This window comes from Camellia sinensis, chromosome 2 (genome assembly GCF_055761805.1).
Source record: "Camellia sinensis isolate YWXY chromosome 2, ASM5576180v1, whole genome shotgun sequence".
NCBI classification, from domain to species: domain Eukaryota; kingdom Viridiplantae; phylum Streptophyta; class Magnoliopsida; order Ericales; family Theaceae; genus Camellia; species Camellia sinensis.
The window spans coordinates 63,876,766-63,948,854 of NC_138962.1; the positions used below are offsets into that span (position 1 = coordinate 63,876,766).

The window sequence follows — 72,089 nt, forward strand, 5'->3', positions numbered from 1 at the left end:
TCCGAGCACGCATTGCTTTGAGCTCTCTTCCCGAGGCGGTTCATTGTTTTTTCTAGCTTAGTTAGTTTGTTAGCTAATTAGGCAATTTGTAATAATTAATTAGCTTGTAGGTTAATTATCTGTATTATTCTTTTGGTCCCTCCGAGTGAGGACGAATCTGTAATAAGTGTGGGTGAGTGTGTGAATGTCTTCCAACCCCCACTTCTTTCTTCCCTTTTATTTACCTGCTTATGATGGTAGATTAGGGCATGTTTAAATTAGCATACCTTATGTTATGCATGCGTGCATCCATACATTTGTCCCGCTTGCACCGGGCTCGGTACATCATTCTAACTGCATTTGTATTTCAATCCCAAATTGAATACGTGCATCAATTGGTTGCATTTCACATGCCATGTTTAGGTTAGCCGAGCCTACTATAATTGCATCTTGCATGTGTTGCATTAGTCAACTTGACATGAACTAGGATCACGCATGTTTGCTAACTAGTTTATTGTTTTGGCACGGAGTACGATGTAAGTATTTATGCTTTAGCATATCGCATCCGTGTGAATGCTATCATGACAGCATGCTTACCATGTGGCTAGATGCTTATGTGTAATAAACTGTTTGAATGCCTGTGGGTGAAGGTTGGATTGTTTGAGTTGGAAAAACTCGTTGAAATCCGTATTTTAGCCTACTTGCGAGTAGCAAATTCCAAAGTACCTTTTTCAAGACAAACGGATATGCAATGCTTATTTCCAAATTAGGCAATCTAGTCTATACTTGTTTGCTGTGCGCATAATATAGTAACGCTAGGCTGATAATTGGTTTAAGAACACATAACGTTTTCAAAAACGGATATCATGGTTAGTAGAGGCCGATCTTTGGATCGGGCGAGAGGGGGTGCTCATAGCTGACCTTCCCCAATCGTACCCTAGCTCCCGAGCCGAGACAACTCCGGTGATGACGGACATGTGGCCTTCGGCACCGAGTCAGGGTTTCCTAAATTCCCCCATAAAAAATATTTAGGTAGTGACTCTGCATCTGGCAAAGCAGTCCATGTTTGGCACTTCTTTTCAAAAAAAAATCTGTTTCTCAAAACGATTTGCCGGATTTGGACTCTTTGGTTCAAGATTAAGAACCGTGACACAAATCGAGTCCGAACTATAGCGCGGGGTCCCTCGCGGACGTGCTACAGTTTCTGGCGACTCTGCTGGGGATTTAGAGAGCTTGACTCGAACTCGTGATATCCTGTTTTGATTTCATTTATGTGTCTCTTTGCATTGCATGTGCATTGGTGCCCCTAGGAACACAGTGTTTGCCATCTGCCATTCCTGAACGGTTTTTCGGAGGCTTGTCTTGTCAAGGCATGACCATAAGGCTGACCGGTTATGGGCTCTGACAGTATGGGAACACAAACCCCAATTTTACTGGGGCACCCTTTTCGACCATTTGACCTAGTGCATATTCGGATCCATAGTGACCATTCCAAGTTAGGACAGGCTGCTTACCCGATGTTAGGTTGTTTGAAAACTGCTGCGTGCATAGTGAAACCCTAGCTCCTGACAAAATAGGACAGGGAAACCCTACCCCAACATAGGGGTGTTTTGGCTCTTACTTATCTGCTATGTGCTTTTAGAATGTATCTCTACAGGAACGTACATATCAGTTTGCAAGTTTGAGTATCGGACCCGAGAGCATCAGTGTCAGTTACGAGAATCAGTTATCTACGGGTATAGGGTTCAGTTTTGGGAACAGTGATTTCTGAGGAACAGTGATCAGTAGTCGAGTGCAGTTGTTCAGCTACACCCATGTTTGATCTGTTTGGGCTGAAATGCTGTTTGTTGTCTCTTTCAGTTCGGACAGCTGGTACAGAATAGCCAGTGTTCCCCTTGCTGAGGTAGGACTTATGATGGCGCTGAATTTAGAAGAGATCGTGGTTATGACAGCTGCATTAGATCAAGGGATCACTCTACAAGGTGAGGCCAACATTGATGTGTCACATCCACCCAGGTCGCCTGTTGCGCACCCGGTTTGGGCCCCCCAGCTATACCAGGCTCGCGAGCCTACTACATTTGAACTAATGGGGATGATAGGTGATCTCCAGAGGTCTATGGCGGATCTTGCCTACAGAATGTCAGCTTCACCACCAGCAGCACCATATGCCGGGAGTTTTGTACCCCAGGAGCCCCCGCTGTTGGGGCGAATTGTGATTGAACTTAGCCAACCGGAGATGGCCTCCAGCTATGGTAATGACATATCAACATCAACTCAAACCCTCGATCAGGCTGAGGCCAGAGGAAAAGACAAAATGAAGGCAGCTACCGATCCCATTGAACAACTGCTGTGGGCAATCGAGGCTTTGAAAGCCGGGGGGATGAACAAGCAACAGATATCCGCAGTTGTGGCAAAAACTGTGGAGGATGCTTTCCCCACTCCACCTGAGGGGAGTTCAAGTTAGTCGGAAAATCGGGATAGGCCCCGTCATGCCAGAACAGTTCCTCCTATTCCCGCCCCTGCACCCAGGAAAGATCAGAAAGCTAAGGTGGCGCCTGCCGACCCTTTCGCTTGTGCGGCTAGTAAGAGCGCTCAGACTCCAAAGTACCTGCCCCGGGGCACAAGACCTTTCATGCTCTCTACATGCCTCTGTCCAAGGCACTTCAGATCCTTGCCGAGAGGGGGCACCTTAAACCCTTGGAGCCTTGGCCTCTCCCGAAGAATCTCCCCGCTACGCATGATGCTGTTCAGTATTGCGCGTACCACCAGCAGACAGGCCATGCTACCGACAATTGCTTCCGCCTCCGTCATGAGGTCCAAGATTTGATTGACAACGAGGTTATCCTCCCGCCCACCTCAGCCAAGTCCGTTACCACCCAGTTATTGGATTTTGAGGACACATATACTGCAAGTATGTAATCAGAAAGTGAACCACCTGCGGGCGGCATCTGGATGTATTTTGAATGTGGCGTCTGGCACGTATTTTTGAGTGGCTGTGAATGCTAGCTTTGTAAATTTTGGCTTGGGTATCGAGTCAGTCTTTTGTTTTGAGTCTGTCTCTTTGTCTTGAGTCAGTCTTTTTGCTTAAGGGTCTGTCTTGTTGTAGCAAGTCAGTCCTCTTTGTATAGAATACCAGGTGATTCTGGGGTTGTTGCCTCGAACACCGTTTTGTCTTGTAATTACCCGTTTTGTTTTTGAGTCTGTTTCTGCCGAGGGGCCAGTTATACCAGCAAATCTGAATAAAACAGTTGTGGCTATCTCACTTTCATGCTTGCTTTCAGTATAAGTGCTAGAGAATTTGATTGGGCTGACAGTACATCTCGCCTACTCTCCTGCGCGCCAAACTCATTGCATTAACCTAAGTTTTTCAAAAAACCCCTTTTGAACACTGCGGTGATAAAAACGAGGAGGAAGGAATTCCTCGGGTTTTACAAAACTTTGATCAAATCGAGAGAAAAGAGAGGCATGCTAAGCCTTTTTATGAATGAAATAATGCTTGTCGGCGTGAGTACTGAGAAGGATCCTAGCTTGATCCAGATTGGTCCCACACTATCTTCGGCGCGAGCAATTTATCGCTTTCTTAAAAACTTTCAAAACAAATGTTTTACGCGGCCTTGTGAAGACCTGTGTGGGATCGCTCTTGAGATTGTGCAGCCTAGGATCGCTCTCAGCCTGACCTGTTGTCTTGAACCTCGAACTTATTTGGAACATTCAATAGTCAACTGTCAGAGAAGGTCTGTATGGCCAGAATAGAAGCAGCCCTCGAGCAAGAGGCACCGAAGGCGAGTCAAAAGGATCAGATCTCACTAGAAGAAGCTCGTGGAGCAACCATGATGGATTCTTCTGCAAATCATTGCAACAGCCGTTCTCCTAGATACAGAGAGGCTTCAACTTCAAAAAACCGTTTGGCACGGACTTGTTACACTTTTACCCTTTGAGAGGCTCGCTGGGCCGAAAACCCGGAAGAGTGACCCAGGCAAAAGTTGGAGCAAGAGAAAAATACAAAAAGTAAAAAATACAAAAATGAAAAGAAAAGAAAAGAAAAATGCGAAAAAGAAAAGAAAAAGAAATGAACAAAAAAGAAGAAAATAAAAAAAAAGAAGAAAGAAAAACAAAGCTCGCAAGGTCGAAAACCCGCGTCGGGCGCCTTGGCAAAAGTTAGAGCCTGAAAAGTGAAGGTTAAAATACCCGAGTGTACCTTAACCGGAACTACGTGAGGCTTGATTCCCATGTTTGGGATACGTAGGCAACTTCATCATGAAGTCCAGCCCCCAACGCTTTCATAGCATCTTAGTCCATACAATGGTTTCGATTTCATCCCAAAGTCCAGTCGCCAACGCTTCCAAAGTGACTGTGTCCATATATTTGTTATAACCGTCTTCGTCATCGCTATGTCTAAGAGCTCGACCACCGCCAATGAAGACTGTTTGCAGACTGTTGCGGCACCATCCAAACAAGGGGCAACTTTCCGTTGCCACGAGTCGCCGTGAGCCGCCATTCAAACTAGGGGCAACTTTCCGTTGCCATCCCCCCCTTCAAACCAGGGGCAATTTTCCATTACCTCCGATCCGGGGTTGCGCATCTCAAAGAGTAAGTTCCATGCTCGTTGAGCATTGACTGTTTGCAAAATAGTTTTTGAAAATTTTTACTGAGGTTGACTATTTTCTCGAAAACTATTTCATTTTCCAAAACTGGACCATTTTCTTGGACCCAAAAAGGAAAATTTTCAGTGCTCATAGCCTGACTAGCATGATTTTCAAATCAAAAATTGAACAAGTATGTTGATCTAACTCTCATCTTGATCAAAACTGTTTTAGTAGAAAACCAAAACGAAAAAAAAATGGTCAAAGTGATGAACTAAGGGCACGGTTGAGCCAGGAGTCCTGTCTCCCCCCCGTCGTCAACATACTTGCTAGGAGGGCATTCTACCCACCAGAAGAAATAGCCGTGAGCTAACGGCATTGGGCATGAACCCACACCTTCCTATTTATCCATCAATCACCCTAGGGAGGGATGAAAAATGAGAGAATAAAGAATAGAGAGGTGTAAGTTGAGAGAAAAGTGAGGAAAAGGGTTTTGAAAGAAAAACCGAGCCTGAGGGCCCAGCGATGTGAGAATCACAAATCAGAAAAGGTAGGAAACAATACCCAGAGAAACTGGCTCCTCGTGATCTGAGGTCCCCCGTCTTCGTTGACGCGTCTGTGTGTCGTGTCTTTTTGATTTATCGGTTTCGTCTTTTGTTTTTAGTCTTTCCCGAGCGTGTCTCGTTGTGTTTAGGTCGTGTACCTTTGTCGAGTCCTTTTCCGCTGTATCCAGTTGTAGGCTCGATACCCTGGTTAAGAAAACCCCTTTTCCGAAAATTAGTCGTTTATGCTCAGAGTGCGGTGCCATTCTCTACATCTGTGCGATGCAAAAGAACAAAAAAATTGGGGCGTTTGGTCGTCTCCAACCCCAACCGATTTCACCTTTGAAGGTCGTCTTGTCAGATTGGGCTGTTTGTTCAGGATTTGCTATGAGTAGAATGAACCGAATGCTGTGTTATGGGCTGTATGCAGATTAATCCCCAGTATAGTAAAAGGCCGTGTGTGTCTAGAATCAGGCAGTGGGTTGCTTGGGTTTATTTTGCTGTTGGCTGTTTAGTTATCTGATTACCACAGTGCAAGTGTTCAATTTTCAGACCACAAATCAATTCCATTTACATTGAGGTGTAACATGATGTGATGCGATGCAATACATGAGATATGTAAATGTAACACTTTTTAAGCAAAAAATTTGTTCATTTCATAATCTTTTTTTTAAGTACAAAGTTTTGGAAACAAAAATCTGCCCGCGGCAGTACAAAGTATCCTGACTACCAACAAAAGGGAAAAGTACAAAAAAAGAAGAAAAACAACAAAAATCTGTATCCATGTCAAGCGGCTCCGGGGGCTATCAGTCTGTCCTAGTCCTCTTCCTGAACAAAGGTCCAGGAGCATCATCAGTATCGTCGTCAGAGCCAGAGCTAGTGCCGCCTCCAGTCTCCTCCTCCGATGACTCCGCCTCCGACTCTGCCTCCGCCTCCGACTCGTCATCATCATCATCGTCATCATCAGGGACGGGAGCTCGCGAACTACTCCCGACATGAGTGTGCCTCGCCTTGGTGCGGGGGAATACTCTGCCCTCCTCATCTCTCCCTCGGGCGGGGACGGAAGGTCCAGCTCGAGCACCTCCTACCACGGGAATCTGGAAGGGAGGCTGAGAAAGTACATAAAAGGCAAATGCATCAGTATACTGTGGACAGTTTATCAGTGCAGAATGCAGTGTATGAGTACAATGTATGAATGCCGTGGACAGTTTATCAGTGCAGAATACGTTGTATGAGTACAATGTATGAATGCCGTGAGCAGTTTATCAGTGCAGAGTACAGTGCAGAATGCAGTGTATGCAGTGTATCAGACGTTGTGAGATCAGTGTGTCAGGTGTTGTGTCGTGCATCAGATTACGTGAACCAGCTTGTGAGTGATTTGAGGCCGCAATCAAAAGAACATACCGGAATGCTGTAGAGGGCCAGGAGGTCAAAGGTCCACTATAGCATCCCCATCATGGAGGCATTCAACTCCACGGACTGCCGGGTGTACTCGGAGGACGCCTGCAAGAGTACAAGATGTATCAGTATTCCGCGGAATATCAAATAAACTGAAATGAAATACAGATGCAAGATGCAAAATGAAGTAATACATACCGGAGGCAATCGGGGATGCCGGCTAACTCATGACCAGCCGGGGGAGGAGCAAAGGGGATCTGGTAGGTCGCCCCATCCTGCCTTCTGTATGTCAGTAAAGTGGGCAGAACAGGCCAACCGGTCCTCCGTCCTCCCTGAACTCCGCCCCTGCCACGGACCCGAGCCCTCCTCGATGCTCCTGCTCTAACTCCCGCTCCTGCCCTAACTACTGGCGCCACGGGCCTGGCTCCCTCAGCTCGACGGCCGCCGCTCAGAGACTGTATAATGTACGTCTGCACCTACTCTCTGTAGTCGCCGATGCCTCTGAAACGGGTTGCCTCCCAGCCGATAGTATAATCGGCCATCTACTCGGTAGTGAGCCTCTCGGTCTCCCTCATGTCCTCAGGAGGGTGAACCGGGACTATCTGCTCCGGTAACCCTAGGGTCTGGCGTAGGAAACGCTCACCCAGGTACCAAGCCCGACAGACCGGGCCCTCCAATAAGATCCGAAAACGCGAGGTCTCATCAGCACAGGCAAATCAGTCCCGAATCGTCACCGGCAACGGAGCCCAAGGCTGCCACGTGATCTGAAAGTGACATACAGTTTGTTATCTATCGCTATTGAAGTATGCAGTGAAAAGCAAAGCTTAGATAAATTCTAAAATAAAAACATACCTCGGCAGGGGTGATAGTGTCGAAGTAGCGGCGAAAGAAGCTAAATGTCTCTCGTGGCCTCCGCACGCATCTCCCGTCGAAGCGTCGCGAAAACGGGACGACGAGGGAGGTCTCTGTGTCTGGCACAAGTGCAAGCCTGGGGAAGTAGGCGTAAACCCACAACTGCATAGAAAACATCAATATGACTATCAAATAAAGAAAAATACAGAATAAAGCAGAAATGGTAGAGCCGTGTGTTGTGTAGTGTATTGTATATTGTGTACAGTGTGAGCAGTGTACAGTCAGTGTAAAGTAGAGTGTATGTGTGTGCCGCGTGTGCAGTATACAGTTAGTGAAAAGCAGACTACAGTATGTGCAATACAGAATACAGTACACAGTACAGAAGATAGAAAAGCAGAAATGAAAAGCGGGAAAGAAACGTACCTCCCAAGCACGCTAGTAGCCTCCGAGCAGCTGTCCGCTGCCACGGGAAGCCGAGCTCATATACCCGTAGAGTGTGGCCAGAGCGGCGCCACCCCAATCATACTGCAAGATCTGCCTGACGTCCACCAAAGCACTAAGCAGGCAGAGGGGCACGGTGTTCGCCCGATCGGCGAAAATGGTCGTCCCCAGCAGGAACATGAGAAAGCCGCGCGCATACCTCTCCACGGCCTCCTGAGTCATTTGCGCCTCCTCCACCAACGCGGGCTGGACCCTGAACTGCACCTCGAACCAGGAGTAACGAACAAAGCCTGGATGAGCGAGAGGTGGCACCTCACCAAGCAGATAGATCTGAGCGGCAGTCCACTTGTCCATGCCAGTATCAAAGGGGATCGGATCACCCCCTACCCCGATGCCTGTGAGCATCGAGAAATCATAGGGAGTCATCGTCATGTCTCCCGTCGCAGACAAATGGAACGAGTCGGTGGTGTCCCACCACCTCTCCACTAGAGTGGCGAGCAAGGGCCTGCAGGTCGTGAGTCTGGATAGTCCCCTGCAGAAGGCGTCGAAGCCCGCCTGGTCCACGATACGACGGACCGCATCAGGAAGCTCGACATACCAGTCCCGAGCACCAGTGTTCCCATACCCACGAATGGTATGGGAATCCTCCTGTAAACAACAGAAAACAACAATTGCAAGGCAACATTCAAAATGCAGTTCTAAGAAGCTTACAGTGAACTACAGCGTGTGATGCGTCAGCGTGTTCGGGTGGTTCAGAACAGATGTAGCATGTGTGCAAGTTTGACAGATTTAAACAAATACCGGGTGCCGGTGTGCTTACAGTGAACTACAGCGTGTGATGCGTCAGCGTGTTCGGGTGGTTCAGTACAGTATAGCATGTGTGCATATTTTTAGACTCAAGCAAATACCAGATACCAGTGTGTATGCAGTGAAATACAGTGTGCGCCGTGTGTTCGGGTGATTCAGGGTTAGGGCAGTGTGTGTGCATGTGTCAGTCTCAAGCAAATATCAGTTGCACGTATGTTTACAATCAACTACAGTATACAGGGTATCTGAGCTAAAGCAATTAAAGAGTACAACCGGCTACGGCAGTTTTGTATCCTACATTGCAGAAAGTAAAGCAGAGAAAAGAGAGTTACCTCGGAAGCGCCGAAGGACAGGTGGGAGGTAGGCTAACGCAGTAATAGCTCGGGTGGCACGTGCCTTTCGAAGCTCCGAAACTGGCGAAGTCCGTCAGGAGGTAGCACATGAATCGCCGGCTGGTAGGTCGCCAGGTCGAACGGGCGGATGCTCAGTGGGAGAAGCTCAACCCCGGGATCCATCTCGTGATCCGGAGGAGTCCCGCCCTGTGGAATATCGTCGGCCATGTCAAAAATGGTGAGAAAATAGCCGAAAAAGGAAAACCGGGCGAAAATGTGGAAAGTCAACCGAAAAGTCAAACCCCGAGAGGGTCGGAAAAGGCCAGAAAAGCCGGAGTACGAAAAAGGTACGGATATCGAGAAAAACTCGAGGGAAACAAGCCCCGAGTGGCGGAAATCGAGAAACAAACACCGAAACGAAGTTTCGTTCGGTTGAAAAAGTCCGAAACGCGAAGGAGATCGCGAATCGAACGACGAAATGAGAGCTAGAACGCAAGAAAATGAGAGAATCAAGGGGGGAAAACGCTCTAGAGAGAGAGAGAGAGAGGCGTTTTTCGACCAAGGGGAAGTAAGAAAATAGGGTTAGAAACCCTATTTTAAAAGACCCGTGCCGAAATGACAGAACTGCCCCGATTCAGCAATCCTTTGCCGGTCGGCCACACTCTTTGCCGGTCGGCAAAATATTGTGCCGATGGAATTGAATTATGGCCGGTGGATGGCCAGTGATGTATTCTGATGGCCGGTGGACATCCGTTGACCTCCTACAGTGATTTTGGAGCCTCCTACACCCTTGTTTGAGTTATTTGTGGGGTCCAGGGCCTTTAGTGCTCAAAACAGTGCAAAACAGTGCGTTTCTGACGCTCAGCCGGCCTCCGTTTTGACCTCGGGTCGTATCTTTTGTGCGTGGCGCTCGAATTCGTGCAAAGTGTATCCTTTTCATATCCTGTAGACACCCCATTTTTGACCGTCCTCAAGACTTGGACGTCACCATTGGAACACTTGGTGATTACCCTTGTTTGTGTTCGCTTGGAGTTCCTGGAGGTCTCGGCTACGCGCCTTGCCTCAGGATCTCCGAACTTGACTGTTTAGTGTCTGGTTTTGCACCAAACACTTGTGTTTTGCCTTGGAGGGGCAGGGAATGCCTTATGAGGCATCCCCACACATCACCGGCCATGGCCAGAGTCCACTGGCTAGTGTTTTGATGCCATCGGCAATCTATATTGCCAGTCAGCATTCTTTGTTGCCGGTCGGCACTCCCTTTTGCCAAAATGGCATTTTTGGGTAGCCGACTACTGTTCATCTGCTTTTGCAGATATTTTATTACAGCTGTCTTGCATTTGGCTATGGAGGGATCTCTCTCTTTAGAAGCTTGTCTTGTAAGCTTTACAAGACAAGAAGCTCTATAAGAGGAGCCCTTCTCTCCCTTGCTTAGGGTTAGACACTTTAGAGATTTTAGACAGCCATATTAGGGTTTTGAGTTCTAGGGTAGGATGGATACATATCCTATCTCTATATCTCCCTCTTGTGTGTGTTAAAGTGTGTTTGTGTCTTACTATTGCACACAAACACATAGTGTTTCACCTTTACTTAGCTACTGAGGTTCTAAGAGGTTGTTTTTGAGGTTTTGGAGCTGGTTTCAACCTAAAAGAGGCTGCTGGTCCACCATTGTTGAAGGGGTCTTCAAGGGTAAGAAACTAGTCCATTTATTCCCCATTTTTGCATTGTATTTTTACCTATCTTCGAACTGTTTTTGTGCTCAGTGTATAACATAAAAAAGTTCTTTTTTTAGGCCCTCTAAATAGTTTGTTTAGAGTGTTTTGTGGTTTGGAGGTATTTGACCCCTCTTAGGCCTTGAAAGGCCCCATTTTGTGCTATTTTGAGTGAGCTCCGAGACCTTGATGTTTGGGCCTCCTCACCACTGAAATCTTGAGGGATTTCAGAGGTGAGGATGGTGCCTTGAGGTCCCAAGAAGGGGAGGGCCACCCCCTCTCCTTATTGTCCTTGAAATGGACCATTTTTGGCCTCTTGAGGGAGCATCTAGCTAAGCTTCATGTTGACCATGCCTTGGCTGTTTTTTGTGCCTATTATATCATAATATGCCTCTGTTTATTGTTGGTTTTGGTACACCATGCATGCTTAGCATACCTACCTTGTAATGCCACTTTATTGCCTTAACATGCCTTAGATTGTGAACCTTTGTTCAAGCTTGTTTTAGGTCTAGTTTTGTGAAGCTTCTATGCTTATTTTAACATGCTAGAGGTCTGTCCATAGTTGTTTGGGTCGGCCATGGCATGCATTGTATAGCCCCTTTGCATTTTTGGCTTGTTGGCCTTAAGTGTGTGAATGTATAGCATGCATCCTTGCTTTAATTTAGTGGGTTGGGACCATTTGTCATATAATTTCAGCCCCTTTGACATGCTTTTATGCTTTCCTTGGACACCTCTTTAATGCTTTGAAAGCTCGTGTAGCATGTTCCATGTTTTAGCCATTGTATATGCCTTTGAATTTGAGCCACGTAGATGCCATCTAGGGGGTCCCCTTTTGCATGGTCTAGGTCTGTCTTGAACCTATTTTAAGTCCTCTTAGCCTTGTGAGGCTTGGTTGACTTGGTCATGGTTCAAGCCCCTTTGACTTGCTTCAAGTACTTGGGCCATTTATTGCATGCTTAGTCTATTTTGTTTGTTTGGTTTGGCACCATCTTAACATGATTTTCAATGTTTATCTTGCATGTCATTAGTCCACATTATGCCTCCTTCAAGTGTGCTTGAGAGTCCCCCTTTTGTGCCTAAGTGTTGGCCCTTAATCATGTGCATGTGTGCATGTGTATTTGGTCCTTTATTTTGGTCACTTCGGCCACTGTTTTGGGCCTTATTAGAGCTGCCCAAATCATGTTTAAATCCATCTTTTTGTTTGTTGCATGTACTCCTTGTATGTTGTAGCATATTGGTGAGTTGTTGAATAATTGAACTTGCATGATTGAATGAAGTCATATGTTTGTTTACATGCTTAAACACCCACATTATGCCTTGCATACTTGTTGGTGGCATTATCTCATGCCTTGCATGCTTGTTTGCTTGTTTGCATAGTTGGTATGCCTAGTGTACATCACTCGCATTGCATTGCTATGTTGCATGCTAGCTCGCATGATTAGGATTGCATTGCATTGGCATGCATGCTCTACCTCTTGACCAAGTCATGATGGAGGTCGAGTCCCATTGGTTTGTTGGTTTGCATTGCATTTGACATCAAAACGTGCACACTTGGTCCTTTGGGCCATCACGCATGGAAATGCGCGATTGATGGTCCGAGAACCAAGGAGCATGTCCCTTTGAGTCATTAACATGATAAGGGACATGATTGGTGCATACATGCCTTGAATTGTATTGCCATGCTCTGCCTTGCCCTCTGTTGCTGTCAATTGCAGATTCTGCAGGAGCTTTCTGCCAACCGGCAGTGATAAGTGCCGACCGGCAATCCTCTCTTTGCAGATAGCTTCACCAATGGCCGGTGATTACATTCCACTGCCGGTGGGCATTCTACCCAGCCGATGGCATTCCCTAGTGTCCAGAGAAGCAATCCTAAGGTTTTGGCAGCCTCCAGAGGAGTAAAGAAAGGAAAACAGAGGCAGCCTATGCATGGCGGTGCACTTCCGAGCAAGATCCGAGCACGCATTGCTTTGAGCTCTCTTCCCGAGGCGGTTCATTATTTTTTCTAGCTTAGTTAGTTTGTTATCTAATTAGGCAATTTGTAATAATTAATTAGCTTGTAGGTTAATTATATGTATTATTCTTTTGGTCCCTCCGAGTGAGGACGAATCTGTAATAAGTGTGGGTGAGTGTGTGAATGTCTTCCAACCCCCACTTCTTTCTTCCCTTTTATTTACCTGCTTATGATGGTAGATTAGGGCATATTTAAATTAGCATACCTTATGTTATGCATGCGTGCATCCATACATTTGTCTCGCTTGCACCGGGCTCGGTACATCATTCTAACTGCATTTGTATTTCAATCCCAAATTGAATACGTGCATCAATTGGTTGCATTTCACATGCCATGTTTAGGTTAGCCGAGCCTACTATAATTGCATCTTCCATGTGCTGCATTAGTCAACTTGACATGAACTAGGATCACGCATGTTTGCTAACTAGTTTATTGTTTTGGCACGGAGTACGATGTAAGTATTTATGCTTTAGCATATCGCATCCGTGTGAATGCTATCATGACAGCATGCTTACCATGTGGCTAGATGCTTATGTGTAATAAACTGTTTGAATGCCTGTGGGTGAAGGTTGGATTGTTTGAGTTGGAAAAACTCGTTGAAATCCGTATTTTAGCCTACTTGCGAGTAGCAAATTCCAAAGTACCTTTTTTAAGACAAACGGATATGCAATGCTTATTTCCAAATTAGGCAATCTAGTCTATACTTGTTTGTTGTGCGCATAATATAGTAACGCTAGGCTGATAATTGGTTTAAGAACACATAACGTTTTCAAAAACGGATATCATGGTTAGTAGAGGCTGATCTTCGGATCGAGCGAGAGGGGGTGCTCATAGCTGACCTTCCCCAATCGTACCCTAGCTCCCGAGCCGAGACAACTCCGGTGATGACGGACATGTGGCCTTCGGCACCGAGTCAGGGTTTCCTAAATTCCCCCATAAAAAATATTTAGGTGGCGACTCTGCATCTGGCAAAGCAGTCCATGTTTGGCACTTCTTTTCAAAAAAAAATCTGTTTCTCAAAACGATTTGCCGGATTTGGACTCTTTGGTTCAAGATTAAGAACCGTGACACCAATCGAGTCCGAACTGTAGCGCGGGGTCCCTCGCGGACGTGCTACAATCACATGCTCTAATCGCACTTGGGTCCACCACGGGAAACGTGTTCCCCTATTTCGTGGTCATCCTACTATGCGAAACGATGATACTCAAACCGACCGAGCTGGAATGACAACCAATCACAAAAATATGGATGAACTTCCAACCATGTTACAAGAGATTTACATGAGTGGTCTCATGGATGATCATATCGACGAAGAACGTACTAGTTCGGAGAGGCACAATTTGTTTAAGTTCATGAAGTTGTTCGATGATGCTCAACGTCAAGTATATCCAGAGTGTGAAAAGTTCTCCATCTTGTCCTTCGTAATTAAGATGCTTCACGTGAAGGTGCACAATAAATGGAGCAACAAATCTTTCGATATGGTTATGCAAGTTTTCAAAGACATTCTCCCAAAGTGTGATGAAAATGTTCCATGGACCCTTTATGAAGCGAAAAAGTTCTTACGTGAGTTGGGTTTGGGATATGAGCCCATTCATGCATGCAAGAATGATTGTACTTTATTTTGGAAGGACAACGCCACATTGGAGAATTGCTCTACATGTACGGAGTCTAGATACAAGTTGAACAACAAGACGGGTAAAAAAATTCCACAGAAATATTGAGGTACTTTCCTTTGACACCGAGGTTGAAGAGATTTTACATGTCGAAAAAAACAGCTGCATATATGAGATGGCACAAAGATAAGCGTGTGGATGATGGAGTATTGCGACATCCAGCTAATGGTGAGGCATGGAAGGACTTTGACAGGTTGCATCCTACGTTCTCTGCGGATCCTCGGAATGTACAGCTAGGGCTTGCCACGGATGGTTTCAATCCATTCGGACATATGAGTACATCGTACAGCATGTGGCCCGTAATCTTAATGCCTTACAATCTACCCCTATGGAAGTGTATGAAAGATCCATTTCTCATGATGTCATTGCTTTTTCCTGGACGATCCGCACCTGGAAGGGACTTCGATGTTTACTTGCAACCATTAGTAGAAGAGTTAACTAATCTGTGGGAGCATGGTGTGGAAACATATGATGCCTCTACCGGCCAAATATTTACAATGCATGCAGCAGTCATGTGGACCATCAACGATTTCCTTGCATATGGTTCGTTGTCTGGTTAGTGTACAAAAGGTTACTTGGCCTGCCCTAATTGTAACGTGGATGCATCATCTCAGCGTTTGAGCAATAAGATAGGGTTTATGGGTGCTCGGCGGTACTTACCTGAGAACCATAATTGGCGTAGAAGTAAGCTATTCAATGGTGACATTGAGAATCGGTCCAAACCTGTGGAGTTATCAGGAGAACAAATACTGGAGCAAGTTAATTTAGGGACGTACAGGCCATATGGAAAGCATCCAACCAACTAAAAAAGACAACGGACTGAAAATCCAACTCCGAATTGGACAAAAAGAAGCATTCTTTTCGACCTACCCTATTGGAAAACACTTAAGCTTCGACATAACCTTGATGTCATGCACATACAGAAGAATATATGTGACAATATGCTTGGGACACTATTGAGCATTGATGGCAAGAACAAGGACACCGACAAAGCACGTTTGGATCTAGAGGACATACGAATACGAAAGGAGTTACACTTGATAAGGCATGCGAATGGCTCTTTCCTAAAGCCTCCGGCATTGTACACATTGTCCCCGGCAGAACGAATAGGGTTTTCTGATTTCTTGAAATCAATTAAGTTTCCTGATGGCTATGCGGCAAATGTATCCAATTGTGTCACCGCGAATGGTTGTAAGTTAGTTGGCCTCAAGAATCATGACTGTCATGTCCTTCTACAATGACTTCTTCCCATTGGGATGCGAGGATACCTTCCTACCGAGATTGGGACCACATTGTTTGAGTTTGGAACTTTTTTTAAACAGTTGTGCTCGAAGACATTGCGGGCGACTGATTTGGAGAAATTGCAAGAACAAATCGTACTTATACTTTGTAAGCTTTAAAAGATTTTTCCTCCTTCTTTTTTCGATGTGATGATCCACTTGGCAATTCATTTGCCTTACGAGGCTAGGCTTGGAGGGCCTATCCAATATCGGTGGATGTATCCTATTGAGAGGTATAACAACGAGTCAGAAATTTTTTCTTGTAATTATAGTTCAATATGAACATACTGACGATCACGCCGATGTTTACGTGTAGGATGCTTGGACTTCTTAAAGGATTTGTGGGCAATAAAAGCTCGTCCAGAAGGATCCATTGCGGAGGCCTACATATCCAAAGAGTGTATGATGTTTTGTTCAATGTATTTGCATGGAGTTGAAACGATGTTTAACTGGGAAGAAAGGAACTACGATGCGGGTGCCAATGGCTTGGGGTTGGCGATTTTCACTCAAAATCTTCGTCCTTTTGGTCAACTCCCAAGGGCAGTTGATGTGTCTGTAGCTGACCGCGAATTGGCTCATTGGTTTGTCCTACACAATAGTTTGGAAGTGGATGAATATCTAGAGTATGCTTCTTCATCATATATGCAACATACCTTTCCTACATGGTTTTTATTTTTTAAAGTCTTCATTATTCCAATTACTTATGACGTACTTCGTATTAACTAGGGAACACAAGCTCGTGTTGCAACAAAAATATGGAAGTTCATGCAACATTGCAACGCGACAATGCAAAGAATTTCCTAAATGGTTCAAAGCTCGCGTAAGATTATGTAACGTGTTACTGTAAAGTGTGGAGCTAACGTTGAATTATTCTAACTTTGAATTGACATGACATGCTTTCTTGTGTAGATGAACCAGTTGCGAAATGAAAACTCACCCGAAGCAACCGATGAGATGTGGGCATTAGCCAATGGACCTAATGCCTTAGTCAATACATATTCGGGATGCATTTGTAATGGCGTCTGATTCCATACTATCGACCATGATAACCGTCGTAAATGTCAAAATAATGGGTTGGTAGTGGAAGGCGACCACCAAGGCCAGTTGATCAAGTTCTACGGCTACCTTTGTAAAGTGTGGGAACTGACATATTTGTTTGGACACCAGGTTGTTTTGTTCCAATGTGAATGGTATAACACCGGTAGTACTCGAACTTTGCGTGTCGAACCACATGTGACAACTGTTGATGTAAGAAGTCGATGGTATAAAGATGACTCCTTTGTGTTCCTAGGCCAAGTTCAACAAGTTTTCTACGTTCCTGATACGAAGTTAGGGCTGAATTGGCGAGTCGTAGAAAAGTTTCAACATCGACAAATTTGGGATGTGCTAGAGTTGGATGTGCCAGAATTTGATGAAGTGTTGCAAGATGCTGAAAATAGTATTGTTGTACCAACTGAGCCTACTGATGATGTTGTTATTTTACGTTGGGATGACATTGAACCGCAAATTATTTCAATGGAAGTTTCTCAGTCCAATAAGCGTGTACAACCGGAGGGTGTTATGGACGATGATTTCATCTGCGATGACGACGATGACCTAACAATCTCGGGTGATGACAAAGAACATGAGATGGAAAGTGATTTTGATGCAGATACGGACCTAGAATTTTAACTCAGTTTGTTTCTTTGTTTGGCTTGTTTTGTTGATGTCATGAGGGCAATTAAGAATATTGAAGAAATTGTATTTTGAATTTCATGCCTACTCTTGAATTTCATGTAATTTGAACCTTCTAATTTTAATTTCCTCTACACTTTGTATGAACTGCTAGAGCAAATTGAGAATCAAATTCATACTCAGTTCAGTTTTTCCAGTTGGACACCTGTGCTGTTTGGCTGCTTTTCCCACAATCTGTGCAGATTTGCACATCTGCTCTATCTCTGTTTGCTGAGTTTGACAGTTCGCCGCTGTTTTTGTCCACTTTGGCTGTTTCATGCTTCACTGATATGCTTAGGTGCTAGGTCCCTTATATAGAATATAAGTTCTTTATATTGTTACTATATACTAGCCATAATGGAAATTATGAACCATATACTATCTCAATGGTAAATCACAAGTTATAGTAAATCATGTGTTCTTAAGACTAATTGCTTCATGCTTGTTTAATCTGTGATAATTGCGTTTGCAGGGTTACAAACTTCCATTTCTTTTAAGTTGCCCACCAAGTACTAAATGTGTTTTTGCAAACATCACATTTGTTCCCAACTATGAATTTTCTAATGAATTGGTTTAAGTGTGAGGATCTACTGACGTCATATGCAAATAGTGAGAGAGTGATTTTCCCTTAGATATTAGTATAATAATAATTATTGTTATTACTATTATGTAAAATTCTGTGTGGTGCACTAGTCAACAAGCCTTTAAAGGATAGCTCAGGAAACCAAAACTGTACATAAAGCTGAAAATGCAGCCCTCATGTCAAGAACCAGTGGTCTGTGAATGGTGCTGCATAATTATGTGTGGTGCTCTAATACAGTTTAGAACATCACATGCACACAAATTCTCACGGCTGCAGCTATTACTCTCAAATATGTACCTCACCATACAAAGAAATATGTAACTCACTACACTCAACCCTCAGGGGAAAGACCCCAAACACTCAACCCTCAGCTCACCACACTCACAGAAGCCTATTTTTTAACTCACAACACTTAACACACATCCAACAGATCTGCCAGCAACCTGCAGAAACTATACCTGCACAAAAAACATTGGAAAACCATATTGGAGCTAACACCACTCAACCAATTGAAATAATTGCCACCTTATTTGATTTAGTAGTTCGCCGCTATTTCTACCTCGGCATTTATTGATTTCGTAATTGTCTACTGTTCCAGTGAGTTCTAGGACATGTTTGAGGGTTGGGAAGGTCCAGAGTTGTCGTCCAGTCCAGCAATTGCTTAGTATGGGTGTCTGAAAGTCAGACATGTCGTCGTCTTCATGTTGCAGCGGTTTGTCGAGTTACTTACTCTTGCCTTATCATGATCTGTGTGTCAAGTTGTATTAACTGGGATGGTATTTGTGTGGTCTTTATGGATCCCCTATTCAGCTGCATTATTGTGTCTGCCAGCTTTGTCTGGCAAGATTTTTATGGTAGGTTATGGTTACATTTAGATAGGATTTTGTTCTATGTTAAAATATGCATTTCACCTATGCTTTAAGTTGTGGAAGGTCCTACTGCAGCCCTCTGTTTATTTTGAGTAGTAGTCTCTGCTCTAGCATCTCTAGCAGCAGATGCTTCTCTCCAGGATGATAATTAGGTTTATGTGTCCCAAAATTGCGCGGGGCTGCAGTCACAACTTAAGATAAATTTCAAGGCTAATGACTGAGAATTTGTGCTAAGTGTAGGCCACCGTCAAGTCTGAACCAGGTAAACAGGAGGGGAATCGAACCCTTATTGGTAGCGTGGGAGCATACCCACTTTTGCTTTGATTTTAGTTGAACTCTCCATGTTTGAGGTTCTGCTATGGTGGCTGGGAAAGTGATTGCATGATTGTCTACTAACACGGCTAGTTTTTAGTTTTTAGTTTGTTTAAGTAATATCAATTTAGTCCATAATTGAAGATCCTTTTGGTCATAATCAAAGTCATCTCAATGGTCTAACTAACTCTATGTTATGACAATTTGTAATAGGATATTATCAGCTTTGATTTGATAATTTGATAATCATTCCACCACAATTGTTTATAATTTACCATTGTAATGATTCGTAATCAATATCAATATATAAACTGGAATTTTTATTTTTTTTTTCGTTCTTCCTTATTATGTCTCAGTTTGTTAGTTACCATTGATCGTATCTGACTAGTTCCATTTCTTCCAATACAGCGAAGTGTCCTACCCTTGTCACTCATCAAGAACCTGTCGAGTCTAAAGTTAATGAGACTAAAGCGACAGTCAAATTCCAACTGAAGAAGGTTCTCTGCATGGGAGGTGTTGTTTTCCAACTGTGCAATTGAGTGTTAATTTTCTGGTTTCATTGTTGAAGAAGAACTGGCAAAATGTGAGTTCAGTCTCTTTACAAAACTAAAAGAAGTAAGTTGCCATGAATTCATGATTAATTTTACTCAACTGTTACTAGGGGCTGTGCAGCAAATCTGGCACTGCTGTTACTTTTCTATGATCCTTTCTTCATAGGCAATTACAAACAAAAAAACCAAAACATGACATAGTAATACAATTTTACTTCTCTGTTGACTCTATTGTGCAGAGTTCCTAGGTGATTTGTGCATGCCATTTGATGTATATCCTATAGTGTAAACACTGTTGAGTGTATAATGTTCTTCCCCTCTAGGTGGCTCATTTTTGGGTCAATAAAATTTTTCTTATTAGAAAATAATAGTCAAAAGCTCTGAAACATTATGGGTGAACAGCAAACTGTTACTGTTTATTGGAAGCTTCAGGCAGTGATGCGGTGAAGCTATGCGATTCATAGAACAAGCTGTGGGAAAATTGTAATTGGTCTCTGACCACAATGCACAGAAGTTTTACTGAAGTAACTCTATGATTTGTTGCAGAAAGACAGTGATGCTGTGAAAGAGGCACTTGATCAGCTGAGTGAAGTTGGTTGGGCAAACAAATGGAGTTCTCAACCATATGTATCATGTCGTATGGTCAGTGTCCATAACAAGTGTGAAGTTTTGGGAAAGTGCTACTCAAACATTAGCCACGTCTACGAATCTATGCGTAAATGTACATAAATAATGTACATCTGTTTACTGCTTTGAAAACTTCAGTAATTAATGTACTTGGTCTTACAATATGTAGTTTAACTGTTTCAAATTTATGCGGCAGACCTCTCTTCGGGAGCTGACAACTCTTGGAATTAAAAACGCAGAGAACCTTGCAATCCCAAGTGTTAGAAATGATGTAAGTTGCCCTACACTAAATGTTTTGTTTAACCTGTAACAATAAAAGAGCATACATTCCATTGCATAAATTTCATTCTGTATTTTTTGGGAATCAAGAGTAGAATGTGATGACACCTGTGCCTTCCATTTGATTTTCTTTTCTTATTTTTGAAAGATTTAAACCATCATAATTCATAAATATTATATTCTCCATGAATTTGATTTCATTCAGTCATGCAGGCATCTTTTCTCTTTACGGTGGTAGGGACAACAGGCTTTTTCGATGTTCTTGCCGGGCAGCTTCATCGGGTAACTTGACATAATATTCTTTCTCTCCGATTGAGTTGATATTATTTTGTTCCTTGAGATTTCCACTAATATGAAATTATAAGATAGTAAAAAATAAATATTTATTAACTTATGTAATTGATTAGTTAATAAAATTATTTTTAAACAATAAGCAAATATACAAAAAAAAAATGACATGTATAGCTATGGAAACCTAATAAAAATAATTACAAATCTATTTTTCAAAATTTCAGAATAAAAAAATTTTAATTTTAATTTAATAAATGGGTTTGAGTAGGAAGGAAATTGCTAGATTAATTGATATGGGATTGTTCATTATTGGCTATATTATATTAGAACTTTATGTAAATAGGAAACTATTAATAATAAATCATATATATAGTATTTCTTGTTTTAAAAATACCACGTCATATGGGTATCACATGTTTAAGGGTAAACACTACTTTTGAGACCATATCAATGATTTGAAGGTATAAAATACATCTTAAACAAAGGAGAAATTGCTGTGCTGATAATTTTTGTAATGCCAACAGTGAGTCATGATTCGCAAATCAAATGGTGCCTTTCGGGTTGAGTAACCATGTCTTATGGTGCTCTTGATCATTTTTTAGTTGGCGGAGTTAGGGTGGTGTTTTGTCGACTGAACAGTGCTAGTGATATTTGATGATTACATTGTTGTTAATAATAATTCCAAAATTTAGTAATGTGTATCACCATCATGTTCTCTTAGTTTACCATTGCTTAACGAGCATTTTATTATTAAGTAGACAGTGTTGTGTCATTATTGTAGCAATTACACTACTAATTTATGCGATGTTTATTACTCATGTACGTTTGTTACGTAATGTAGGTACAATGGTTCCGGGAGTCAAGACAAGACGACGGAAGAGAGCAACAAGTGGCAACGTACTATCAACATCTGAAGCATGTCCACAGGAGATTGGCACCCCGATGACGTTCTCTGATGAGACGCAACCACCAGATGATACACAAACTGTGGTGGAGGAGACGCAGCCAGGTGGAGTGGGTAAGAGCATACTATTTAGTTGTTTAAAAAAATTTTGGTTTTTTTTTTGGGGGGGGGGGGTGCATAAGTCATCAAGTAAGGCAATGAAAACCCCATAAAGGCAAATAAAAACAAAGGAAAAAAAAAACTAAACATTAATATACACATAACAAGGACACTTACACAACAAATAAAATATTAGGTACACAACAAATGTAATTTTGACTACGTTCCCCTCTTGTACTAGGGCAAACGAGGTCAACTCGTGTTCGAGGACCTACATTAGGCAAAGGGGTGCAGAAAAAAATTGCTAGGAAAAAAGGGGAGAAATTACACGTCTACGTCAATCGGGTGTTGAACGTAATCACAAGAGGGAATGCAACCCTAGCGATGAATGAGTTGGGCCTTCAAATTAGACAGTTATGCCCTCTTCAGAGCGTGAAGTCATGGATAAAAATTGATCAAAATACCAAAGATGCGGTCATCCAAGCGGTGCTAGTATGAGATTCATCTTGCCATAATGTCTTTATTATGTAATTTGTAATTGGTTAAATTAATTGTTCTACTAATTTTGTATCTATGTTTGTAGGACAAGTTTGTTATCGGCGATGATTTTGATAATGATGAACAAGCTCAACAGATCCTCGATAGGAAGGCATATTTGCTATACAAGGATTGGAGGTACAATCTAAAGCAAGAGTTCCTCGAACTTGAGGAAAAGGGTGTTGATGACCCCTATAGTCATCCACCTAGTGGAGTGAGCTTGGAGGACTGGAAATATTTGATTGATGTTGCTTGGAAAGACGAATCTCACTTGGTAACAAATTAATTAGAAAGCCCATTATTGAAATTAAAATTTATGTGTTAATATGTAAAACTTCTTCACTAATAGATGTAGAACTTCTTCACTGAAACTTAGTAAAGCATGTTCTTTTCTTTTTTTTTAATATTTTTGTAGAAACGGTCTACGGCTGGTAAAGCAAATAGGGGTATGCTCCCCTATAATCATACAAGTGGATCGCGATCATTTCCTATAGCAATGTCGCCTATGGTGAGAAGTTAATTTAGTAATGTAATGGATGATTGATTCTTCTTGATTGTGAATATTACCATGTACTAATTCGTCAATGGATTTTTCCCGAACGTAACAGGCAAATGAGGATGGGGATATAGATTTCCCCAAATTTTATAAGAAAGCACACAAGTCTAAGAAGACAGGAGATTGGATTGACCCCAAATGTGATGAGCTACATGTGAGTATTGAATGTTGAAACCAAGTGTGATGCATATCAATTAATAAAGTTTTTTTAAATTCCTTCTCCCATCTTGACTTTATTGTTTTGTTGGCATTACAGGATGATATGGTGAATCTACAAGTGACAGCCACCATTGCGGGGTTGCCATTGACCCACGAAGAAATATCAAGGCAAGTGCTCAGGGAAAAACAAAATTACTTGCGTGGATGTGGGGTAGGCCCACAACCCTCTTCCACAGCTTCTAGTGCGGCACGAGCACGTGATAAACATATGGAGTTAATGAGAGCGGAACTGGAGGTTCTTCATGAGCAGCGTCAAAGTGATCACGAGGAGTTGTTGAAGGAGAAAGAGGAGCGGCAAAGAGATCGGGAGGAGCTAGTGAAGGAGAAAGAGGAGCGGCAAAGAGATCAGGAGGAGCTATTGAAGGAGAAAGAGGCGCGCGAAAGAGATTGGGAGGAAATTACGAGGGAAAGAGAGCAGCTGATCAAACAAGTTGATGAAGAAAAAAAAGCACGGGAGGTACAACAAGTACAACTCAATCATCTAAACGACGTGGTGTCACGGCTCACAACCCTCTTGCCAGGTTCAGATGGTCATCCTACTATTCGGTAAACATAATTTTCTTGACACTGCAAGTTGTACAAAAAATATGGATCATATTGACATAGAATTGTTTTCTAAAGTTGGTATGCAAATATTTTTTTTGTGATGTGCTTCGAATAGGTTATGAGGCATAATGTGAGTAGACATTGCAGCAGCCGACCTGGTGTTTTGATACATTACACAAAGGACCGTACTCTGATTTCTATAAGGTAACCAAGTCCAATTGAATGTGATTTCAGATTTAAGACTAATTGAAGAAACCAAGAGAAATTAGAATGAATTTTGATTTAGTACAATATAACGAGTGCAATATAACTACTACAAAGGAGCTTTGATTTCAAAACTCTAACTATGAAGAATGAATATGTCATTCTTAATAATAAATCTGTACAAATAAAACCAACACTAATTTGAACTGAATAATGTGTAAAAGAAAATTAAAATTTGTTTTGGATTTTTGAAAAGCAGTTTTCTTAGGATATTACTCTGGTTTGCAATGGACACAATGCCAACTATTCACATCCAATATATATTTGTTGCAAATAATTCTTCTCCATAGTGCATCTTTATGTACACCAAACCTTGACCACCATTTAATCAAGAAGCATGTGTTAATCAACAAACATAGTGCATCTTTCTCTTTCATTCTCCTTATCTCCAAACCCCCTTGTTCCACACTAATATATGACTCACAACGCCCAATCCTCACCTTGTTGCCTACACTTGCAAATTGAGTTGATGAAGAGTTCATACCTTAATTCATTGAGAAAAAGGCAAACATAGTCTAATTCAGCTGACACATTAAGCAAATGATGTAATTCAGCTGAAAACGTCATGAACTTAGCTGAAAAAAGGGCTTCGAGGGTCGAAAATTGAGAGCAGGCCCCGAAGCACTGTGGGGATGGCACGGGTTGTTTCCTCATGTCAAATAGGACCTATGGGGACAGACGGGACGTAATTAGCACGTGTACGTTGGGAGTTGGCGTGAAAAATGCCATAAACTTAGCCGAAAAAAGGGCTTCGAGGGCCAAAAATTGAGAGCAGCCCCCGACACACTGCGGGGATGGCATGAGTAGCTTCCTCATGTCAAATAGGACCTGTGGGGACAGACGGGACGTAATTAGAACGTGTACGTTGGGAGTTAGCGTGAGAAACGCCATAAACTTAGTCGAAAAAAGGGCTTCGAGGGCCGAAATTTGAGAGCAGCCCCCAAAGCACTACGGGGATGGCACGGGTGGCTTCCTCGTGTCAAATAGGACCTGTGGGGACAAACAGGACATAATTAGCATGTGTAGGTTGGGAGTTGGCGTGAAAAACACTATAAACTTAGCCGAAAAAAGGGCTTCAAGGGCCAAAACTTGAGAGCAGCCCCCGAAGCACTGCGGGGATGGCACGAGTAGTTTCCCTGTCTCAAATAGGACTTGTGGGGACAGACGGGACGTAATTGGCACGTGTACGTTGGGAGTTGGCGTGAAAAATGCATAAAGCTTATACAAATATATTAAAGCTTAGCAATATATATATGTTCTATAACGATCTCTATATATGTACAGTTATGAATAAAATATATGTATGTTTACACATTAGAGTAAACTTGAGTTGGGGTTGACTTGGAAATTTGTTTGCACTTTAAATACAAGTTAACGTGTACAGAAACTATATTGAAATTCCTAAATTCAAACTATATTTACATACAATTTCAATTACAATTGACATCCTTGCAATTTGTGTTTTGTAGATGGCTATAACTTTTTGTTTACAATGGAACTAGTGGGTGTAATTTTTGTTGTGTAGATGGCTTTTGGCATTGACATGTGGATCTTCTAATTTTTTCTCGGAAGATACACTTATGCAAAGTTGGGAAGTTTTTTGTCGTCCTATACTTTTTGCTGTGGACTGTGGATGCATCGAACATATAATTTTTGACGGGGTACAAAGTATTTTTGGAGCTTGTATTAATTGCTCCGGTGGTATAGCATGAATGAACCGTGCAATTTGGATGCATCGTACATATAATTTATGGTGGGGTACATAATATTTTTGGAGCTTGTATTACCTAGTAATTTGTACCTTGTCAAATGGTCATTATAATGCATAGTATAGTAAAAATGTTGCGTATAGAGGACATAATTTTGGTAACGTATTTGGAATGTATGATGTTATTATTTGTAATTGGAATATATATAATTCGTTCGTACATAAGTTTACATTATTATTTGTAGTTGGAATATATATAGCAGGTGTTCATTTTTGTTTTATGGTTCTAAGTGAACCATGTAGATGATACATACAGGTTGTATACGTATTACAGGTTGCAGTGGATACATACAGGTTTGGACGAAATTTAGTAAAATTAAACAAACAAAACAAAAATATAAAATGACGCTTTTGGTGACGAATCAATTTGTAGTTAAAAAGAAAAATCTTTTGACGACTAAATTTTTAGTAGCCAAAACGAATAAAAAAATAGTTATGGCGACTAATAATTTAGTAGCCAAAAAAACTGGAAAATAGTTATGGCGACTAAATGTGTAGTGGCTAATACTCAAAAGACTTTTGGCGACTAAATATTTAGTAGCCAAAGCAACTCCAAAACAGCTATGGCGACAACCTGTTTTAGTAGCTAAAACCTAACAAATTTTTGGCGACTAAATCTTTAGTCGCCAAAACATAATAAAATAATCATGGTCGACTAAACATTAGTAGTTGAAGTTGCACTATTAGCGACTAATAATGTCGCCGCCGTAGATATTGTATTTTTTAGCGACAAAAACCTTAGTAGCTAAATAGTTGAGTTAAAATATTTAATGAACGGTTTGGGCGACTAACGTGTTAGTCGGCAATGTCACTTATCCGCGACTACGACTGTTTTCGTCGCCAATGCCTGTTATTTTTGCCTACTAACACGTTAGTCGGTATTTTGTACTGCTTATGGTGACTAAATGGATTTTAGTCGCTAATTCCTTCGGCGACTATGTATGGCCGACAAATCCAACGACCAAATTATTTAGTCGGGAAATACTTTCGGCGACTAAAATATGTTCTTTTGGCGACGAAATTTTTAGTCGCTAAAAATGTATTTTCTTATAGTGATCACACTTGAATCGTACATCACCCACCAACCCAACCAGAACTTTAGAATAGTATCTTCCTTGCTGACTCCTCCATCATAGGTTGTTTTCTATTAAAAACACAGTCATTCATCCTCCAAATGGGCCAAAAGGCAGCCAATGAGATAGCATTCTAGATTTTGTTTTCAAAATTCCTCCACTTGAAACTTCTCCACCAATCCAACAATCCTTCAACATTACTGACTTTTATTAACAATTTATACAATAGAATAACCAAAGAGGACATTGATACTTGACTAGAAATATAAGGAGTTGACTGTCACGATTTCATGTGCAAAGACCAAATTTAGATTTGGTACAAAGTGTAATTTATCTGCTCTTTAGTTATACCTTATGTAGTGTTTAGTAATAACTCCTTTTTTTTTTTCTTTTTTTTTTTAATTATGACCTATGACATTTGTGGGTGTCATAACTTATACATGGTAGCATTACCCATGTTACTACGTATGCTATGAGGAAAAGAGCTATGCTATACATACATAATAGGTACCCATAGGACACACCGATCACCTAGTCTGAGCTCGTTTGGGATGTGATTATTTTAATTGAATTTTTAATTTTTTTTATAAAAATATATGCAAAAAAAAATAAAAATAAAAATATAATTAGCTGTTTTAACTTTTTAATTATTTTAACCAAAAAACCGACATTCAAACAGCCACTCAATGTTTATGTTATCAAGTAAAGGAGAAATTCTATAATTATAATTAACTCTACTGTTTCGTATGTTTAGTAAATCCTAAACCCTCCTGTCATCATATCCTTGTAGGTTAATTTTATGGTATGCACTTTCATATGTAAATTATGTTATTTGTTATACTACTTATCATAAACAACAATGATTCATCCCCCCTTTTCCCCCACCCCCTTTGACCCCCTCTCTCTCTCATTGGTTACATTTTCTTTTTCTTTTTCTTTTTTTTCCTGCTCCTCCAATCACCACTTGCCACGTGACAAAGGGGGGTGAGGGGGTGACCCCCAAAAGGGGGTCCCAAGCATTATTCTATCATAAATATCATAACTAAATCTTCTCTAGTTATAATTTAAAAAAAAAAAAGAAAAGAAGAAGATATAACCAAGCACTACATGAGATATAATTGAAGATTTTTTGAATTATAATTAAAATAATATCATAAAACATTATAATGAGTCATAACTAACAGCATAAGAGTCATAACCAAATTATAATTAACACCACATGTTATATTCAAAAATCATAAAAATCATAACTGAGATATATGATACATAACTTTTTGAGGGGTATGTATCATAGAATTATCCCTTGTGTAGTAATGATGTTTTTGGGGAAGTTATTTAATAGTCTAGGAGTATTTTTCCACACCATTCATATTTGGACAAGTGTTCAGTTGTCCCCTTCCCAAAGGAGGCAAACAAGTAGTGAGACCTACTGTTTTACCAATAATATTTTAATTGGGACACCACCTAGATTTGGCCTTGGGGCAATGAATAATTTTTCAAGAATGAGACCCGTGTGGAAGAATATTTATTAACAATGTGTGGACCGTGTAGAGTAAGGGGATATTTGCTAACCTGATTCAGCATTTAAAACTAATGCATTAATTGATACTCAATTAAATCTGTTTAATAATCACAATTGATATCACTTACTCTTAAAATGTAGGTTAAAACTTAAGAAAATTTTAAATCATATGAAACTTACTTAATTCTTACTGAATTTATAAATACAAAACATAAGTATCAATATACACTATTATAAACGTACCACCACCATGCCGCCGCCACCACTACCACCACCATCATGCCATCGTCGCCGTCGCCACCACCATGCTGCCACTGCCACTACCACCGCCGTCGCCGTCGCCGTTTCCGTCACCGTCGCCATTGCTGTCGCCATCATCCCCACCACCACCCTCATTACCATTATCATTGTTATCATAAACACTGCCATCATTTTACTACAACTACCATCACTACCACTATCGCCACAACCATCACCACCGCTATTGCCACCACAATATAAAAATTAAAATATATAATTTAAAAATAATAATTTTCAAATTTGATCTTATACATATAAAATAATTTATTTTTAATTCTGCACTTAAATTTTTATTAAACAATTTTAGCTTAAAAAATTCAGCATTCAGCTTTCAATACTTTATTTTTAATTTTATCAAATACCACCTAAATAAAAAGTTCACGTGTTGAAATTTAATTTATTATTATTATTTTTTGTATAATTGGTCATGTCATGCTCAGTCAAAGTCTTTCGTTCTCTCTTTCTCTCTCCTAAGTATTTGTAAAAAATAAAAATTAGTGAATTGTTTTTTTCTTATTGTAAGTATTTTTTTCATTTTTATTTTATTTATTTCGTATTATGGAGCTGTTATTAATTATTTATTTTCTACAGCAGGTATTTCTTTAGCTGTTTATTTTTTTTCTTGTTATACGCTATTTTTGGTATTGGTGCCTAGATTAGTTGGTCCAATAAGCCGGATATCAAATTATTTAAAAAAATAAAAATTTATTAGTTTACCGTATTTTTTTTAATCCGCAAAAGAGAACTTATTTATGATAAACCAAGATTACACATCAATAAAAACTTGGAAGGAAAAATGTATCATAACTGGACTCCAGGACGGGTCAACCCTTTCGGAGGCGTAAGGCAAAATTTTAAAATGTGACCTTTGGCTATTTAAATTACAATAATAATTTTTAATATTTTATTTTCATTTGAAATTATTTTTTCTTGCTTTTTATGATGCAAAATTACTAACTAATCAAGTTTTTGTAATGTGTGTTTTTGATAAAATGTTAATTTGCTTAATTTTTTCTTTAAATATTGCTGAGCTTCGATATAATTTTATCAATTTTAATTTTGAAAATTTCTTTCCGCAAAAGAAACTCTTACATGTATTATTGATATTAAAACATTTATAGAGCATCTGTATAATTTCCTTTCATTTATTTGGATGTGAGGTTTTATAGATTTTACACAAAACTTGTAAAGCCTCTTTTCAATTTCTCATTTATTTTTACCTCTCATAATTAAACCATAATATGTGATTGGTTTCGATTCCTCAACTACAAAATTAAAGGGTTAAGTTTTGTACTAAAATTTTCTATCCTTGACTAAACCAAATCAAATCACTTTCAGCCTTAATGGAGAGGGAGAAAAAAAAGAATAGAATTGTGCATTTTATATGGGTCTTTAGTATAAAAAAAAAACAAGCCTTTCATGACCACCTTAATTATAGAAGTCCCTAAACATAAAAATAAATGAAATTGGGGTAAACAATCAATAGGTCCTAATAGTTGGACTTCATTCCCATCAAGTCCTATTGAAAATAAGTCTTAATAAAATTGTCGCTAAAAATAATTTGTTTGTGACAATTTTATATATATATATATATATATATATGTCGCTAAAAATTGACAATTAGCGACTTTTTTTGTCGTGATTTTTATAATTTGTCGCTAAAACTTACAATTAATGACGTTTTTTTGACAATTTTTTCTCATAGGACATATTAGACAATAAGTCCATTTATTAGGATTTACATGTAAGTACCCCATAAAATTATGAGGCGTTCACAGGAATGAGGCTTAAGGCAACCGCCAGAGCTGCCTAACTGTAAGGCCGGTCCTGGATTGGACTAGAACATCCCAAAGAGTAGGAATGAAATTAGGAAAAGAATATGGAAGTCATGACCCCCTTATTTTTGTGAAAATTTATGTTTGTCATAGCATTTCTAAAAATATATGCCTTATAAATAAAATAGTTTTTCAGTATAAAAACATATATCTCATTATTCTCATATTTTGTGTTCTTTTTTTATTTTGTACCGAAGAATTTCTTTATCCTATTAGAAATTACTTCTATGGCGTTTGAATTTTGTGTGTGTATATATATAATTTATATATAGTATTGTACATACATGTGTGTTTGTATATATGATAAAAAAAAATATTTGTCTTTTGACCCATATTATCTTTTGACCCTTTCGATAATAAAATCCTAATTCTGTCCCTTCCAATGAGATTGGCATCTTCTACCTAGTCCAGTCATGTGCAATCCCAAGGAAAATTGGATAGAATAAACCTGGTTGGTAAGTTACCAACAAGGGAAAACAAGAACCAAAAGTCGAAAAAATTATAAAAACAAACACTAACATCAATCTCTAGCTTCAACACGTAGCAACCTCTTGGTTTAACTTAAGTTTCCGAACCTCCTCGATATGAAATTGGAAGTCATCAATCGAAAAATCTGAAAAGCTCGAATTTATCTTGCACATATTTATCATTGAACTCAAACATATTAATCTCATCAACTATATAAACTGTACAAATATCTCTTGTTAGAAGTAGTCTGTAAAAAGTGAAAGTAATACATCTTTATAATTATGGGGTTCAAAATGTACAATTCGTAAATGAAAGGTGTAAGATGATATTAATTAATAGTTGAAGGGTCTTATATATATAATTAATTTTTAATTATTTGTTTAATCTTTAGCCTATTATGAAGCTATTTTTGGGAAAAAAAATTTAAAATATAACGGTATTAAAGACATGATATTACCATTTAATAATTGTATGCTATTTTCGCTCTCATATATATATGCATTTTTTTAGGTCCGCTCACTCATATATATATATATATATATATATATGTAGAAAAATTATTGCATTCTCAAAGTGAGGTTCATTCGTCATATATAGGTTTATTATTAATTGATAATATTACATGTCACTGATTAAATAGCATCATTGTGACACTGATGATTGTTTTAAAAATTAATTATTTTAATTACTTTTTAAAATTTTTACAAAAAAAAAGTACAAATAAATAAAAAGAATAATTTAGTAACAACTTTTTAACTATTTCCCAAATATTTTGGGTATTGTATAGTAGTTGGTACCATGAAGTATGGCAATACAGTGGACTGGTTTGGGATGTTTTAAAAAAGTGTACTTTTTGACTTATTGGCTTATATGGGCTGGGTTTGAGTTGGGTTTGATGTGATGTGTTAGAGAGGTGATGTAATTTAAATAAGATGATGTGACTTAAATAAGATAGTAACTTTTTGACTTTTTGTATTATTTAAGTTATGCCAAACTTGACCTAATTGCAGCTTCGCACGTTAGCAACCAACCAAACATCCGTCTTCACTAAGTATTTGCTTGGTGTTATACACAATTTATTATTTTATTTATTTATTTATTTGTGTTATAAAAAAAAATGTTTGAGACTCTCATTTTCTATGAACCCTACAACTCTTAGTTGATTTGGTGTCGTTTGGTAGCACTTACGTTTTCAGTTTTCAGTTTATATTTACAAAAATTTTAAAAACTCAAATAAAAACTTGTTTGGTAAAATTTTTGGTTTATAAATCAGTGGTCTCAGTTTATAAATTTGGCCAAAAAATGAAAACACAAAAAACGTGTTTCCATTTTGAGTTTTTAGTTTTTTTTTTTACCACCCAACACTAGCCACCACCCGCCATTATTTTTCACCACCGTTTTCTGCCACCACCACCCACCCACCCCTCACCACCACCACTCACCACCCACCTGCCACCACCACCACCCACCCCTCACCACCACCCACCCCTCACCACCACCACCCACCTGCCATCCACACGCCACCACCCACCACCATCCACCGCCTGCCACCACCACCCGTCATCTACTTGCTACCACCACCCGCCACCACCGCTCACCACCCACTTATCACCACCATCCACCACCTGCTACCACCAGCCACCCACCACCACCGCCACCCACCACCCACCACCACCACCACCCACTCGCTCCCACCTACCACCCGCCACCGTCAACTACCCACCCACCACCACCACCACCACCACTCACCACCACCTGCCATTCGCCATCCACCTGCCACCCCCACCACCACCCACTCACTGCCACCTGCCACCGTCACCCACCTACCCACCACCACCACCCGCCATCACTAGCTACCCACCACCCACCGTCACCACTTTCCACCACCGTCTTCCGCCGCCACTTGCCATCACTTGTCATTTTTCACTCTTTTTTATACTGTTAATTTTTTTTAAACATTTTGTCAATTACCAAGTGCATTTGTAGTTTATGTTTTTTTAAAAACAAACAAAAACCAGTTTATAAAATTTTTATAAATATAAACTGAAAACGTAAACGTTACCAAACAGACTCTTTGTAATCACTCATTTTGTTTTTTTTTTTTCCCTCTCTCTCCTCCCACTCTCTTACAAATGCTACGGGGGTCTAGGGGTTGTGGGGCCTAGATCATTTCTAATAGGTGAAGCCTTTAACTTGAAAAGGTCAAAATGTCAGATTTATTTATTTATTTATTTATTTTTATAACAATGATAGAGACCACTAATTTTGGAGTTCTAAAAAGATCACTAATGACATAACACTCAATAAAAAAAGAAAAAAAAATACAACACTAAGACTAAAACATCAAATCATTCATGGTGAGACGCACTGCCACATCATTAGTGATAGCACTAATTAGTGCTTTCACTCATTTTTCTTATTTTTCTTGGATGTTATAGTTGCTTGAAAGGGGCAAATGTCAGATTTTTCTTCCTTCAACATTCCCTATTGCATCTGGATTTTTCGTCTCACTTTTTATTAGGAGTAAACGTGGGTCGATTGTGGTCATGAAAATTTTAATTTGTCATTTATCCACCAGTTTAGTGGATTAGAGAAAATTAATCTACATCCGTCTGATAATTTACCCGATATGGATTGAGCGGATTAACGGATTGGCGGATGGATGCGAATCGGTTTGGCATTTTAAAATTTTATAAATTTTCAGCATAATTCAACTTGTGCACTTTCTAAAAAAAAAAAAAGTATTACAATCAATGACTTAAAAAAGTATTACAATCACTACATGCCTCATCCAAAGAAAAAAAGTTTGAAACTTTTAAAATATTACAATCACTGCATGTCTCATCCACATATTACAATCACAATACGCCTCATCCATATAAAGTATTACATAAAGTATTACAATTTGTGGTTATTAAAATATAAAAACAATTCAAACCACCAAAACCATGAACAGAGCAGTAGTAGAGATTGTATACCTCTGTATTGTTACATCTACATCTATTTTTGAAAATTAAAAACCAACCAGCATATATCATCTTTTTTATTTATTATTTTTAGAGTTAGATTTAAAAATAAAAAAAAATATAGATAAATAATACATTTAATTTTTTCAATTCAAAAAATATATTCAAGTTGAAAACTCTTTTTCAACAGAATATATTCAGCAGAATATTTAAACTCATTTTCAAGTGAAAACACAAGCAGAATATCTAAACAAATTGAAAATACAAAGTCTGACAAATTATTATGGATGCTGGCGATTCAGCGGTTCAATTGCGGCTAAAAAAATCTCAAATCTACCATCCGTCCAAAATTAGACGGATTGGAAAAAATTAATCCACAATCGTTTGCTTGTCAGCACGTATCTATCCAAAATGTAGCGGATCGGTTCGGTTCGGTCTGTTTGGGCGGATCGGTATATCCGCTGCTCACCTCAACTTTTTATAAAAAGAAAAAAGAGTTTTGAAAAAATTTAGAAGATTTACATTCAGGTCCCAACAGGTGAAATTATTACCCAATAGATCTTGTAATAAATAGTGACATTTTTATAATAAAAAAATCACTAATTGTTAGTTTTTAGCAACAGTTTGAACAATTCATCACGAAAAAATGTTGCTAATTGTTAATTTTTAGCGACAGATTTAAAAAATCGTCTTGGACTAGCATGTATCTGTCCTTAGAAGGTTGTTGACCTAGCAAGATTGTGTCAAGTCAGTGGGCTTAGCTTGAGCAACGTTGACGCCAAGCCTTAGTCCATAACTTGGAAGCCTTTGGGCAGAATTAAGTGTGCGCGGAAGTGGAGAACAACTAGGAAGTAGGGTTTGCCCAGTCTGGTTGTCAGCTCAAAAATGGGTAAGCTTAGCAGAGACTTACAAAGGTCAGAGTGCTTAAGGATGTGCGTTATTCTCAAGGGATATACTCTTAGTGGGTAGAGTTATCATTGGAAATTACAAACCTACTAGGACTTTACTATACTGGAAACATAAAAGTCTCAAAGTTCATCTGGTAAAAGAGAATGCAATTCTAAACACTCGAATACTCTGAGCTATCCTTGAGATTTGATCTTTATTCTTACTTAGGCATTAGAGAAGTTTTTTTGACATATACCCATTGGTAAGCTCACTAGTTCTGTGTTTTCAGGTTATACGACGCCGTTCACCGAGATTTGAGCTTGATCACAAGGTGCTCACATGCGAAGAAATTTAGGGTTTGTACACCATAAATGGGAAAATATTGATGAAGATACAATTGCAAGTGTGGTTAGTATTGGAACAGTTCATATAAAGTATAAGGTGGATGCAAATAAGTATAGACAAGTCAAATTAATTCATGTAATGGAAATTTGAGTACAAAATTTTTTAAGTAGGAGAGAATGATGAAGATGTGATTTTAAGAATTTTTATATTTTAATTTTATTTTCACTTCAACAAAATAAAATTTTAGAGATAAAAATTTTAGATAAAATTATTTTTTAGGGACAAAATATTTAGTTGCAAAAGTGTCATTGTACTTTTAACAACAAAATTGAATATATAGTGATGAATTACTATTCTTTTGGCATCAAATTTTTACCTCAAAAAGTAAACTTTTTTTAAACTAAATTGTTTTGTCCTAAAAGTGCATTTTTAGCGACATTTTTAAAATTGTTGTTAAAAATTATATATTTTTTGCAATAAAAATTTTACTTTTGGAAACAATAAAAATTCAATCCCTAAAACCCTTACATTTTTGTATTAATACTTTATTTGAAATTTTAGGTTAGTATAAAATCTAAGAATTATTCAATCTGTTTGGTTTTGGTTTTAAAAAACAGTTTTCAAAAAATTTTACTTTTTTATTTTTCATATTTTAATGTTCTCAATGAATTTTTTTAATATTTTAAACAATTTTTTTAAAAAAAATTTAGACACACCTACCATAAATATAGTTAAAAAGTATAATATTTGTGATTTTATTTTTTTTAAAAAAATACACTAAATACCAAAAAATACAACAAAAAAAATGAAAATTCAGTATATTTTTTGTATTTTTTTGTATTTATTAATTTTTAAAAATATTTTTTCACATATATTTTACTATTTAAGTACATCTAAATAAGGTGCATCTAAAAAAGTAAAAAAATTACTCAAAATTTTAAAAATATTCACTAAAAACAAAAAAAAATAAAAAATAAAAAACTCAATTTTTAAAAAACTGAATTCAAAAAACTGAAACCAAACACACTAATTATGTTTTTAAAATTATGTTGATTTAGCATCTTTAGTAGTTTGTTGTTTTCCACAAACAGCCCCGCTGCATACCCCCAGTGGGGGTCGCGCCCCCAGTGACGTGGGGCGCCCCCACTGGCTGAAAACTTTAAAAAAAAAAAAAATAGTTTTTTTTTTTTGGACCAATCCCGCGGCGACACCTCACTGGGGGTCGACCCCCAGTGGGTGTAGGAAGCATTTTTGTTTCCACAAATTATGTTTATTATCAACATAATAATGTAAGCCTTAAGGGAACAAAGAACTTTTTAAATGATTTATGAAATTGTGAATTATTTTTTATTTTTTTCAATCTTAGATACTCTTTTAAGAATCGCTTATTATTGAGTCTTTAATTTTTGTATTCTTTGTGAATTAAAAAAGGGGAATTTTTTTTTAATATCTCTAATATTAAGATTTTATAAAATAAACGATATACAATATTTTGAAAATAACTAAGGTCCCTCAACATTTTCACAAAGAAAATTGACGCAGAGAAATTTCACCCAGACACAGAGAAATTTATCTGATTTTACAAAAAAATTTCAAAATTTTCTGGTATGATTACAGAGAAATTTCATCGAGAGACCTTAGCTAATAAAAAAAAAAAGAGCATATTGGACCTCTCCTACTATCCAAAGTTAAAATTGAATGTTTCATTAATTTTCTCATTAATTAATAAAATAAGAAAATAAATTTATTTTCGAAGAATCAACAAATTCAAACATCATTTATCTCTAGTCCTTTCCACAAAGATTGGGCTTTCCATATTGGAAGGGACAAAGGCCCTGTTTGGTAGAGCTGTGGGAAAGTGCTTATACCTTATGCCTTAACAGCTTATAGCTTATAACTATAAACATAAGCTGATTTCTGACTTATAAATTAAGCATCTCCTACCCCACTCAAAGAATAAGCTGATTTCTAACTTACAAAAAGTATAAGCTGCATTGTTAAGCTAAACCAAACACATCAAAATAGCTTAAATTAAACTGAAAGCTGAAATAAGCAACTTTTAAGCTGCACCAAACAGGCACAAAGACGGCAAGGAGAGAGTTAAATGCTAATATGGAGATCGGCTTGGAATGTTCACGTCAGTCTCTTAAAATTTGAAAATTAATAGATTAGTAAATTATAAATTTGTGAAACTTTTAATTAATATTAATAATAAAAATTTAAATTTTTTTCATGAATTTGTAATATATTTTGTATATTACCATCGGATGCTAATTCCCCCCTTAAAATTTAGGGAGAATTATAGCTCAGTGTAGTTTTTAAAAATCATTTTAAAACAGTGAAATTTTTTGTAATGACCTCAAAATACGTATAAGAAATCATCTTTATTTACCTATGAGATGATGTGTTTTAATTTAATTATATCTATTAGAATTGAAGCATTATCTGTTGAGTTACGAACTTAAAATTGAAATTACCGACATTTATGGGTTCAGGAATCAAAATTGAGTACTTGAGTATGTTAATGGGAATTTTTAGAACTGTTTGGAAAAATTAATTGGAAATCTAATTTGTCTGATTCGTTAATGCACGTTTAGATGGTTAACTTTATACTGCAAATTGAAGGCTCTAGAGGCTTCAGAAACCAGAACAGTGGACATATTTATGATCAGCACAATTTTTAGAGTCACCTGGGAACTTTAATTGAAATTTGATTTTGCGTGATTCGTAAGGCCACGTTTGGCTCTCCCTATTGTGTTAAGCCATGTGTGTGTGTTTATTTAGATATATAAATATGTTTGTGAGTGTTTGGTCTCATCTTTTGGAAGCCAAAATATCTAAAAGAGAGAGAGGAGAACCGTGGGGGAGAAAAGAGGGGAGAGACCAAGAAAAGCTTAACAATCATGGGGGTTTGAAGGAAATTGAAGAAAGAGAAGGGAGAACAACCATGGAGGCTTAAGGAAATGGAAGAGAATTAAAAGGAAGTCAAAGATTGAACTAAGATATGATCACCTATCTTGAATCCTTATGTTTAAAGCATCAAATACATGAAATCAAGGATTGATATAGAAGATGTGAGCTTTGAACCCCAACTATGGCTATATTATATTCTTGTGTCCTTGTGCTTGGAAATTGAGTAATAGTTCGAGGTTATGATGTTTGATGGAGATTAATAATATGAAGTTTGTTATGTATTAAAGGGTTTTGGGCTTTGATTTACATGGAATTGAGGTTTGATTTTGAAAATGAGAAGTCCCAATTTTTCAGCCATTTTCGGACTACAAACTGTCCAGGGCCGCACGTGCGGCACTGTTTCCCCGCACGTGCGGAGACAGCTCTGTCCAGCCAACTTTGAACAAGCATATCTTTTTCATCTGGACTCCATTTTGAGTGATTCTTGAGCATAAAATCAAGCCCCGGAAGTCTAGTTTCCAATGGCGGTGGTTTCACTCCCAAATTCTAAATACAGAAATAGTTATGCCCAAATTAGTGACGACTATTCACTTTCTGTCAACCGATTTTGTACCATTCCTTCACCCAAACCATTTCCCATCGATTTCTCCTGTTTTCTAAGACATGGATTATAACCTAGGGAGGACTAATGAGTCTAGAACCACCATGGGTATTGGTTAAAGAATAAGAAAGAGATTGGTTTTATTCTCATATTCTGCTATGTGCATTGTATTTGTAGGTCAAGACGAGGACATCGTTCCACCGCTATCAGAGACCTACCACTGTGAGTAGTAGTACTGTAATCGTACGTTTACTTACCGTTAATAATTCTTATTGTTAACGCACTGTTCTTTCTAAGCAAGTACGTTAACATTTATGTTGTTTAGGGATAGGTGAGAACATTGAAAGATTATGTGTACCTCGGTATGACTCTGAAACTACTCTACATTCTGGGTATGGTTAATGGTTATTCTTAACGTGTAATAACCTGTAAATTACCTATGACTCACAAGAATTATTAATACTATGCAACTGGTTGACAAGAAGGAATTGTGAATATAAACCCCGCTTAATGGGAGCATGATATTTTACACGTCCTATCCTGGACTCCTACAGCCTTATTTGGTTCAATACATGTTTTATGACATAGACATCTGCCTAGAATGGATTAACAAAATGAAAATCGGATAGAACCATGGGTTGCCTTATACGTCAAAGAATTGAATATCTATAACATTGTTATATGACTCATGTTACGGTGTGAATTGTTCTATCCCCATGAATAGTACTATAACGACACATGTGTTTCTGTAAATAATTATTATTAATGCTTTGTTAAACGTAAGACGACTATGGCAACATGTAATGAATCATAAAGGGAAATTTATGTGCACCATTGTGAACGGTATTTGTATGAACCTAACATTATTCTGTTCTGTTTATCCACTTCGTTTATGCTATGACATAATATGAATTGTTCAGTCTTCAAGAACTATTGATTTCTAGTATGGAACAAAGTGTTGTACGGAACTAAGTGCTGCAATGCAAGGCACCTCTAGAATCCGTACGAGCCACCTCTTGAGTCCATACATACAAGAACTGGGCTTAAAGCCAACTTGGTCCCTTTATGGGTCACCTGGTTATATGAATCTGTTATATCTATGAGGTCGAGGGCCAATTTGTGAAATTATGAATCTATGAGGCCGAGGGCCAATTTGTGAAGTTGTGAATCTGAGGCCGAGGACCAATTTGTGAAGTTGTGAATCTATTAGGCCGAGGGCCAATGTGTGAATGTGTGAACCCACCAGGCCAAGGGCCAATCTGTGAATTTGTGAACCGACAAGGCCGTTTGAAAATTAGTACAGAATCAGATTAACCACATGATTTCTACATTCACTTACGCTTTGAAATGTATTATGTTTTAAGTTGAGCATCGAATTATTTAAGTACTATTATTCACTGAGCCTGGCTCACTCTGTATTTTGTCCGCTTCTGTAGGTCATCTACCTGGTGGCCTGTCTTAACCCTGATGCTTGCACCTTATTGTCAACCGCAGTGTGTCCAGGCACTTAGAGGAAGCGGTTCACTGTGTGGAGTTTGTTAAGCTTTTGGCTTTAGTTGAAATGGTTGTAATCCCTTTCTTTATCAATGTTTTATCATACGCCCATTTATGGGGCCGAGTTTGTGTATGTATATGTCTATAAACCTAGCTATCTAGTGTATGTCACGGTATGATTAATCACCTTATGCATTGTTTGTGATCCTGGCATAGTAGTGGTAGCTCAATGGATGTTATTTTGTATGGTATTAAATGCTTCCGTTCTGGCCCCGTATGATATGTATATCAGGTTAAGTTTCCGTTTCTGAATAGGTCATGCCCGAACTTTTAGGGGCAAGTTTGGGGCGTGACAATTGTTATGAATATTAATTATTAAAATAGTTAATTTTGCTATTAACTTCTTATTATTTTATGAAAATATCAGCGAATTGTAATTCTTTTCAAATTTTAGATTACAATATAGAAATAGCTAACTGAAGCTGAACCCACAAACCATTTACTCGTAAACTTACAATAAAAAAGAAAATGTTACACACAATTATATTTTTACCTCATTTTTTTTATTCCAAAATACAAGTGAGTGAGTTTCATATGTATTTATGAATATGGATCTCATTATTTTGTATTTAAAAGTAAGAAATTTTTTTTGAGAAAAAGTAATTATGTACAGCATTGTTTTAACAAAAATAGATTATGTTCCTTGAGTAAAAAGCTAAAATTTCAAAGCACGAAGTCAAACCTTTAGTTAAATTATTAGACTATTGTGAGAGGTTGGTTGCAGTTTAATGACTAATTAATAGATACACTGTGTGGAGGTAAATTAGACAAACAATCACACAAAAAAAAGTTAATATACAAGTTCACTTGCTAGACTTACTTTTTAGATTTAGTGATATGTTAATAAGATGCTTGATTGATAATTAAAGAATATTTAATTATTAACCAATCATATTCTTAAGACATTACTGAATTTAGAAAATTAGTCTAATTTTTAAGCCTGAATAGCAATACGCAATGACATAATAGTAAACCAATTGCATAATGACTGCCACATTGTATATACATACATATACATAAAAAAGAATATTTGACACTCTAAATATATATATATATATATATGAGAAATTCTCTCCTAGTTACGATCTTTGAGATCTTCGGTTATAACCTATTACAATGTTAGTTACGACTTGATTATGATTTAGTCATACACATTGTGTGTTAGTTATAACTTATGATGATATTGATTATGACATTATTTTAGTTATGATTCAAACTTTTTTGGTTATACCTTGACCCTGTTTGGGAAGAAGGTTTTGTGCTAAAATAATCAATAAAGACAAAATAAGTTCAAATATTTAATAAGACAAAATATCATATCTAAACCATAGTCATTTTATTTTCTCTCATAACCATCTAAGCACAACTTTTTAATCAGGCTAAAATTGTTAAAAAGCTAATCATAATAACCAACTTTCCAAACGAGCTTCTTATGTATTTTTTTTATTATTTTATTTTAGTTAACACTCTCATAAGATTGAGTAAAATATCATAATTTATATATGTGTTGGCTTTTGAAGGTTATTATTGTAATTTTGACACTAGTAGCTCACCACTTCTTTGTTCATTATCTTTACCTAGCTCAAGTCCCACTATTCTTGACCTACTGGTAACCAAAACCATGGAGACTGCTGGGGATACTTCACCTTCTTCTCCCATTCCTATGCAGCCATTTCTTCCTTCTACCAGAGTTCTTTCTGCACCCTCCATGTCAACAGATGAGGTGGACATCTTCGAAGCTAGGCTAGGTAGTCTTTTTGACATACCTTCCACTAGTCCAACAGCTAGCAATGAAACTGAGCCGTTAGTGCTAGCTGATTCTCTACTAGAAATTTTTTAGAGCTCTTCCTCCAGTGGTAGGACTTCCTTGCCTTCAATAGACTTGGACAGCTGTTTGGAGCTGCTGACATCCTTCTCAAGGATTCCTTTTGAAACCTTACAAAGGCCTATAATCAAGAATGGCTTCCTCCAGTGCTGCAAGATTGTTGAGCAATCCAACATGGCTATTTCAAGTCATTTATCTCAAGCAGCAGCTACCATTGATTTTCACATCAACATCTACCATGTTACCATGGATGCAGAGGAGAAATTGCTGAAAGACCGGAGTTTTGTTTCCAAAATACATGCTGAAGTGTCAGAACTAAAGGAACAACATTCCTCTGTCTCCCAATTTCGAGCTCAACTATTGGAGAAGAAAGCCCAACATGAAAAAAGTTATCAACAGTCATCCAAGCTTCAGATCGAACTGCCACCAAGTTGTGGATCACTAATCAAGGACTGGCTGATCGAAAGCAGGAGATGGCTACAACCATTCTGTTGTTCCCATCTCTTAAGAGTAGAGCATCTATTGTAAAGGAACAACTGAAACATTATACTGACTTTTGGGCCAATCTATAGTTACATGTATTCAACTCATTATGAAATAAAATCCTTACTTATCATTTGAGTGTTTTCATATTCTTTTCATTTAGCACTTATTTTATTCCTTGTGTTTCCCACACGGTTAGATAATAAGGCTTTAAATATCTGCCATTAATCTTCTTGGGATGTACATATCCATTCAAAATTTTCAAATGATATGCTCCCAAAGGCAAGACTCTATGAACTTGATATGGTCCTTCCCAGTTAGGTGACCATTTGCCAAACTTATGGCCTTTAATCCCTATTGGGAGTATTGTCTTCCATACCAAATCACCTTCATCAAAGCTAATGTGCTTGACTTTCTTACTATAGTTTTTTGGCTGCTTTCTTCTCTTGGAAAGGAATGCTATTTAATGCCAGAATTCTAGTTTCATCTATACTTTCTAATTCTAAGCACATACTCTGATGGTACTGTTCAAGATTTAACTGATCATAGCATCTCACCTGTCACGCCCCACTTTTATTTACTCGAGGTATTACCAAATTCATTAACTTAATTAATTTCAAAGATAACATGCGGAAACAAACTCATATATTCAACTTGTAGAAGTGAATAACAATTCTCTCATTCGTATGCAAAGTAAATACAACAAGAGCATATTTAAATAATTGCCCTTGGGCTTATATCATTTAAGATTCAAGAAGAAGAGTGTAACCCTTTTACATATATGGCATTCCGCCAACACAAAATAGGCCCCGTGGCCAAAAATAAGGAGATCCAATTCTTGTAGCACATCCTGCTTAACACCTGAAAAAGATTCAACAACGTGGGATGAACATATAGTCCAGTAGGGATCTCAACATGATCCTCAACAATAACAACATACAGATAGCTATGATCATGAATACCCAATCTCATACTAGAATAGTAATGTGGCAGTTTATACAAAATATACATAAGTATGATATTTTCTAGAAAACAGCCATTTCATTCAATGCTATAAGCGATTCATCTTTCTTTCCTTTTCATTACCCCTTGTTCGCAAACTTTCACAACATTAACACTTCTTAGGAAATAATTTCACTAAGCCCACTACTTTCTTCCATTTTTCCATACTCATAACAGATGTGCCTTTTTCAAAACATATGTTCAAAATACTCGATTTCCTTCGCACTTTCCAAATCCTGAAATGGTATTTTGGTTTGTTCTCAATACATTCATATCCATACATGCATGCCTTTAAATAAAGGGAGATAACAATCATTAATATGTATAATCGACAAATGAGTCAACTCGGCCCTCTAATGCTATAACCATCGCAATCCATAATATACTCAGATACATTGAGACAACAACAATAAAACTCTGCTCTACCGGCTATATGCACAGTAAGCCAAGGGTACAATTCCTACAACAAATGATAAGTCAAGTTCCTCAGACAAAAGCTGAAAGGTAACGGCATCTAATCCACATTCTCCACACACAAGCTGGAAGGTAGCGATACCTCGTCCACATTCTCTAGACACAAGCTAGAAGGTAATGGCACCTCGTCCACATTCTCTAAACACAAGCTGGAAGGTAATGGTACCCCTCATTATAAGCGCAGTACATGTGTAGACGTCCCCGAACGCCCCGGGAGGACGAGGTCTCGTTCTGTTCATTTAGGCTCACTACAAGTTCGAACTCTCAAATTGTCACGGTTCTTAATCTGAACCAAAGAATCCAAATCCGGCAAATCGTTATGAGAAAACAGATTTTTTGAAAGAAGTGCCAAACATGGACTGCTTTGCCAGATATAGAGTCGCCACCTAAATGTTTTATTTTGGGGAAATTTAGGAAACCCTAACTCGTTTGCCTAAGGCCACGTGTCCGTCATCACCAAAGTTGCCTCGGCTCGGGAACTTGGGTACGATTGGGGAAGGTCATTTCGTGAGCACCCCCACTCGCCCGATCAAAGATCGGCCTCTACTAACCATGATATCTATTTTTGGAAACATTATGCGTTCTTATTCCGGTTATTAGCCTAGATTTACTATGTGATGCGCACAGCATACAAGTATAGCCTGGATCGTCTGAATTGGAACAAAACATTTTATGTTTATTTTTTAAAGTGGTTTGATGGTGCTACCCGCAAGTAGGCTAAGACGTGGATTTGCCACCCTCGGGTGGGCTTAGAAAAACATGATTTTGCCACTATCTAGTGGGCTTAAAACTCACAGTCAATGCATTTATTCCAATTCAAATAATCCAACCTTCACCCACAGGCATTCAGGCAGTTATATCACATAAGCATATAACCTCATGGTAAGCATGCTATCATGGCAGTCACTCACACACATGCAAGGATGCTAAAGCATAAACACTTATCGAGTACACCAAGCCAAAACAAAAGCTATGTTAGAAATCCATGCATGATCCTAACTATACAGAAATGCCTAATGCAACACATGCAAAATGCAACTAAGATAGGCTCGGCTATTCTAAAGATGGCATATGAAATGCTACAACTAACGTGTATTCAATTTGGAATTGAGATACAAATGCAGTTAGTATGATGCACCAAGCCCGGTGCATGCAAGACAGATGAATGAATGCAAGCATGCTATCATACTGTATGCTAATTGAAACATGCCCTAATCTAACCATCATAAGCTGATAAATAAAAAAGAGAAAGACGTGGGGTTGGAAGACATAAATCACACACACGCACACTTATTACAACATTCCCTTCGCGCAGAGGGTCCGAATAAATAATACAGTCCCAAATGAATAAATAATATAGTCCCGAATAAATACAGAATCCTAATTAATTAACAAATTAATCTAGGAAAGCAGTAAATTGGCACGCAAATCCGTGGACCGCCCCGGCTCTGTTTCGAATGATGGATGATGCATGCTTGGGTTGCCTTGTGCGGAGAATCCCTTGCGATGCCCCGGTTTGCCTCTGTTTGCAATTATTCTTGGGATGCGTGCCAGGCTCCGAAAGGTTACTGATTTCTAATTTGCTGCAATAGAGAGCAACAAAGGGGCATGGCAAAGTATTTTCACATATGTATGCATGACTACTCTTCAGGGAGAGTAGTCCTCGAACCTCGTGCCACCAATCACGCATCTTGATGCATGATGGCCGAGAAGTCGAATTGCATGACTCAATATGGAATGAATGCACATGAAAACACAACAGGGCCGGGACTCCATCATGGGTAATCCGGAGTGTCGGCGACCGGGAATTGAGACACGTTCCGTCACTCAGAGTACGAAACGTCCCTCGTTTCCCGTGCTCGGGCTAACTCCTATCCCAAACACAATGCGATACGCATGACATGCATGAATGCAATCCTAACATGCGACCTAGCACACACAATGCTATGAAGTGGCATACACAATGCATGATGTAACGAGGCATACACAATGCTCTAACATACAACCTAGCATACACAATGCTATGAAATGAAATGGCATACGCAATGCATAATGGACTTACACCAACATGAGTGGACCTCAGCCACACTCACATCAGTAGCCATTAGGTGAAAATGAGACTCTCGAAATGCGTGCACGCATGCACGCAAACCGAGGACCGAACCTAAAGCATAACATGTAACTATAACAAGGCATGACAAGGGATTCAAGATGGCATGCAAACTCACAAATTCCAGCACTGAAATATGATGCTAAACAGCCCTGAAACATGGAAAAATGGCACCCGATGCATGAGATGAACCCTGAAACTCGAAACTAGGCACATGGAATGACTTATAGCTATACAAAGCATGCATTATTTGATCATGAAGTACAAAGACAAAGCCAAGGAAATCCCAAAACATGAACATTTCTAGTTCAAAGCATGGCTAAAAGATGCTAGCATGGTGGACAAAAATAGCATGCAATCTTGACTAGCAAACATGGTTTACATGGAAAGTATATGAAGAAAATGTAATCTCACCAAACCAGAAAAAATCAGTGAACAAAACATGTGAAAATAGGCCCAAATAACCACTGAAATGAAGCCAACACATGCAAAAATGATGAGCTCCTTTAGAGGGCCATGCAACAGATTATTAAGCACGTACAAGGTGGACACTTAGCATGGAATAAAAAACTATGAAAATCAAATATGGTAGTCCTAAAACTCACCAAATTGACCCTGGAAAGTGACTTCAAAGCATGCAAGGTAGGGTCTCTTTGGAAGGCCAAAAAGGCCACCAAACAAGAGAAGGAGAGAGGGGGTCACCCCCCTCTAATCTTGGCTCTCAAAACAGTGTTCCAGCCACTGAAATTACAGTGTTCCAGCCACTGAAAATCTAGTGGATTTCAGTGGCTAGAAGGCCAAACAGAGCATGCAATTGGGGCTTAGGTGTAAGGCTCAAAACAAGGGACAATCAAGCATACAAGAAAGCATATGACCTCAAACAAGAAAATGCCCTTAATAAAACATGAATATGATGTCAAAATGAGACTCTTTCCAGTTTATAATAGATCTCAAAAGTGAACACAAATAGGGCTAATCTATCATGCAAAAATGGCCCTAAAAGAGAGGATAGAGACAAGGGACAACAGCTGGCCTCAAACAGTGAAGAGCCCTTCAACAAAGTTGAAGAGGGGCTCAAAATGAAGCGCTTTACAGTTTGGCTCAAAGCCCAGAAATGCATACAAATAGGGATAACATATCATGCAAGAAATAGCCATAAAAGAGGGATAAAGAGGCAAGTGGTAGCAGATGACCTCAAACAGAGAAGAGCCCTTCAACAAAGTTGAAGAGGAGCTCAAAACAAGATATTTCAAAGTTTATGACCAAGTCCAAAACAGCTCACAAATAAGTCTAAAATATCATGCAAAAATAGGCCTAAAAGAGAGATTAAACACAAAGGGTAAGGAGAAGACCTCAAACAGCAAGAGGTCCTTGATCAAACATGAAAAGGAACTCAAAATATGACTATTTACAGTTCAGGTCAGAGCCCAAAAATGTAAGCAACAAAGGCTAAGATATAGAACAAAATAAGGTAAAAAAGAGGGAGAAGAGGACTCACCCTTGTAGCACAAGTCTTCAGCAGCTTTTGGACCAAGGAAATGTGCTTCTAACCTCTGAAAAACAGCCTCAAGTTGCTGGAATGGAGTGTGGAGGTTGTAGGCTTGGAGGTGGTGTGTAAATGGCCAAGGATAATGGACTTTAGAGCTTGGAAGGGAGAGCTATGGAGGAAGATGGTTGTGTGCCTTAGCAAAAATCTCTAACCCCCAAAAATGAAGCTCAACTGTTGGTTTTATAGAGGGAGAAGGGCCAAGGAAAGGGGGGGGAAACAAATTCAAATTTCCCCTCCAAAAGGCAGCCCCCCGGATACAAAATCTGGGAGAAAACAGAGGGTACAGCTGGAAGGCATTTGGAGAGAGGATTCTGGCCGGCCAGGTTCAAAAGGTTCAGGTGGCCGGCCGACTAGGGGTCAAAAGGGTCAATGAAAATTGCTGGTCGACCACCCCAAAAAGGTGGCCTCCCATGTGTGCACAACACAACTATGTGGTCAAAACCTAGAAAATATGAACCAGGAGAGAGAAAAACCAACTTTTTAGAGGGGTTCAAAAGGATCAAGGACAATTACTGTCCGGCCTATACATATTGGCGGCCTCCCAGGTGTGTACAACACAAATATAGGGTTTAGGGCTAAAGAAAGTGGCCCCGGGGTGGTCAACTTTCAGTGAGGAAAACGGGCGACGGAGAGCGATGAAGAAATAAAGCTGGCTTTTCAGAACAATTGCAGGCCTCCCATCCTCCTAGAAGCTTTCTAACAATGAAAATAAGGTCTCCACCAAAAATAAACCAAAACGGATGCAAAACGGAGGTTCGAGGACCGAAATGCGCGGCCTGGGGCCCCGAAAATGGGCTGTTAAGCACCAGAGGTGGCGTTTGACCACGAAGTTGGTCTCTCGAGCCACAGTGTTCCTCAAAAGGGAGGAAATAAGGTGTACACCAAAAATCGGAGCAAACGGAGTTGGTTAGGCAGTCCCGAACCGAGGCACACGGCCGTCGGCTCTGAAAAATCGGAAATCGGGCTCCAAATGGGAAAAAATGGCCTACGACCACGAAACGTAGCCTACGACCACTGAGAGATAATCTATGAGACCTCTCTCTCCCTTCGGGAAGAGAAAATAAAAAAAACAGACCCTGGTTCGCAAACCGAGGCAAGGCACGAAAGAGTCCGGAAGTCCGGAGGCAAGGCTCGTAGCCGAGACTCCGTAACCTCAGAGCGAGCACCATATTCATCATCACCGAGCGCTCAATTGGTGACGTCTGAGTCTTAAGGTCGGTCAAAAATGGGGTGTCTACAGTTGCCCCTCTTTGACAGAACTCGGAAGTCGTAATTGACGGGAGTGAATGTCAAAGTCCAGAGACGACCCATTTTTGACAAGGCTGAAGACTTAGACAAACAAGAGAGATAACATAGATGTGCCCGCAGGCAAGGGGCAAGATGCGAAATGATATACACAAAGCCGGACGTAACTTATGATTATGCAAAGGCAGCCGTAGCGAAACAATCATACACAATGAATGCGACAGCTTAAGCAGGCGAATGAAATCAAACCAAACTACATTACATGCAGAAAGGATGCAAGAGAATTATGCAATTCTCACCACGTCTCACACGGAGAATACAATACCGTCCGGTTTGTCTGGTCGCACCAGCTTCAAATGAACCGTACATACAATATCGTGCCTCATGCTGCTAGGGATCTTTTGCTTCTTCTCGGCTGAACTGCACGTACTACTTTTCTCCCTGACTATGGTTGCAACTTTCCCTATTCTCCAACAGGGTGACAGACTAGGTTGGTTCGGTATCTAGAATTGAGGCGCATACATATGCTATCTCAATCTATGGGGCTGCCATACAGATTTCAAGCCGAGGATATACCCCTGGGTATTTAAACCAGACTTTAGTCTCGGAGATCCCGAACCTTTGTGTTCTAGGCATAAGTCATTCGAACTCTAGTTTCCACCGTCTCAGTTGGTCTCCTAGGAACTCACCGTAAACACAGGCAGGTGGCTATACCAGACCGCCGAAAGTCGTTCGGGCACGACAAACACCAAAGGAATTACACCTTTAGAGGATTTAAGGTCTCCTAGACCAGAAAGTGCACAAGACAGTGTGAATGATACAAAAAAATAATGTGCACAAGACAGTGCGATACAGAGCGAATGCACAAAACAGTGCTAAATAGATGTACAAAATAGTGCGATGCTAAAGGTGTACAAACCAGTACGAGCAGGGTGAATGCACAAAATAGTGCAATACAAATAAGGTGCGCAAGATAGCGCGATGCTATGCAAAGCACAAGACAGTGCGATGCGCGAAATAGTGCGATGAATGCAATGCACAAGACAGTGCGAATGAGGTGCGCAAGATAGCGCGATACAATGCATGCACAACACAAGACTTGGCACACGGCTTACGACATAGCATTCCATTCATTTGGCACACGGCTCACAACACAACACTTTGTTTGTTTGGCAAGCAGCTCACAACACAATATTCTGTTTATTTGGCACGCAGCTCGAAACACAGCACTCTATTTATCTGGACACACGGCTCTTTTGGGCACACAGCTCATTCGGGCACACAGCTCATTTCGGGCACACGGCTCATTTTCGGGCACACAGCTCGTTTTTCGGGCACTAAGCTCGTTTCGGGCACTGCTCATTTTCGGGCACACAACTCGTTTCTGGCACGAAGCTCATTCTTCGGGCACACAGCTCGTTTGCTGGCACACAGCTTATTTTCGGGCACACAACTCGTTTCTAGCACGCAGCTCATTCTTCGGGCACATAGCTCGTTTGCGGGCACACAGCTTATTTTTCGGGCACACAGCTCCTTTTTCGGGCACACAGCTCTTTTTTCGGGCACACAGCTCACTTTCGGGCACACAGCTCATAACACTGCTCAATCTGAACACTCAGTCCATAACGCAGCATTTGGTTTGCATTTTGAACACACAGCTCAAGCACTTGAATTTCTGAACACGCAGCTCAAACTTTTTGGCGTGAACACGTAGCCCACATTTTTGAAACCTGAACACATAGCTCAAACTTTTGTCGTGAACACACAGCCCACATTTTCTTGAAATCTGAACACAGAGCTCAAACTTGTTATCGTGAACACACAGCTCACAATTTTTGAAAGTTGAACACGCAGCTCAAACTTTTGAATTTCTGAACACGCAGCCCATTTTTTGATTGCGAACACGCAACACACACTTTTTGAAAGTTGAACACGCAGCTCAAGCTTTTGAACTTCTGAACACGCAGCCCATTTTTTGACTGTGAACACACGGCGCACACTTGTTGAAAGTCGAACACGCAGCCCAAACTTTTGAATTTCTGAACATGCAGCCCATTTTTTGATTGTGAACACGCCGCACACATTTGTTGAAAGTTGAACACGCAACTCAAACTTTTGAACTTCTGAACACGCAGCCCATTTTTTGATTGTGAACACGCCGCACACACTTGTTGAAAGTTGAACACGCAGCACAAACTTTTGAACTTCTGAACACGCAGCCCATTTTTTATTGTGAACACGTGGCGCACACTTGTTGAAAGTCGAACACGCAGCCCAAACTTTTGAATTTCTGAACACGCAACCCATTTTTTGATTGTGAACACGCAGCACACATTTGTTGAAAGTTGAACACGCAGCTCAAACTTTTGAATTTCTGAACACGCAGCCCATTTTTTGATTGTGAACACGCAGCACACATTTGTTGAAAGTTGAACACGCAGCTCAAAGTTTTGAACTTCTTAACACGCAGCCCATTTTTTGATTGTGAACACGCAACACACATTTGTTGAAAGTTGAACACGCAGCTCAAACTTTTGAATTCCTGAACACGCAGCCCATTTTTTGATTGTGAACACGCAGCACACATTTGTTGAAAGTTGAACACGCAGCTCAAATTTTTGAACTTCTGAACACGTAGCCCATTTTTTGATTGTGAACACGCAGCAGACATTTGTTGAAAGTTGAACACGCAACTCAAACTTTTGAATTTCTGAACACGCAGCCCATTTTTTGATTATGAACACGCAGCACACATTTGTTGAAAGTTGAACACGCAACTCAAACTTTTGACCTTCTGAACACGCAGCCCCTTTTTTGATTGTGAACACGCAGCACATATTTGTTTAAAGTTAAACACGCAGCTCAAACTTTTGAATTTCTGAACACGCAGCCCATTTTTTGATTGTGAACACGCAGCACACATTTGTTGAAAGTTAAACACGCAGCTCAATTTTTTGAACTTCTGAACACGCAGTCCATTTTTTGATTGTAAACACGCAGCACACATTTGTTGAAAGTTGAACATGCAGCTCAAACTTTTGAACACGCAACCCATTTTTTGATTGTGAACACGCAGCACACACTTGTTGAAAGTTGAACACGCAGCTCAAACTTTTGAACTTCTGAACACGCAGCCCATTTTTGAAAGTTGAACACGCAGTCCGAACTCTTGATGGTGAACACACAGCCCACAGTTTTTAAAAGTTGAACATGCAGCTCATTCATTTCACTTGCACGCAGCTTATACATCCCACTTTGAACACACATCTCACACATTTCACTTGTGAACACTCAGCCCACACATTTCTCTTCTGAACACGCAGCGCATTCATTTCATTTGCACGCAGCTTATACTGAACACACAGTTCATACACTTCACTTCTGAACACACAGCTCATTCACCTCAGTTTGAACACGCAGCTCACATATTTCAATTCTAAACGCGCAGCTCATTCATTTTCATTTGCACGCAGCTCATTCTTAATTCTGAACACGCAGCTCATAAATTTTCACTTCTGAACTCACAACGCATTCACTTCATGTTGAACACGCAGCTCACATACTTCAATTCTGAACACACAGCTCATATACTTCAATTCTGAACACACAGCTCATTTACTTTATGTTGAACACGCAGCTCACATACTTCAATTCTGAACACACAGCTCATATACTTTATGTTGAACACGCAGCTCACGTACTGCAATTCTGAACACACAGTTCATATACTTCAATTTTTGAACACGCAGCTCATAACATAACACTGCTCAATTTGAACACACGGCTCATAACTCAGTAGTCTTTTAATTCTGAACACACAGCTCATTCTGAACATACAGGATGCGATGACAGAACTTGCAGAAGTTGAAACAAACTCAGATGTCCGACATCTTCCTCTTTTCCTTTTGCTTCGAAGTTTGGAACCTATATAGCTTCAGATGGGTTCTGGCTTTACTGTTCCCACATGACTCGGGTTGAACCCTGCGATTTTTTTGAAAGAACAATATCTTGTTTTGCACAAATGTGGAGAACGACACGGCACTCTGAGCACAAGACAATTTTTTGAAATTAAGAAATGTGTTCTTAACTGGGTATTGAGCCTACGAATGAACACAGCGAAAAAGACTCAACAACGGAAAACAAAAGGTAAACAACCTGAACACAATGAGACACGCTCGGAAAGACTCAAGGCAAGAATCGAGACAAACAAAACAAAAGACACGACACACAGACGTGTTACAAAGACGAGAGACCTCTCAGTACGCGAGGAGCCAGTTTCTTCGGGTATTGTTTCCCACCCTTTCTCATTTGTGATTCTCACATCACTCGGCCCTCAGGCTCTGTTTTTGCTGAAAAAGCCCTTTTCCTCACTTTTTGTCTCAGCGCACATCTCTCTATTCTTTAATCTCTCATGTTTTTATCCCTCCCCTGGGTGGTTGATGGATGAACAGGAAGTTGCGGGCTCATGCCCAACATAATCAGCTCGCGGCTATTTCCCCCAGTGACATCTGTCGATGCGCCGGATGAGGGAATGGAGTATCTTGATCCATTCCAATTTGTGCTTCGCACTTGGCTTGATACCTCGCTGCTTGGAGGATGAGAGAGCTTTCAGCCCTTTGTCATTAACTTCAGTTATGCCCTTTTCTGGCGGGTAGAGTGTCCTTTTTGGCAAGTGGAGTGCCCTTTTCTGGCAAGTATGTTGACAGCGGGGAAAAGACAGAACACCTGACTTAACTTTGCCCTTAGTTCATTATTTTGACCATTTTTTGTTTTTGACGTTTTGTTAAAACAATTTTGACCAACATGAGAGTTAGATTAACATGCTTGTTCGATTTTCTGATTTAAAATCATGCAAGTTAGGTTATGAGCACTGAAAATTTTTCTTTTTGGGTCCAAGAAATGGTCCAGTTTTGGAAAATGGAATAATTTTTCGAGAAAATTAGTCAACTTCATTAAAAAAATTCTCAAAACTGTTTTTACAAACGACCGCTGCTCAACGAGCACGGAACCTACTCTTGAGATGCACAACCTCAGATCCGAAGGAAAATTGCCCCTTGCTTGGAGGACATTGCATGGCAACGGAAAGTTGCCCTTTGTTTGAACGGCACCACGGCGCATTGAATGGCAACGGAAAGTTGCCCCTTGTTTGAATGGCACCGCAGCGCATTGTAGTCAATCCTCAGAGTGACGATCACAACCGAACTCCCGGATACAAAAATGACAAAGATGACCAGAACCATCACATGGACATAGTTGAGTTTGAAGTGTTTTACAGCTGGACTTCAGAATGAAGTTGCATGCGTATCCCAAAGATGGGAATCAAGCCTTACGTAGTTCGGGGTTAAGGTACACTCGGGTATTTAACCTCTCCTTTTGCGCTCTAACTTTTGCCAAGGCCGCCCTTCCGGGTTTTCAACCTTGCGAGCTATGTTCTTCTTTTCTTTTCAATTCTTTTCATTTTTTTTGTTCTTTTTCTTGCTCTAACTTTTGCCTGGGTCACCCTTTCGGGTTTTCGGCCCAGCGAGCCTCTCAAGGGTAAAAGTGTAGCTTGGTCCATGTCAAATGGTTCTGAGATCTCGAATCCGTCTGAATCCAAGAGAGTGACTGCTATTCGCTGACAATGCAGGAGTCCATCCCGTGGAGGCTAAATTTGCCCCTAGTGTTGTAGATCGGAACTCCGTTTTTCTTCAGCAATACTTTCTTCTTTCTTCCCCTCTGGGATTTGGCATTCTTGCCGATCTTTGTTAGCTTGAGAAACATCCTAATTTTTTGACTCTTCGAGCATATCTGACAGTTTTGCCCCTAGTTTGAGGGCTTTTGATCTAGCTTCGCAAGCTTCCTTTGAAAACACTTGATCTTCTTGATCTGACTTTTCTTGCCCCTAGTTCGAGGGCTGCTTCGAATCTGGCCACGCAGGCCTCACTTTATGGTTGACCTTTGAACTTTCTGAGTTCGAGTTCGAGGTTTGAAAGCAAGGGGCCGAGTCTCGAGGCTGAGAGCGATCCTAGGCTGCACAATCTCAAGAGCAATTCCACACAGGTCTTCGCAGGACCGCGCAAAACATTTTTTTTTTGAAATCTTTTAAGAAAGCGACTAGTCGCTTGTGTTGAAGACAATGTAGAACCAATCTGGATCAAGCCAGGATCCTTCTCAGTACTCACATTAACAAGCATGATCTCATTCATTAAGGGCTTAGCACGCCTCTCTTTCTCTCAGTTGATCAAATTTTTACAAATCCCGAGGAATTCCTTCCTCTTTGTTTTCACCACAGTGTTAGAAAAAGTTTTAAAAACTTAGGTCAATGCAATGAGTTCAAGGCATAGAAAAGACACAGTTCTGGTCAAATACTACCATCTCAATCAGAACTTCTGGCACAACTGGCACACGGCAGAAGCAAATACAAGAGCGTGAAAATTACCGCTGTTCCATTCAAATTTGTTGGTGTAACTGGCTCCAAGCAGGAACAGACTCAAAGCAAAATGAAAAGACAAACACAAAACAAAATGGTGATGCCCGAGGTAACACCCCAGGAATCACCCGACCTTTGTACAACAGGACTGACTCGATACAACAAGACAGACCCTTAATCAAGAAGACTGACTCGAGACAATGAGACAGACTCAAAACAAAACTACAAAACTGACTCAACACCCAAGTCAGAAACTACAAAACTAACATTCACAAATGCTCAAAATAGTATGTGCCATATGCCACATCCGAGGTAAACCGCGCACCGCCCGTAGGTGGTCGAACCCCTGATCACATACTTGCATTATTCTCGAAATCCACCAACCCGGTGGTGACAGACTTTGCCGAGCTTGGCGGGAGGACAACCCCGTTGTCAAACAGATCTTGTACTTCGTGGCGAAGACGGAAGCAGTTGTCGGTACTGTGACCAGTTTACTGGTGGTACGTGCAGTACTAGGTACCATCATGGTTAGCTGGAAGGGGACTCGGGAGAGGCCGAGGCTTGAGGGGTTTGAGATGCCCTTTTTTGACGAGGATTTGAAGGGCCTTAGACAAAGGCATGTAGAGGGCGTGGAAGACCCTGCGACCTCGGGGCGGATACTTCGAGGTTTGCTGACTTTTGCTGGACGCACTCGAAAAAGGGTCGGCAGGTGCTGCCTTGGCTCTCTAATCTTTTCCAGGTGCAGGATTAGGATTGGAAGGAACTGTTCTGGTACGACGGTCCCCATCTCGATTTTCCCTTTGGCTTAAACTGCTCTCGGCCTGAGTGGGGAAGATGTCATCCACAGTTTTTACAGCAACAGCAAGCACCTGCTGTTTATTCAATCCTCCGGCTTTCAAAGCCTCAACAGCCCACAGGAGTTGTTCGTAGGGATCGGTGTCCACCTTCATCTTGTTTTTACCAGTCGCCTCGGCTTGGTAGAAGGTTTGAGTTGCTACATCAGAGTGGAGCCCCGTTGTTATCGACATGCCATTGCCGGAACTTGGGATGGCTTCAGGTTGGCTAAGTTTGATTACAATTCGTCCCAGTAGCGGGGGCTCCTCCGGTATGAAGTTCCCGACATACGATGTGGTTGGTGGCGGAGCCGACATTCCATAGGCTAGATCAGCCACGGATCTCTGAAGGTTGTCGATCATTCCCATCAACTCAAACGTGGTGGGCTCACGAGCTTGAAACAACTGGGGTGTCCAGACCGGGTGCGCGGTAGGTGACCTAGGTGGGTGTGGTACTTCAACGTCGGTCTCACCCTGCAATGTGATTCCTTGGTCTATTGCGGCCGCCATAACCACAATTTCTTCTGAATTTTGCGTCATCACGAGTTTTGCTGAACTGAACAGAGGTGATGTGACTGGTGACTGACGGATCAGATGGACCGGACTGGTGACTGACGGATCTGAATCTGTCTTGCCTCAGCAAAGGAGAACACTGGCAGCTCTGAACCGAGTCTCTGAACCCCCTGAAAGAGAAAACACGCGGCATCTCAGCCCAATCTCGCTAATACAGACATGAGCATAACTGAATAACTGCATTCGACCGCTGATCACTGTTCCCAAAATTACTGCCCCCAAAACTGAATCTGATACCCGCAGATATAACTGATTCCCAAAATACTGAACTAGTGCCCTCAGGCCTTATGTCCAAACTTGCAAACTGATACATGCACCCCTGTAGAGACGCACTCTAAAAGCACATAACAAGCAAGTGAGAGCCAAAATACCCCTATGTTGGGGTAAGGTTTCCCTGTCCTATTCTGTCAGGAGCTAAGGTTTCACTACGCACGCAGCGGTTTCAAACAACCTATCGGGTAAGCAACCTGTCCTAGTTTGGAATGGTCACTACGGATCCGAATATGCACTAGGTCGAATGGTCGAAAAGGGTGCCCCGGTAAAACCGGGGTTTGTGTTCCCATACTGGCAGAGCCCATAACCGGTCAGCCTTATGGTCATGCCCTGACAAGACAAGCCTCCGGCAAACCGTTCAGGAATAGCAGATGGCAAACACGGTGTCTTAGATGCACCAATGCACATGCAATGCAAAGAAACACATAAGTGTAGTCAAAACAAGATATCATGAGTTTGAGTCAAGTTCTCTAAGATCCCCAGCAGAGTCGCCAGAAACTGTAGACGTCCCCGAACGTCCCGGGAGGACGAGGTCCCATTCTATTCATTTGGGCTCACTACAAGTTCGGACTCTCAAATTGTCACGGTTCTTAATTTGAACCAAAGAGTCCAAATTCGGCAAATCGTTTTGAGAAAACAGATTTTTTGAAAGAAGTGCCAAACATGGACTGCTTTGCCAGATACAGAGTCGCCACCTAAATGTTTTATTTTGGGGAAATTTAGGAAACCCTGACTCGTTTGCTTAAGGCCACGTGCCCGTCATCACCAAAGTTGCCTCGGCTCGGGAACTTGGGTACTATTAGGGAAGGTCACTTCGTGAGCACCCCCGCTCGCCCGATCAAAGATCGGCCTCTACTAACCATGATATCTATTTTTTGAAACATTATGCATTCTTATTCTGGTTATTAGCCTAGATTTACTATGTGATGCGCACAGCATACAAGTATAGACTGCATCGGCTGAATTGGAACAAAACATTTCATGTTTATTTTTTAAAGTGGTTTGATGGTGCTACCCGCAAGTAGGCTAAGACGTGGATTTTCCACCCTCGGGTGGGCTTAGAAAAACATGATTTTGCCACTATCTAGTGGGCTTAAAACTCACAGTCAATGCATTTATTCCAATTCAAATAATCCAACCTTCACCCACAGGCATTCAGGCAGTTATATCACATAAGCATATACCCTCATGGTAAGCATGCTATCATGGCAGTCACTCACACACATGCAAGGATGCTAAAGCATAAATACTTACCGAGTACTCCAAGCCAAAACAAAAGCTATGTTAGAAATCCATGCATGATCCTAACTATACAGAAATGCCTAATGCAACACATGCAAAATGCAACTAAGATAGGCTCGACTATTCTAAAGATGGCATGTGAAATGCTACAACTAACATGTATTCAATTTGGAATTGAGATACAAATGCAGTTAGTTTGATGCACCGAGCCCGGTGCATGCAAGACAGATGAATGAATGCAAGCATGCTATCATACTGTATGCTAATTGAAACGTGCCCTAATCTAACCATCATAAGCTGAGAAATAAAAAGGAGAAAGACGTGGGGTTGGAAGACATACATCACACACACGCACACTTATTACAACATTCCCCTCGCGCAGAGGGTCTAAATAAATAATACAGTCCCAAATGAATAAATAATACAGTCCCGAATAAATATAGAATCCTAATTAATTAAGTAATTAATCTAAGAAAGCAGTAAATTGGCACGCAAATTCGTGGACCGCCCCGGCTCTGTTCCGAATGATGGATGATGCATGCTTGGGTTGCCTTGTGCGGAGAATCCCTTGCGATGCCCCAGTTTGCCTCTGGTTGCAATTATTCTTGGGATGCGTGCCAAGCTCCGAAAGGTTGCTGATTTCTGATTTGCTGCAATAGAGAGCAACAAAGGGGCATGGCAAAGTATTTTCACATATGTATGCATGACTACTCTTCAGGGAGAGTAGTCCTCGATCCTCGTTCCACCAATCACGCATCTCGATGCATGATGGCTGAGAAGTCGAATTGCACGACTCAATATGGAATGAATGCACATGAAAACACAACAGGGCCTAGACTCCATCATGGATAATCCGGAGTGTCGGCGACCGGGAATTGAGACACGTTCCGTCACTCAGAGTACGAAACGTCCCTCGTTTCCCATGCTCAGGCTAACTCCTATCCCAAACACAATGCAATACGCATGACATGCATGAATGCAATCCTAACATGCAACCTAGCATACACAATGCTATGAAGTGGCATACACAATGCATGATGTAACGAGGCATACACAATGCTCTAACATACAGCCTAGCATACACAATGCTATGAAATGAAATGGCATACGCAATGCATAATGGACTTACACCAACATGAGTGGACCTTAGCCACACTCACATCAGTAGCCATTAGGTGAAAATGAGACTCTCGAAATGCGTGCACGCATGCACGCAAACCGAGGACCGAACCTAAAGCATAACATGTAACTCTAACAAGGCATGGCAAGGGATGCAAGATGGCATGAAAACTCACAAATTCCAGCACTGAAATATAATGCTAAACAGCCCCAAAACATGGAAAAATGGCACCCGATGCATGAGATGAACCCTGAAACTCGAAACTAGGCACATGGAATGACTTATAGCTATACAAAGCATGCATTATTTGATCATGAAGTACAAAGACAGAGCCAAGGTAGTCCCAAAACATGAACATTTCTACTTCAAAGCATGGCTAAAAGATGCTAGCATGGTGGACAAAAATAGCATGCAATCTTGACTAGCAAACATGGTTTACATGGCAAGTATATGAAGAAAATGTAATCTCACCAAAACAGAAAAAATCAGTGAACAAAACATGTGAAAATAGGCCCAAATAACCACTGAAATAAAGCCAACACATGCAAAAATGATGAGCTCCTTTAGAGGGCCATGCAACAGATTATTAAGCACGTACAAGGTGGACACTTAGCATGGCATAAAAAACTATGAAAATCAAATATGGTAGTCCTAAAACTCACCAAATTGACCCTGGAAAGTGACTTCGAAGCATGCAAGGTAGGGTCTCTTTGGAAGGCCAAAAAAGCCACCAAACAAGAGAAGGAGAGAGGGGGTCACCCCCCTCTAATCTTGGCTCTCAAAAAAGTGTTCCAGCCACTGAAAATCTAGTGGATTTCAGTGGCTAGAAGGTCAAACAGAGCATGCAATTGGGGCTTAGGTGTAAGGCTCAAAACAAGGGACAATCAAGCATACAAAGAAGCATATGACCTCAAACAAGAAAATGCCCTGAATCAAACATGAAGATGATGTCCAAATGAGACTTTTTCCATTTTATAATAGATCTCAAAAGTGAGCAAAAATAGGGCTAATCTATCATGCAAAAATGGCCCTAAAAGAGAGGATAGAGACAAGGGACAGCAACTGGCCCCAAACAGTGAAGAGCCCTTCAAGAAAGTTTAAGAGGGGCTCAAAATGAAGCGCTTTAAAGTTTTTCTCAAAGCCCAGAAATGCTTACAAATAGGGCTAACATATCATGCAAGAAATAGCCATAAAAGAGGGATAAAGAGGCAAGTGGGAGCAAATGACCTCAAACAGAGAAGAGCCCTTCAAAAAAGTTGAAGAGGAGCTCAAAACAAGACATTTCACAGTTTATGACCAAGTCCAAAACAGCTCACAAATAAGCCTAAAATATCATGCAAAAATAGGCCTAAAAGAGAGAATAAACACAAAGGGTAAGGAGAAGACCTCAAACAGCAAGAGGTCCTTGATCAAACATGAAAAGGAACTCAAAATATGACTATTTACAGTTCAGGTCGGAGCCCAAAAATGTAAGAAACAAAGGCTAAGATATAGAACAAAATAAGGCAAAAAAGAGGGAGAAGAGGACTCACGCTTGTAGCACAAATCTTCAGCAGCTTTTGGACCAAGGAAAGGTGCTTCTAACCTCTGAAAAACAGCCTCAAGTTGCTGGAATGGAGTGTGGAGGTTGTAGGCTTGGAGGTGGTGTGTAAATGGCCAAGGATAATGGACTTTAGAGCTTGGAAGGGAGAGCTATGGAGGAAGATGGTTGTGTGCCTTAGCAAAAATCTCTAACCCCCAAAAATGAAGCTCAGGTGTTGGTTTTATAGAGGGAGAAGGGCCAAGGAAAGGGGGGGAAACAAATTGAAATTCCCCCCCCCCAATAAAAAGGCAGCCCCCCGGATACAAAATTTGGGGGAAAACAGAGGGTACAGCCGGAAGGCATTTGGAGAGAGGATTCTGGCCGGCCAGGTTCAAAAGGTTCAGGTCGCCGGCCGGCCACCCCCCCTGGCCGGCCAGGGGTCAAAAGGGTCAATGAAAATTGCTGGCCGGCCACCCCAAAAAGGTGGCCTCCCATGTGTGCACAACACAACTATGTGGTCAAAACCCAGAAAATTTGAACCAAGAGAGAGAAAAGCCAACTTTTTAGAAGCGTTCAAAAGGGTCAAGGACAATTACTGGCCGGCCTATACGTATTGGTGGCCTCCCAGGTGTGTACAACACAAATATGGGGTTGAGGGCTAAAGAAAGTGGCCCCGGGGTGGTCAGCATTAGCTTTTTAGTGAGAAAAACGGGCGACGGAGAGCGATGAAGAAATAAAGTTGGCTTTTCAGAACAATTGCTTGCCTCCCACCCTCCTAGAAGCTTTCTAACAATGAAAATAAGGTCTCCACCAAAAATGAACCAAAACGGATGCAAAACGGAGGTTCGGGGACCGAAACGCGCGGCCCGGGGCCCCGAAAATGGGCTGTTAAGCACCGGAGGTGGCGTTTGACCATGAAGTTGGTCTCTCGAGCCACAGTGTTCCTCAAAAGGGAGGAAATAAGGTGTATGCCAAAAACTAGAGCAAACGGAGTTCGTTAGGTAGTCCCGAACCGAGGCACACGGTCGTCGGCTCCGAAAAATCGGAAACCGGGCTCCAAATGGGAAAAAATGGCCTATGACCACGAAACGTAGCCTACGGGCACTGAGAGATAATCTATGTGACCTCTCTCTCCCTTCGGGAAGAGAAAATAGAGAAAACAGAGCCTGGTTCGCAAACCAAGGCAAGGCACGAAAGAGTCCGGAAGTCCGGAGGCAAGGCTCGCAGCCAAGACTCCGTAACCTCAGAGCGAGCACCATATTCATCATCACCGAGCGCTCAATTGGTGACGTCTGAGTCTTAAGGTCGGTCAAAAATGGGGTGTCTACAATATGATACCAATCATCTCAATATTACGAATGCTTTCTAGCACTTCATTACATATAATGTTCAATTGACACAGATGTAATGCATACGCAACCATTCAAAACAACAATGTCATCCCCCACCGATGACCAAGGACAAAACTTCTAAATGCACGTATTCAGTACATCTATTAAAATACTCAACTATCGTGAGATCTTAAACCCAACGATGCCACAGGTATGGTAATTACAAATTAAATTCCCCCAAAAATGTGTATTCAACACTCATGCTTATTCTCCCATTTTCAAAATCAACATGTTCCATCACTTATTCCAAAAACACTTTTCTTCCCATTTCACCCAAAAAACAATACTATTCATTTCATTTAACAAAAACCCAATGCCATTCTTTCATATCTTTCCGAACCAATTATGCAATTTAATTCATAACATTACCCTAGGGTTTTTCTCCCTCATTCTCAATATTGACCAAAAAGGCTCAAATACCAACCACAAACAACAATAACCCCATTAGAGACCTAAAATACATAAGTATTGGCCCAACGAACAAAACCCCTCTTTCAATTTACCAAATCAAGTATAAACTAGGGTTTTCTCTCCTTTCAACAATAACATGCTAATTAACACTCCAATTAGCCCAAAGAACTATCAATGATGACAAACCCATTTCCTAACAACCAACCCTAGATTCACCCTCATGATCTTCAAACAAACCCAACATGGATATGATTTTCATGCAATACAAAACTACCACATGTCTATCTATAGACGGAGCATTGTAAAAGAACAAGGAGAATCCCTACCTCAAATTCGGAGCTCAAATGGAGAAGACGGAGAAAACTCAAAGTGCTCCAAACCCCAACTTTTTCGGATCAAAATGTAGCCCTCAACGATCCCCACACTTTTTACAAAGGCCGAAGGGTAGGAGAGCACTCTAACTAGATCAATCCCTAGAGAGAAGGTGAGTTTTTAGAGTGAGGTGCTCTCCAATGGAGTTTTGAAAAAATAAGAGAAAGAAAGGAAATCAAAAAGTGATCCAAAAAGGTGAAGTCTCGAAGTGATATACAAACAGGTCCGCTCGAGCGGAGAAAAGGACGCTCGAGCGTTAACCACAAAAACTGTACCCGCTCGAGCGTACGAACACACGCTTGAGCGCCAAGACACAACTGCAAAATGCATCCGCTTGAGTGACAGGAAGTCCGTTCGAGCGTAGATTCACCATCTCCAGTACTTTCACAAACACAGAACACCCGCTCGAGCGCAAAGAGGTCCACTCGAGTGCGACCCGCTCGAGCGTGAAAAACACAACTGTAGAAGTTTTGCAGAGGCACAGATACTGGAAGTGTGAAAACTCCGCTCGAGCGTGAAATGTTCCGCTCGAGCGGACAACCAAAAATCAAACTCCGCTCGAGCGCAAAAGGACCCGCTCGAGCGTATCACCAAACAACTAGGCAATAAGGGATGGGACTAAGGCTCAACCAACCTGTAACAACTCTGCCCAAAACATCCTAAAACTCAAATACGAAGAGTAAAGGACGAAAAAGAGAATACGACAACAACTCATCCACCGAACCGAGTCCGGAATACAAAAAGAATAAAGGGAGGAAAAAAACCAGGATCGCTATAACCTTCCCCCCTTAAAGAATTTCGTCCCCGAAATTAAGGAAACGCCAAAACACTAGGCCAACAGATCACAAAGCATCCAACACCCGAGCACTTAGGGAAGAAACAATTCTCACAACAAACCTCCGGTTCACTCTCACAAAAGAAAGGCTTACCAAGGAAACACGTTCCAAAGGACAACCCTTAGGCACAAAAGCTTCAACAAAACTACACCTCTTCCCGAAACAAATTACCAAAACACCCAACTAGCACTCCAAGCTAAGTCACTAATTAACAACCAAAATTCCCAACAAAACGACCAAAGCAAATCGTTTGCGTAAATATAAAGAAAATCATTTTCTTGTTCATGAAACATTTCTCAAAGATGTTCAAATTTTCAATGCTGACATTCCGAAATAAATCTTGCATTCCCCGAGTGAAACTCAAAAGTTTTGTAAACATTTTTCACAAACACGGTGTTATCCAAAACACGTAACCATCCACAGTTTATTTGCCACAAAAACTTATTCATTAGGAATTCCTCAAAACCTTTAAAGTAAGTCAATTTCTCAACATTTTTCCTCCTTAATAACGCTCGTAGATGGGCCATCCACTAGGAAAAATTTTGCTTTCCATTCATTTTCAAAATAACGCTAGCAACATCCATCACTCTCACAGTGATGCCCTAATCAACACAAAACATAACATTTCTATAATGATAGTTAATAGAAATAAACACTTTGCTATCAACACATAAGGCATAAAAAATTCATGGTTTTGCAATTTCATCCCACCTTTCTTTACTCAACCAATTTAAAATCAAAAACATGGTGCATTATCTAGCCAACCAATTTCCGTGAGACTACAGCTCATATAAGAACACTTCCAATAACAACAGTTTAAAGGAGATTAAAATTCATAACAAAACACTTCCATACCTCATAAATGATACACATTTTGGTGCTGTATCAATATCAGACAAAAACACTTCTATACTTCACAAATGATACACATTTTAGTGTTGTATCAGTATCAAACAAAATTCGGTTTAGAGGTCTATCCCCCATCTTTCAATAAACCGTGGAGTACATCCCTCATCTCCTCCCGCACAAAACAATGTATATAAACAATTATCATATACAAATTCAATCAATCAATGTAAAAGTTTGATGCATCATACCAACCGCCATATTCAATGACACATTCCGGGCGATTAGTTTTAGTTTTCCCCAATCAACACACAATGCCTACAACAAACAAGGCTACTCTCACGGTGACCAATGCCAACCCAAAACCTGATGTCAACATATTGACTAATCAACTCAATAAACCTCTACACTCAATAAACCAACCACTGGCGTGCCACTCAAACCACTAACCCCAAGCACAGAGTTTCTTACACAAACCCCAAAATGTTGGAGTCTCACCGGATTTCTTAAGATCGGACCACACCATCACTACTTCTAAGGGAATCATTATTCGCCCCTCCCCCCTCCCCCCCACACTTACATGGCAAACCTGCCCATCTCCCCAGGTCAAGACTGACATAGTCAACCCCAATCATACAACCCGAACACAAGGGGCAATTTTAATCAATGCTACTCTCGTTAACCGAGAACACAAAACAATATACCGGTACCATTCGTACTAACCCGAGATACAATTCTCACAAAACCTTGCCAGTACCACGCACCCTCGAAACCATCATATCAATCACATTCACCCACGAATTCCCCCTTCTCAACAAACAACAATAAAAGCGAACAAGGCTCACAGGCCGTCGCATAAGTAACTCATAGTTCAGTACCAAGCATGCAACAACACTAGGATCATTGATCCCATTAACAACTTCTCAATAAAAATATAAGTGAGGGTTCGAAATTCCATGCATGCCCCCATTACATAAGGATTAAACAATCAACAATATGCATACATATGCGATACATAAACTTGGTGCCTCAGCACCCAACAATACACCGGTTAACAACAAAATGATTCATATAATACATCACCGGCCAACAATACAAAAGTCCCTCTCTAGGGTAATACTACAGGGGTAGCTAATAAGTTGCCCCTTGCGAGGCCCTCGAAGCTTGGCATGCCCGTTTCTGGTACCTATAATGTCCCTAACTGGACGGGTACAACTTAGTCTGACTGGATTTTGAAACACCTGAAGAATTCACACGCAAAGGACATAAACGCTTAACATGGCCCAACTGACCACAACCAAAACAACCAGCAGGCCCCCTACTCTGAGACTGGTTTGAAACCTAAACCTCACTGGTCCTCCCAACAGAAGAGTCCGAAACTCCTGACGAAGAAAGAGATTTAGCCTGGGACTGAGCATACTTTCGCCTCCACCTCTTACTGGGTCTAGAGTACTTACGAACTGTAGGAGTTACCGAAATGGCCTCCTCCCCATCCTGAACATCCTTCACAACCATGGCCTCCACATGGGCCGCCGCCTCGACTAGAGTATAATAATCCTTCCAAAAGGATCCAGCTACTTTCTCCCGAATACTGAAACACAACCGGCTTTCAAACTCATAACAACGACGCTCCTCAGTTGCCACCAACTTTGGAGCAAACCTCGGCAGACTAGAAAACCGCATCTCAAACTGTGCCACAGGAGTATCATCCTGACGCAACTCAATAAACTGATCCCTCAACCTTTCCTGAGCGGAAGAAAGGAAATACTTGGCCCAAAAGGCCTCAGTAAAAGCAACCCACGTGCTACCTACAGTATTCTTAGCATACTTCCACCAATAACTCGCGTCTCCCTTCAATTGAAAAGTCGCCAAAGAGACCCTCAACTCCTCATCTTCGACTCTGAGCATATCAAGAGTCTTGGTAATCTGCTCTAGCTAACTCTCTACCTCCAACGGTTTGGCCTTCCTCACAAACTCAGGTGGGCTCGAGCGAAAAAATTCCTTAGTAAGCTTGAGGGTACAACCGCTGCCACCCTCAGTGCGAGCTAGAGCGTCCTGCACTGCTCTCACAATCTCGCGTGCGACGTCCTCGCCGACAGCCGATGCTGCAACGCCAGGTGCTAAAGGAGCTGTTGCGCCTCTACCAACACTTCCACTATTCAACGGACCTCTACTCCCTCGTGTAGACATCCTATAAAACCCAAAAACCAAAACCACACTTAGTGCACAACACAATAGCCTTCTCCGAGGCACACACTTACTATTATTAAGTCACAAGACGCATTTTGTCACTAATCATACATCTCTATTGCATATAAACATCTAAACATGTAAACACATAATCGAATCAAGTCCGCAAAGATAGCCACTCATGCCGGAACTCTCAAGGAATTTCTATCAGAAACCACGTTGATCAGGCATGTTTCCAAGAGGACCTCAAAGCAAGTTCACCGGCTATGAATACTATCCAGGAAACTTAATCCCATGCTCACATAAATGCAACAAACAAGTCCTAGCATTCATGTTAACTATATGCAACGTCCTCACCATACGTAGTAAAACCGCTGTGGTAAAAACCACTCCCCACGAGCCCAAAGTATTGAAACCCGGGTCGCTCTGATACCAAAATGTCACGCCCCACTTTTATTTACTCGAGGTATTACCAAATTCATTAACTTAATTTAATTCCAGAGATAACATGAGGAAACAAACTCATATATTCAACTCGTAGAAGTGAATAACAATTCTCTCATTCGTATGCAAAGTAAATACAACATGAGCATATTTAAACAAATTGCCCTTAGGCTTACATCATTTAAGATTCAAGAAGAAGGGTGTAACCCTTTTACATATATGGCATTCTGCCAACACAAAATAGGTCCCGTGGCCAAAAATAAGGAGATCCAATTCTTGTAGCACATCCTGCTTAACACCTGAAAAAGATTCTACAACGTGGGATGAACATATAGTCCAGTAGGGATCTCAACATGATCCTCAACAATAACAACATACAGATAGCTATGATCATGAATACCCAATCTCATACTAGAATAGTAATATGGCAGTTTATACAAAATATACATAAGTATGATATTTTCTCGAAAACATCCATTTCATTCAACGCTATAAGCGATTCATCTTTCTTTCCTTTTCATTACCCCTTGTTCGCAAACTTTCACAACATTAACACTTCTTAGGAAATAATTTCACTAAGCCCACTACTTTCTTCCATTTTTCCATACTCACAACAGATGTGCCTTTTTCAAAACATATGTTCAAAATACTCGATTTCCTTCACACTTTCCAAATCCTGAAATGGCATTTTGGTTTGTTTTCAATACATTCATATCCATACATGCATGCCTTTAAATAAAGGGAGATAACAATCATCAATATGTATAATCAACAAATGAGGCAACTCGGCCCTCTAATACTATAACCATCGCACTCCATAATATACTCAGATACAATGAGACAACAACAATAAAACTCTGCTCTACCGGCTATATGCACAGTAAGCCAAGGGTACAATTCCTACAACAAATGATAAGTCAAGTTCCTCAGACACAAGCTGAAAGGTAACGGCATCTAATCCACATTATCCAGACACAAGCTAGAAGGTAATGATACCTCGTCCACATTCTCCAGACACAAGCTGGAAGGTAATGGTACCTCGTCCACATTCTCTAGACACAAGCTGGAAGGTAATGGTACCCTTCATTATAAGCGCGGTATATGATACCAATCATCTCAATATTACGAATGCTTTCTAGCACTTCATTACATATAATGTTCAATTGACACAGATGTAATGCATACACAACCATTCAAAACAACAATGTTATCTCCTACCGATGACCAAGGACAAAACCTCTAAATGCATGTATTCAGTACATCTATTAAAATACTCAACTATCGTGAGATCTTAAACCCAACGATGCCACAGGTATGATAATTACAAATTAAATTCCCCCAAAAATGTGTATTCAACACTCATGCTTATTCTCCCATTTTCAAAATCAACATGTTCCATCACTTATTCCAAAAACACTTTTCTTCCCATTTCACCAAAAAACAATACTATTCCTTTCATTTAACAAAAACCCAATGCCATTCTTTCATATCTTTCTGAACCAATAATGCAATTTAATTCATAACATTACACTAGGGTTTTTCTCCCTCATTCTCAATATTGACCAAAAAGGCTCAAATACCAACCACAAACAACAATAACCCCATTAGAGACCTAAAATACATAAGTATTGGCCCAAAGAACAAAACCCCTCTTTCAATTTACCAAATCAAGTATAAACTAGGGTTTTCTCTCCTTTCAACAATAACATGCTAATTAACACTCAAATTAGCCCAAAGAACTAACAATGATGACAAACCCATTTCCTAACAACCAACCCTAGATTCACCCTCATGATCTTCAAACAAGCCAAACATGGATATGATTTTCATGCAATACAAAACTACCACATGTCTATCTATAAACGGAGCATTGTAAAAGAACAAGGAGAATCCCTACCTCAAATTCGGAGCTCAAATGGAGAAGACGGAGAAAACTCAAAGTGCTCCAAACCCCAACTTTTTCGGATCAAAATGTAGCCCTCAACGATCCCCACACTTTTTACAAAGGCCGAAGGGTAGGAGAGCACTCTAACTAGATCAATCCCTAGAGAGAAGGTGAGTTTTTAGAGTGAGGTGCTCTCCAATGGAGTTTTGAAAAAGTAAGAGAGAGAAAGGAAATCAAAAAGTGATCCAAAAAGGTGAAGTCTCGAAGTGATATAAAAACAGGTCCGCTCAAGCAGAGAAAAGGACGCTCGAGCGTCAAGCACAAAAACTGTACCCGCTCGAGCATATGAACACACGCTCGACCGCCAAGACACAACTGCAAAATACACCCGCTCGAGTGCGAAAGGAAGTCCGTTCGAGCGTAGATTCACCATCTCTAGTACTTTCACAAACACAGAACACCCGCTCAAGCGCAAAGAGGTCCACTCGAGCGCGACCCGCTCGAGCGTAAGGAAACCCGCTCGAGCATGAAAAGCACAACTGTAGAAGTTTTGTAGAGGCACAGATACTAGAAGTGTGAAAACTCCGCTCGAGCATGAAATGTTCCGCTCGAGCGGACAACCAAAAATCAAACTCCGCTCGAGCGCAAAAGGACCCGCTCAAGCGTATCACCAAACAACTGGGCAACAAGGGATGGGACTAAGGCTCAACCAACCTGTAACAACTCTGCCCAAAACATCCTAAAACTCAAATACGAAGAGTAAAAGACGAAAAAGAGAATACGACAACAACTCATCCACCGAGCCGAGTCCAAAATACAAAAAGAATAAAGGGAGGAAAAAAATCGGGATCGCTATATCAACCTCAAGGACTTAACATTAATTTCCACAGGTAGCACTGCATCATGCCCATATACTAAAGCATAAGGAGTGATTCTTGTACTTGACCTTGGAGAAGTCCTATAAGCCTATAATACATCCAACAACAAGTTATGCCAATCCCTGGGATTGTCTTGCACAACTTTCTGTATTCCTTTCTTCAAAGACTTATTGGATGATTCCACCTGACCATTGGCTTGTGCATAATAGGGGGTAGAATTAACAAGGCTAATTCCAAACTTTGCCACAAAAGACTTTACCATTTTCCCATCAAATACAGTCCTATTATCAACAGTTATAGTCTATGGGGTGCCAAATCTGCGGATCAGATCTTTAATGAATCCAATTGCTTTGATTTGATCTACAGTGACTTTGTCAAGGCTGAGAATAAAAAAGAGGGCCCTGTGACTGATAGAGAATTCTTTTCTTTTATATTATATTGGCTTTGCAAGTTCCTCTTCTGTACGTCTTCTCAGAGGATCATGCCTGAGTTTGCCCCTCCTGCCAAAGCCCTTGTTTTACAAAGAATGGTGTCCTTAGCTCCATACGTTCTAGGTCAAGTTTATAGAGCCTATTCCTTTTTTGTGAAAAACCTTTGGATGCCAATCAGGGAGGCCCATTTTGGATACTTCAACTTTGGCTTTTTGCATATTTTACTGAGTTACAGTCTAAATGCCTAAAGTTTTTGGAGCCAAACCCCACCACTCGTGGCATGAAGTTAGCCAATGTTTCATTCTATCCTTCCAACTTTGTTTTTTACTTTTCTTTCTTCCATCAACTCCTAGCTTCCCCTTCTTCTCACAACTTCCGTCCTTTCAAATCTACTAATATTGGCCCACCCTGGTTGAGGACCTTTTTGAGTGATAGATCCTGTTCTACACCCCATCACAAAAACATGTGGGTTTCTATTCTGATTCCCATAGAATTATTCATTGGGATTATGAACCCCAGAGCCTACAAATGCATTGTTGAGCCTTCAAATGCATTGTTGAGCCTTATTGTCCCGCCCAATTTGCTAGGCAATTTAGATTCTCACAAGGGATCCCAATACCTCTCTACAGTCAGACCAATTTAAGCCTTACCAGTAGGGATCTGAAAATTTGAAGATCTAGATTGGAAGAGGCAACTTTCAAATTCATCCAAGATTTCATTAATTTTGAGTACTTCCCCTTCATACCTCAAAGCAGCATATTGAAAAGGTGCCAGAACTGGTGGATGGCCAATATGGAGGTATACTTGGCCATTCCTCCTCAAGGTCGGTTAATGGTACTGGATGTGCCTCAAACCAAGTCCAAAGGGGCTAGAGCTGTTACTTCTTCCACTGCTCTTGTTACTTCAGTTCTTGCGCCTGTCACCACAAAGTTTGTTCCTGTTGCCTCAACTCCTTCTAGAGTTACTCGAGCTGCCACAAAGAAAAGTATGTACTCCTGTTTCTTTTTCCCTTCTCCTCTATGATGCTCTTGTCCTTACTTATAACTCTTTCTTTGGTGTAGGTGGTGCGGGTGCCTCTCAAGGAGATTCTCCCCAAAAGGTTCAAGCTTTAAATCTTCTGAAGAGGAAACAGCAACAATAGAAGAAGAGAAAGCTCTTATTTGATTTTGAAGAAGAAATACTTGAGGTTCGTATAGGAGAAACGGAAGCAGAACAAGAAAAGACAGAAAAAGAGCAAGAGACACCTTTGAAGAAAAGGAAGAAAATGACTGTCTCTCTGTCTGATTTCCATGGAGATCACATTCACGAAGCATCTGCTAAAGTAGTGGAAGCAGAGCATTCCAAAGAGCTTATTATATTTCAAAGGGCTGAGAAAAGGAGGCAACAACAAATGCTTAGAGATGAAGCTGCGGCCGCTGATGCACTCCAAAGAGAGGTTGCAAGACAACAGCAAACTGCTGGACATTATACTCTTTGCAGCTCTCCCATCATAGCCACTACTTCTGAAACTAGTAATTTCCTTCGTGCCTCTATTCTCCTTTCTCAAATTTTTGAT

At 40.3% G+C, this 72,089-nt stretch overlaps 1 protein-coding gene and 1 long non-coding RNA gene across 2 annotated transcripts; both read left to right on the forward strand.

The window, feature by feature from the left end:
* The first annotated feature begins 14,413 nt into the window (after nucleotides 1-14,413).
* LOC145813914 (uncharacterized) lies at nucleotides 14,414-17,278 on the forward strand. Its single transcript, XM_082910272.1, has 7 exons — nucleotides 14,414-14,783; nucleotides 14,898-15,085; nucleotides 15,251-15,515; nucleotides 15,924-16,230; nucleotides 16,334-16,427; nucleotides 16,517-16,627; nucleotides 16,775-17,278. The coding sequence occupies exons 1-7, from the start codon at nucleotides 14,414-14,416 to the stop codon at nucleotides 17,276-17,278; spliced, it is 1,839 nt and encodes a 612-aa protein (XP_082766398.1).
* A 6,213-nt stretch (nucleotides 17,279-23,491) lies between these two features.
* Nucleotides 23,492-25,735, forward strand: LOC114281670 (uncharacterized). Its single transcript, XR_003635978.2, has 3 exons — nucleotides 23,492-23,693; nucleotides 23,809-23,897; nucleotides 25,483-25,735. It is a non-coding gene; the product is annotated as an uncharacterized LOC114281670 (long non-coding RNA).
* The last annotated feature ends 46,354 nt before the right edge of the window (nucleotides 25,736-72,089 follow it).

Bases quoted from the DNA above. Each gene is read 5' to 3' on its own strand.
- LOC145813914 (XM_082910272.1), top strand. From the start codon at position 14,414: ATGTCGAAAAAAACAGCTGCATATATGAGATGGCACAAAGATAAGCGT. The intron at 16,428-16,516 runs GTAAGATTATGT...TTTCTTGTGTAG, and splicing joins CTAAATGGTTCAAAGCTCGC to ATGAACCAGTTGCGAAATGA. The intron at 16,628-16,774 runs GTCTGATTCCAT...TTTGGACACCAG, and splicing joins CGGGATGCATTTGTAATGGC to GTTGTTTTGTTCCAATGTGA.